The sequence below is a fragment of the Propithecus coquereli genome, unplaced genomic scaffold, assembly GCF_000956105.1.
Source record: "Propithecus coquereli isolate 6110/MARCELLA unplaced genomic scaffold, Pcoq_1.0 Scaffold300, whole genome shotgun sequence".
Lineage (NCBI taxonomy): Eukaryota > Metazoa > Chordata > Mammalia > Primates > Indriidae > Propithecus > Propithecus coquereli.
Genome location: NW_012148620.1, coordinates 2,080,584 through 2,152,672, shown reverse-complemented (window position 1 = coordinate 2,152,672; position 72,089 = coordinate 2,080,584). Strand labels below are relative to the sequence as shown.

The window sequence follows — 72,089 nt, the reverse complement described above, 5'->3', positions numbered from 1 at the left end:
CAATATTGCCACATTAGGGATTAAGATTCAACATGAGTTCTGGAGGGGACATTCCTGCAGAGGAGGCGGTGCGAATGTAGAAGAGGAGGTGGCTTAGTTTGTCTACAGGAAAACTGGAGAACTGACGCCTCCTGCCCCACAATGTTGCAATTGCAAAGATCGAATACCAAGATTATGGGAAGATGTTCTGAAGTTTTGAAGCCACATACACATATTAAATTCATCCCAATAAAGAGTTGTTGTACATATAAGCAATAGATGAACCATTTTCAAAGAACATAACAAAAATATTCAACACTATGACAATCTTAAATATAGTTTAATCTTTCTTTGAGGGTTTAGAAAGCATTTTGAGAAGTGGCAATGCCTCCCTCTGCCATGAATATGAGCATCAGTTACAGAAATATTCCACTAAATTACATGGCAAAAATTACAATTTTGATTATTCCAATTGTATGGTTGCTTGAAATATGGATTATCGGTAGCTATGATATTCCATTATGTCTTTCATCCTCCTCATAAGTTTAATAAGAGATATGATCCATCCGTTAAAAATCAGTTGATTTAGAGGATTTCCATAAGATATTATCGATTGAGCAATGTAAGAAGGGGACAAGGGCGTGTGAAATAATTAGAGATGCTACCTGTTGAAGAAAGATGCCCCTTACTTAAGACACTTTATTTCTATCTGTTGGAACAGTGTCCTAACATACTGTTATCTGCTGGAAAACCACTGTAATACATACGAAACTCTCCACTGTCTGTGATGACTGGAACCCCCTGAGCTGTGGTACCCTTCTGCAGTGCAAACTTTCCCAACTGTGTATGGTGACCCTGACATGTTTAGTTCTACCATTTACATCTTCATTTTGCATTATTACATTTACTAAAAAACTGCATGCACTGCCATTTGCAAAACATTTGAAAAACATCAAATAGAGAGCATTGAAAAAATAAGTCACTAGGCCTCAAAATGAATTTTAATGGCAATCATAGACCTAAACCCCTTCAAGCAGATTTCTGAATATCTGAATATAGACAAAGGCTCCAAGGCTTGATTTCCAGCTTGTTTTATATAAATATTTACTGTGTGGCTGGGCTCCATCATTTTAACCCCTTTGCACCTTCTTATATAAATTTATAAATTTTATAATTGTATTTTTATAAAAGTATTTCATACCTAGGTGATAGATAAAGATGGTTACTCTCTAATCCCTAATTTATATGATAAATCTTTTATAGAACCTTTACAGCAACTTTTATAGAAGAGCTTCATAAGTTTTAAATTATTATAATGTTTTAATTTTAAACATATAAGTATCAAATCAAATTATAAGTGGATTTTGAGGCTCTGATTCAGCCAAAATAATTTTCTCTATTCCTCTTGTGTTGTCCAGCATCACTTACAATGTTTTAAACAAGTATTAAAAGTATGTTAGTATTGGAAACAGTCAAGATGTCCACTAATAGGGGATTGGTTAAGTTCATTACAATGCAGTCATATAGTAGAACACTAGAAAGCCATTACAATGATGAGCCAAATATATATATTGCTTAATGGGAAAAATGAAGCTAAGAAAACCTGTGCATAGTATGCTAGTTAGAATAAATAATGATAAAGAATGGATGGATTGACACTCACATTTATCTATAGAATAAAACTAGAATGACATACAGTACAGTTCGTTTGTTTCAATAATTCATGGATTGTTGGAATATAGGTAATTTTCACTTTCATATTTATACATTTCTGTATTTGCTGAACTCTGTATAATGATTGTGAATTGTTTCTGTTGGGAATTTTGTTGGAAAGGTTGTGCTGGGAAAATTTCTACCTCCCACAAATAAGTATTTTGGAGGAGGGAACTCTGAACAACCCAGAGGAATCTTCGATATTTAATTTAACAAACAAGTGACATCTACACTGGCAGAGAATTTTAGGTAGGATTAGAGTCTTGGTTTCTTTCTGTAAGCATTGAGATTGTTTTTCATACGCATTTTATATTAGTTTACTCTTTTAACCATGTTCCCCAGGATAATAGAAATGAAAGAAAGCTATATCTTAAGCCTGTTGGTTTAGAATGGACGGAAAGAACCCAAAAGAAGCAGCAGAAGGAACGGTGAGAATTACACACAGTTTCTCTAGGTGGTTGCAGCCCAGCTTGAATACATTTCTCTATAACATCTCTTTATCGACAGCTGTATCTGTGTATCACTACCATGGCCCGTTATGTTCCCAACTCTGTTTTCGACTATGAGACTATAAAGATGAGAAGATCCCATGATGCCTTCAAGAAGCCTACAATTCATTCTGTGTCTACACAACCCTGGAGCCGCAAACGCAGATTGACACACCAAGAGAATGAGCCAGAAGACCAACTGTTTTCAAAATAACCACTCATTAACAGAAACTTTTCAAAAGAAGACAGAATAATGGTCAAAAAACACATGAAAAAATGCTCAACATCTCTAATCATCAGGGAAATGCAAATTAAAACCACAATGAGATATCACTTTTCTCCAGTGAGACTGGCCTTTATCAATAAGTCCCAAAACAATAAATGTTGGCGTGGATGCGGAGAGATAGGAACACTCATGCACTGTTGGTGGGATTGTAAACTAGTGCAACCTCTGTGGAAAGCAATATGGAGATATCTTAAAGAGATACAAGTAGAAGTACCATTCGATCCAGCAATCCCATTACTGGGTATCTACCCAAAAGACCAAATGATATTGTATAAGAAAGACACCTGCACCCGAATGTTTATAGCAGCACAATTCACAATTGCAAAGATGTGGAAACAACCCAAGTGTCCATCAATACATGAGTGGATTAATAAAATGTGGTATATGTATACCATGGAGTACTATTCAGCTTTAAGAAACAATGGTGATATAGCACCTCTTGTATACTCCTGGATAGAGCTGGAACGCATTCTACTAAGTGAGGTATCCCAAGAATGGAAAGACAAGCACCACATGTACTCACCATCAAACTGGTATTAACTGATCAACACATAAATGCACATATAAGAATAACATCTATTGGATGTTGGGTGGGGGAGGGGGGAGGAGGAGGGGACGGGTATTTTCATACACAAAGAGTGCAATGCGCACCACCCGAAGGATGGACATATTTGAAACTCGGACTTGGGGAGGGGCAAGGGCAACATAAGTAACATAAATATCTGTACCCCCATAATATGCTGAAATAAAAAAAAAAAAAAAAAATAACCACTCATTTCACTAAAATCAGTGAGCGATCCTTAAAGGGGGCAGCCATTAGAACGACTGAAAATAAGTCACCTACTTTACAGACAATAACAATGAAAATCTTCTCAAGGCATTGCAGGAAACAAAAAAAAAGACATTCATTCTCAGTTTGTAAATGAACGTGAAATGGGAGGTGTTCACGGCCACATAGGTGCCTCTCTACAGACCTGCCAGTAAGCAGGCATGACCTTAGCATCAGGGGAGAAGGCAAAGTGGAAAACATAGCAAGGAGTAGGGACAGCTCGGGAAGGTAACAGAAAGAGTTGTTTAACATGTAAGCTGTTGTCTGTGCACACAGAAGCATTCACATGGTGATGAGCTAAGGGTGATTGCAGGGCAGTTGGGCAGTTTATTAATTGAAAATAAATGTTCTCTTCTTTGTAAAATGGCTTGATACTGAAAAACCAAACACATGATAAAAGGACATGCACAGTCAGCAGAGAAACCTCAGCTTTGAAAAATCTGCCAAGAAAGAGAAAGTTTAGAATGGATTTGTTTTCTGGCTCCTCACAACAAATAAACCACTAACAGACTCCCAAGAATCTAAATAATGAATCAATCTCTCTCTCTGTCCTTCTTCTTCAACCTCCCTCTTCCTCTCTCTCCCCTCTCATGAGTGCATTGGAGAATGGTGAGCAAGTACTCAGGGAACTACAATATTTCAATATTTTAGGTCCTCTTTCTCATGAGGCAACTAACACCTGGAAAAAAAAAAAATGAATTCCATACATCCCATACCAAAGAACGAGGCGCTTACTATAAGACAAAATAAAAATTAGAGCTCTAGTCCACAAGACACTTTATTCCCATTGTTAAATAAATATGACCAGCATTTAACAATTGTGTTCATGTTGTGAATATGTGGATATATTGCAAAATCAATTTTCTTCCCTATTTTATACCTAGTCTCAGCATCACGTTGCTAATTTGCACAGTTAACAGTGTGGCTGCATTAGAAGGATCTAATTGGTTTGTATGTGACCAAACCCTATGTGAATAAATTTAAATTTGCCACTGTAATTTATTGTAAAATACGTGTGCTAAAGTGTTCTCTGGTGAAGATAGATTGCTTCGAACCTCCCATATCTGAGCCCAAAGTATCCTTTCGTAATGCAATGATTAGGACCATAAAAACATCATTTTACTATGAGCATTTGTCCCTGAACTAATACGGTACTGGACTCAGGAAAAAGCCATACATACACCCAGCACACTTTATGCGATCCAGTGCCTCCGAGTTTTCTCTCTTCTCCTAGACAGATGTAATTTGTGCCTTAGTACGAACTCAAGTCAATTGGGCACTTTCTCGAGATAATATTTGTTCATAAATGAGGTCTAAATGTGCAAGAAAAAACTTTAACTACCTTTCCTCTTTAGAACTGTTTCATGCATCAAGAAAGGGGCCAGGGAGGTAGCATGATTAAAAACCTACACCCTGGTTTACCTTTGTGAGCAAATAAATGCTCTTCCCAAGAGACAGAACTGCAACCTAAAAGGAGGCAAAGATAAGCATGTTCTGGAAAAGAAGCCTTGCCAAGCAAGAAGTCTTTTCTTGAGGTCTGAAAAACTGTAGGTTGCAATCAAGTGTTTAAGGCCTCTGGAAAACTCTTCCTAGACTACATACAGAACAATTAAAGAACATGAGTTTGGTTTCTACACTTCATTTGTCAGCCCAATGTTAGTTCTGATTTTTTATCTTTGGAAATCTATAATCACATCGCTGGACTTCCAGCGTGAGCATCTCTTGACTCTGGGTAAGCAAGAAGGTAGATCTTTACTTATTTATTGGATGCTGTTTTTACAGTTACTTCCATTTTCTTTCCAGGGCCAACAGAGAGGAAAATAAAGGGGGAGTTGCAGATCTGGCTTGGTGGTTTTAAAAAGATGCAAAGGATTTGTGAGAAGCTGAAGGAAAGCAAAGATGGAGCCAGGGTAGGAGTTGGAAGGGGGTGGAGAGCTGTGGCAGGACTGAGGATGCTGGGGACGTCTCCAGCCACAAACCAGCCCAAGGGACTCATCAGAGCTGAGCCCGAATCCCCCTCTGTGCCTTTTAGTATGAAGGTACATGTGATTTGTGCCACTTTCAATACTGAAATGAAAAATGGTTAAAAAGATTATTTTGTACACCTCAAAAGCAAATTATCCTCTCCCTCCTTTTTTTAAACCACGCAAGGCATTTGCTTTTTCCTAAAAACATTTTTAAAAAGGTAAAACAAAAGAGAAAATCTCTCCAAACATACACAAAATCCAAACTCTTAAGTCTTCTGATGCTGGAAACAAGGTTGAATAACATGAGAAATCATTCCAACAGCTGTTTCTATACATGAGCTAGGAAGGCGGGAATCTCATGGTGTCACTTAACCAGCTGTCGCAGTGAGGAAAAGTGAATGTACCCATTGATGTAATGCTCCTGGGAGCGGAGAGGAGTCGTGATTTCTTTGAGAAGGGAGACGAGAAGGGTCAGGGAGGTATGGCGCTAACCTGTGAACAGTGGTTGGATTGTTTAGAATGTTGATTCAGGGTTCTACAAAAGCCCCATTATCCCTGTTCTCCAGGTCGATTGTACACCTGACAAATGGTAACGGCAACATTACCAGACTCAAGAGAGTTCTGCAGCTCTCTAGTGTGCGCCAATATTAAGCCTGATAGCCTCTCTCTCTCTCTTTCCCCCCTATTTTGATAGCTGCCTGCTGTTTAAGCAAAGCACTGAGTTTCCTGACAGCTGATGCCCAGGTGGCCTCAGTATCAATCTAAACAATTTGACGTGAAATTGATCTTCCAGGGTTGGGACTAGGGAGGCTGGTGTCAACAGGGCATTCCACCTTCAGTAAAGATAATTCTTTCACCACCAAGAGCAAGGGGAGGGAGGACTAAGAAGGGCTCACACAGGTGTCCAAGTTGCCCACGTGTATTTTCTTTTGAAACTCCAATTGTGATGACATCACTCTATCAAAGGACTGTGTTTGTTGATGTTTGTTTATGTGGGTTGTCAGTATATAATCATGCACAATTACAGCTGGGATCAACCCACTATCTTAAAAGGATGGAAAAATTGAACCACAAAAGGAACTATTTGGGCAGAGAAATGTTGATGGAAGCAAACAAGGAAAATGCATCCTGGGTGGAAATTTCCATAGTTTTAAAAACAATCTGGACAGTGTGGGCAGACTAGTGGTTCAGAAAAATACATATAGTTGGCTCTTAGTCATGCCCACCAATAAAATCCAACTGATAGAATAGGTCATCAGGAAGTTATTTTCTATTTAGGTTTTCAAATCGATATGTGAATTTTTTTGGAAGCAGAGTTGGGTTGTTAACCATGTTTGGCTTAGGATTCACTTGGCTTGGCTTTGGCACTTCATTAATCTTGGGGGGCAGTATATAAATTCAAAACAAAAGCCAAACTGACCTTTTTGTTTATCCAAACCTAGGGTTGTCAATGGAAAAATAAAAACTTTATAGAGAGAAAATGAGTCGTACTCGCGGGTTTAGTTTGGTGGCATGAATAGGGGCATTTCTTTCTTGAATCTCACTGAGTCGGAACGGCTGGAAACGAGGCATGAACTAGAGCTGCCATGCAGGAATAACACCAATCCCTTCCCTATCGGAGTTGTCCTGGGATTAAGCTAGATCTCACAATCACTACAAAAAATGGATCGGAAAGTGAAAAATTTAGATAAGCAACTGCTTCTTCAGTTTCTATAACACTAGAATAAGTTGATCTTGGAGAGACCCCAGTCTTTTCCACTTAAAGAGTGTTCTGCAAACTCAACAACAGCTTATAAAGATTAAAAAAAAATTTTACATTTAAAATACCAATCCAATGCATTAAAGAGCACCTTTCAGTTCGGAGCAATGTGAAATTAGAGTTGGCAAATGTGCAGGCGCTGCAGAGCAGTGGAAGAGTCAGGCATCAGCGGCGGAAGTCCTAAAGCTGCACATGTCCCAGGCCTGCTCTGCAATTCTGTGTAGCCTGAATCTGAATGTACAAACTCTTTAATCTACAGTCTAACTTTATCCCTGAAATGCAATGCAAATAATAAAGAACACTACAAATGTGGTAAGAATGTTGCGAAAATTACTGGGGAAATCGATGTTTAAGCATGTTGAAGAATAAAATATGGACAATACTTGAGGTCTTGGCCCTACACAAGAGGTAAACAATCTCTTTAAAGTGTTGAAAGAGGTAAAACAAACTACTAAATTGAGTTCACACCTACACCAGCTGAACCTTCCCAGGGACATCTCCCAAAGCTTGGCGAAAAACATTTCGGAGAAGGGGAATTAAATTCATCTCACTTCTCTCCTCCAAATAGTGGCGCTTCCACCCCAACCGAGAGAAGACTAGAAGCCATAATACCAGGTGGACCCATGAGCTACCTGACAAATAAGGTCATTTTTACAATGCAAGTTCTCTTCTGGTAAGAGAGATGAAGGATGCAGCTTCTAAGTACTTTGCCTGATTTCTTTATTTAACCTATTGGCCACTAAGAACGTTGTACCAGTTTGTCAATATAGAAAAATCCATATGATAAATCAACTTTGATGTAGCACTGAATATCACTGCTTTATAGAGGACTTGAACAGACCTGTAAATATTTTAGATCGGTTCTGTTCAAATGTCCTTATTTTTCATACGTATATAATAAAGTGTATTAATGTCTCATTTACTACCCTAAAGATATGAAGTACGCAATCTAAGGCAACACTTCAGGCAACTTGTCTACCACTATATGCTAGAGTCTAGTTCGGGTTCTTGGCAAGTAGTAGATGTTCAATGTAAGTAATTCAAGCTTGTCCTTTTAACAGCATGAGTTGTTAATCCGAACCATTTTTATTACATACATTTCAATTTTAATGACCAGTCATAATATTTATATTAATATAATTCTGTGTTTTAGCAATAACTCAAGTTTATGTGAAAAGACTCAATCATTTAATTGTGCTATAGTGATGATGCCTTCAGAGAGACAGTTGAGGAGTGTAAGGCAATTTTCCTCTGCACTGGATGGTCCCTTTATATAATAACATCAAGCTCAGCATGCTTGCTTCCCTCAGGTTCTGCTGCTCTCCCCTCATCATCCATCCATTCCATAAATATTTATGGAGCATCTACCTTGCATTATGCCAAGCATTAAAGTCTTAAAACTCCTATAAGCTTCCTTCCTACAGGGGCTTGCATTTTATAACAATTGTTCGTGCTGCTCAGAAACTCTTTTAACTTATGTTTGATTTTATGCCTGTCTTCTAAATGACTGAGGTTTCTATTAATAGATTCCCAAATTCTAGGTTAGTGGGGTACCACTGAAGTTAATCTTCTTGCTTTGTATCTTCACTCAGTGCTGGCATGTTTCTCTCCATCATGTTTTATGTCTTTGTTCCTGGTGACCCATAGCCAGGAGACAGCAAAGACTCTCCCTTACTTTGTAGTGACAAGCACAGTGCTGATCCTGAAAGTCTATCTCCAAACTATTTTGGGTTGGTAGAATGTTATAACACAGAGGGATCTGAATTTTTAAAAGCCTCAGGCCCCACATTCGTAGAACTCAAAGAGTACAAGTACAAGCCTAGCTCTTTCCAAATTGTTGCTCTGATTTCATTCTCAGCGATGTGTGTCTGCTCAAATCAATGTCGTTTTGCTGTCACGCTTGCACCCAGTTCATGCCATGCCCCGACAGGAGGTGCACGCAACAGTATTGAAGGGCCAGGCAAATTTGAAACAGCCCATTGCCTATTAACTAGTTTTACAAACAACAATGAGTCAGGAAATAACAAAGCATGATCCTTGAATTAGTACTTCGGCAAAAATACTCAAGAGTTTTTCTACAGTCTGTAAATTGCTCCAGCTGTGTTTTCACGGTTTATGAAATTGAGAGAGGCAAACTCTGGAGACAAATTAAAATCTTGGATCTGGTCAGAGATGATTTTATAGTGAAGGTGCTCAGTTCTACGGCGTAGTCTATAGATACACACAGAGCGTTAAGCCAAACTCTACTAAAAATACAAACAGTTTACCTTACACGTTGTCCACCCAGAGGGATAAGCACTGGCATATATCAAGACACATATCAACCCAGAGAATAAGGTCTGGTTTATTGCTATGTTTTACCAGGAGAGGATGAGGGTATAATATTTTATTATGAAACAACTAATAGAAGGAACAGAAGAACACGTGGAGATGGCCGTACTTTGGAATGAAATGAATAGTGGATGAGGAGTGCCACCTATTGGCTGTTGGATGCTTTGACATTCTCCAAGGGAAAAGAAGTGATTTTTGGCTTAGTGAATATTGAGCTTAGCAATTCAATTCAGAAATATTTCGAGAAGTTCTTTTCCAGGTATCTCTGAATCTCATTCTGCTTGGAATGAGCCTTTACAGACTTTCCCATGTTATTCCCAGTTAGTTACTGCCCAAAAGGTTGTTGTAGCAATCATTGCGCCCTCTTGCTCCCCAGAGCACCAAAGATGTAGCCAGAAAACCAGAAGAATATTGAAAAGCAGGATATATTTTTATATCTCAATACACTCCTGGTTAGGTTGGCACAGAAGGAATAAATAGAGGGTCTGACTGAACTAGCACAGTCCTTAGAGTCTAATAGCCCTGAACTTAACCAAATCTATGACATTTTGGAAGAGATTTATGGTACCTGGTTGGATGAGTTTGCAGTTTTCCAGAGAACTAAATTAAACAGACACGTAACACAAATAACACGCAGGTATTCATGCATGTCAGAGAGACTCCCCATCTCGAGAAAAATCTAAAAATAGCCACATTGGTGCCCACTAAGTCTGGTAAAATGGAAAGATTTTGGAAACTAAAAATTAATCAAAGACATGGGTCACCAAGCCATGGAGGGACAGGGAACAAAACTCCTGACTTCTTGTTCTCTAGAAGAACAGGAGCTTCAGAAGAATATAGTAAAAAAAAGAGTTCTTACCCTATCCCAAACAGGTCAGGCATAGTTAAAGAAGCCAAGATTTTAAAAGTCTCCCCTTCCTGGAAACTCCATAGATTTCCATCACTATTAATAGCTTTGTAAAAGGAAGCAGCAACTCCATGAGGTCCCACTGCTCGGCAGGGAACACAGGCTTTCTCTACGCATTCAAAACCTTGAACTCCATCTAATCAACCGTGGTGTATCCTTCCCTTTGTCCTCAAGGGTTTACTAAGCTCCTCCTACTAGAGGTCCTATGTGCCTTGTCCCTATAGAATGCTACAGGGAAAACAAAGAAGCTATATCTTAAAAAACCTGTCCCTGTCCTCCTGTAGGTAGGCAGTTAAACAACCCATGACAAAATCAAAGAAGCAAACAAGACAAGAGGCAACTGAGTGCTGAGATGTTGAATGCAGCCCCCCAAAATAACACTCTAGGAGGACCTACTCTGGTGTTTGGCACATGTCACACATTCAGAAAATATTAATTCACCATTCCTTTTTTCCTTCTTTCCAGTAACAGTGACTTCCTTTCCATCTTTGTCTCTGGAGCTTTGCTGCTACACATGGGTCTCATTTCGATGGACAGTTATTGGAAGGTCTTCTGCAAACTTCTCTTATCAGATGACACTGATAGGAGCTTCCACAGCAACCTTCCTCAGCGGTCAACCCTCTTCCTAATCATGCTGAGAGGTGCTGATGAGCCATATTGTCTCTCCAGGGGGCAAAGCCTGAGTCACCTGCCGCCCAATCGACCACCCAGGCTGTACACACAGTTACACAGCCAGGGAGAAGTGGGCAAATGGACAGTTCCTTTAGCCCTAATTCCATTTTACAGTATGCTCTTTCTGACCAAGCCAATCAAACCTGACAAAAAAGGAAAGGATTTGACTGAGAGTAGATGTAGATGATAAATGCTATTCTCTCAGTCATCAAAATGGCCTCCTTGGGCCGGCCCTGCCTCTACAGCCACGGTCCAGGCTATGGGCCCTGTGAGATGGTGAAAAACTGGATTCACAATCAGAACCAGCCCGACAAGCAGCCCAGAGGGCATGATGCACCTGGAAATCCATTGAAGAACATCCATTCGTTTATTCCACAAACACCAATTGAGTTTCTATTAAGGTTTCTATGAGACTATCACCTCAAAAGTATCATTGCAGTTAATCACCCTAACAACCTGTTAATAATACAAAAGGCATTATTATTATCCTCATTTAACTGATGAGGAAATAGAACTTCAAAAAGGTGAAGTCAACATCTAAACCCAGAAACAAGTTTTCTTAGCCTATCAACGGAATGGAAGGAATTAATAGGCAGGTGAAACTTAGGGAAAGGAAGATATGAAGATCTCCAAGGAAGAGGTCTGAGAGGGACCAGTAGTGAAAGAAAAGATAAAACGAAAGCCTGGGCACAACAGATACATGTATTCTAGACCAATTGAAAGTAGTAATTCTAAAAATTCTCCAAAAGCGATCATTTAAAAAACATGTTAATAACTGAAAATACTTCTAATTACAATCATTCACCTTCGTTTTGTGCTTTGTGGTTTATGTACAATTTTACGTCTTTTCCCTTATTTGTTCCTCCCCACCATACGTGGAAGATAGTACAGTCGCCATTTTGCAAGTTAAGAAACCGAGGCTTGGAGAAGTTAAATATCCTGACGAGTCACACAATTCATGAGTGGGGTGTGGAGCAAGAAAAGGGTTCTGCACTTGGATTGCATTATTTTTATTTTACAATATTTACACATCCCAGAAAAGTCAAGCAAGCCCAAGGTTGCCTTTCTCAGGTGTAGTTAAAACAGATGGTTAAAAGGAGACAAAATCAGACTGCAGCCAATATTATTAACACTCTTCATTTTTTTTTCCAGAAAAACAAAGTAAAGTACTAATGGTAGGAGATCAAAGGAGAACAATTGAGTCACAGCCACATGCTAAGGAACCAAATCTTATTTTTTTTTTTTTTTGGATGGGACTTTGTTCAGCATCTAAAACATAACAAACTAATTATTAATTTGTATTCAATTCTATTTTTTCAATTGATGAATTTTGTTCCAAATGAAAATGTGCACCGTAGCAAAAATATGAAACGCCATGTCATTGTATTACTATTCTCTAAAAGAACAAACTTCACCTAGGGAGAGATTATAGACTATTTACTTCAAATGTGCCAGGTTAAAATTATATGTAAGTATAGATTACAGGTCACATTAGAAGCAACCTACCCTTCCAGAACAACAAGGCTCCAATTTTTTGACGAAGAGAAAAAGAACCATTTTAGAATAAATTAATGATAAAATAAAAGTTATTGGAAAAAAGGTAATTGTTAGCAAGTTTAAGAAATAAGATGTAGGATTATTAATTATCACATTCTTTGGAAAATAGATGTGCTATTAAAGAGTACCTTAAGGCTGTAATATCAAGGGCAAAGAAAAAGGTAGTGGAAGGAAAAATGACTATTTATTTCATTTCTAAATTTAAAAGGAGTTCTGCTATTGCTGGTATCGGGAGATTAATATAGCTGTCAGTGTGATCATTCTCAGAGAGCTGGCTCATTTCCAATTGGAACTGACATATTCAAGATATAATAATGGTCTCCAGCTTCCTAACTAATTTGGACCTGGCTCTATTTTTTTAAATAGACTTTTTTTTTTTAGAACAGTTTTAGATTTACAGAAATATTACAAAGACAGTATAGAGAGTTCCCATATATCCCACACTCAGTTTCCCTTATTAATAATATTTTACATTAGTATGGTACTTTTGTTATAATTAATGAACCAATATTGATACATTATTATTAACTAAAGTTCATAGTTTATTCAGATTTCCTTAGTTTTATTCCCCCAATGTTTTTTTTCTGTTTGGGGATTCATCCAAGATACCACATTGCATTTAGTTGTCATGTCTCCTTTGGCTTCTCTTGGCTGTGACAGCTTCTCAGATTTGCCTTATTTTTGATAACTTTGACAGTTTTGAGGAGTACTGGTTGAGTATTTCATAGAACATCACTTAATTGGGATTTGTCTGATAATTCTCTCGTGATTAAACCTGAGTTATGGATTTGGGGGAAGAGGATCACAGAGGTAGAGTGCCACTTTCATCACATCATACCAAGGGCACACACTGTCACCATGATTTATGACTGTTGGTGTTGACTTTGAACATAAGCTCTTCAGGTGTTTGTCAGGTTTCTCTACAGTAAACTTGTTCTCCCTTCCCTGTCCATACTGTATTCTTTGGAAGGAAAGTCACTATGCACAGCCCGCAATTAAGGAGTAGGGAAGTATACTCCTCTTCCTCCTTAAAGGCAAAGTATCTACATAAATTACTTGAAATTCTTCTGCAAGGGAGATTTGTCTCTTCTCTCTTATTTATGTATTTATTCATTCATTTTCTTATAACAATATGGACGTGTAGTTTTTTTTACACTTTCCATTGCAACTGAATACTGCTTTATTTATTGATTTGCTTATTGTCCAAATTGTTCCACCTTTGGCTACTGGGAGCTCTTTCAGTTGGCCTCTGTGTCTCTTTGACATACCCCCATCAATGTAGGATTTTTGAAATTTTGATTATTTGTTTGATTGGTTAGTTGTTTGAGTTTTGGGATCTTTTAGTACTTCCTTACTTTCTAGCACTACAAGATACTTCAGGCTCATCTTGTATATTTCCTACCAAGTTCTAGAATCAGCCTCTTCTCCAAGGAGCCCTACTTCTTTTTATTAGAGGATAGAATTAGAAACCAAGATCTAGTATGACCCCAAAGGCATAGACAACAAAAATAAAAATAGACAAATGGGATTACATCAAACTAAAAAGCTTCTGCATAGCAAAGGAAACAATCAACAAAGTGGTGGGACACCCTATGAAATAGGAGAAAATATTTGCAAACATATAGCTGGATAAGGGGTTAATATTCAAAATATATAAGGAATACATATGACTCAATAGTAAGAAGACAAATAACCCAATTAAAAAATAGGCAAAGTATCTAAATAGATATATCTCAAAAGATGACATACAAAGGGCCAACAGGTATATGTAAAAATGCTCAAGATCACTAATCATCAGGGAAATGCAAACTAAAACTATAATGAAATATCACCTCACACCTATTAGAATGATTATTATCAAAAAGAGGAAAGATAACAAGTGTTAGGATGTGGACAAAAGGAAACCCTTTCACATTGCTAGTGGAAATATACATTAGTATAGTCATGGAAAACAGTATGGAATTTCCTCAAAAATTAAAAATATCATATGATCTGGCGATCCAACTACTGGGTATATATCCAAAGTTAAATTGTATGTTGGAGAGGTATCTGCCCTCTTATGTTCACACAAGAGCACTATTCATAATAGCCAAGATATGGAATCAACCTAAATGCCCATCCATGGATGAATGGATAAAGAAAGTGCAGTATATAAACACGATGGAATACTATTTAGCCTTAAAAAAAAAGAAGGAAATCCTGTTACTTGTGACAACATGGATGAACCTGGATGACATTATGTTAAATGAAATAAGCCCGACAGAAGGACAAATACTGCATGATCTCACTTACATGTGGAATCTAAAAAAGTCAAAGAGAGTAGAATGGTGGTTACCAATGGCTGGGTAGGAAAGGGTGAGGCCATTGGAGAGATGCTGATTAAAGGATATAAAATCTTAATTAAACAAGAGGAATTAGTTCAAGAAATCTGTAAAACATGTGACTATAGTTAATAACAATGTATTGCATACTTGAAAATTGCTAAGAGAGTAGATTATAAGTGTTCTTATCACAAATAAAATATAAGTACGTGATGTAATGCATATGGTAATTAGCTTGATTTAGCCATTCCACACTGTATGTGTATTTCAAAAGATCATGTTGTGTACCATAAATGTATACAATTTTTATCTGTCAATTAAATAAGTAAATAAGTAGAAATGAGCAAAGGGCAGAAGCAGTCAATTTACAGGAGATACAAAGAAGGAATGCAGAAAAAGAAACCGAGATCTGGAAGCTGGGTACACTCATTGCTGCTGGAGTAACTTGGCTCTATTTTTAATGTCAGTTAAAGAAGTTTTAAAAAATATTTATTGAACATCCACTATATGTCTGGAACTATATTGGACACCCAGCCATGATTAAGATACACGTGGTTTCCCCTTACGCTAACATTTTACTGGAGTTTAAGGGGAAAAAAGATAAATTAGCTTATTATAAGATGGTGAGTACTCTTGAAAACTAAAGTCAGGAAGGAGAATGAGAGGGAAGGAATTTGCCATTTTAAATAGAGTGATCAGAGAAGGCCTGAGGAAGGTAGAGGGACTAAAAGAACCACATAAGTTTTTGAGGAAAAACATTCCAGGAGAGGGAACAGCTAATGCAAAGGCCCTGCGCAGGAGCATGCTTGGTATATACATAGAACAGAAATGGGACCAATGTGCCTGGGTCACAGAGAGGAAGGTAATCAAAGATGAGGTCAACAGAAGGAGGTGCAAATCATGCAGAATAAGGCCATTGTGAGGGTTTTGGTTTTTGCTCCAAAAAAACATGGCAGGAGGGCCCCCACTGGAGGGTTTAGATCTTCTTGGCTAATTATACATGGAAACTGCCATTCAAAATGAATGAATGAAAAAAGTATGTTTATTTTTATTTTTAACCTGCACCAAGGATCAGGAGAACACATTTGGACTCCAAACCAAAGAACACAACAAAGAAGAGGTTCTACATTTTCAACATGGCAGTATTGGAAAGTAGTGAGTCCATCTTGAGGAACCCCATGTGCTTCTTTGCCCTGGGATATTTCTGTGAGCTTCTGAAGGCACGATGGGGAGTCCCCCTTTTGGGGGAATTCCTAGGTGCTATCTTCAAAGATCTGAGAAGGAGCAAGCATCCAAAGCATTCCCCAAGCTCCTCCAAGGTACTCAGGAAAGAGGGTTTCATTATCAGCCTTATCATTAGAGTGTTTGGTAAACTGACCTAAAGATTAAGAGCGGATTTTAGTGGGTAAGGGGAAAAACATCCACGTGGGAGTGCTAAGTAACTTTTCTACAGGAGAGCAGCTACACACACAGGTGGCAGTTGTTGCAGCCAGCCAGTCACATGCTGTAACTCAGGTTCCTTATTTTCCTGTTCTTAGCTTTGTTCTTTGCACATTTGCAAGACCCCAATTGTTTTGTATTAGGTATTTCTAGGGTGACCTAATCAACAATGAATGAGTTCAAAAGAGTTTGGGGTCTTCAATCTATAACAAAGCCTTCCATGATTCCTGAAACTAGAATAAGTGTCTCCCTCCTCTTCGTTCTCTCTTTCTTTCTGTCTCTCCTAGGCTGCTGCGGGAGAACCTTGGATTGGCTAATAGAAAAGAGAAGGTCAGAGCCATTTCCACCGCTTATCAACTGTGGACCCTTGGTTAGGTTACTCAATCTCTCAGCCAACTGGAAGAAGGAGTGCATGGAAAAAATCTACCTCAAAGGGTTACTGTGCAATTTAAATGAACTAAAGAATGTGAAGTGCCCAGAACATCACATGGCAAGTACTGCGCTTTCACGAAACTTTGCTTGCCTTCTCTTTCCCCCATTTTGCTACAGTGTAAGGTCTAAGTGTATAAAGGCTGTCTTGCTTATTACTGCAACTCCTTCAAAATCCAGCAATGACTTGCTCTAGTAGAGGCTCAACAGCTGTCAGCTGAATTACAGGATATGTGCAGCTCACAGTGTCAACTCATACGTGTTTAAGGGAGAACACAAACCCTCTCACATTAGCTTAAAGGAATCATAGTGCACCTTAATGCACGTGTTATTGACTCACTCTGAAGCTTTCTGCAGCTCAGTAATAAGTGTGGGCTCAATAAATGTTGTTGACTGACTGATAGCTCAGGCTCCAGGAGAGCTGGAGAACTGTTAGGTTCAATGGTTACCACCTGTGGTTCCTGAAACTATTGCTTTACTCCACACACAAGAACATGAGAAAAAAACAAGTTGCTGTTGTTGTCAAGGACATACATACAGGCTTTACTCAGAACTCACATTGGGCTGTATTTCTGCCTCATCGTGTGCTTTTCAAATCCTTAATTAAAGGGAAAATTGAATGTGCTTATTGTAGATGGAACAAAGTCAAAATGATGGACGAGCTGCCTCTGAGGGGTTTGCCACACTGCAACCGTTTGATTCCTCACTCTTCTAGGGGACTTTGCAAAGGCTGGCTTGGTGGCCTGTAAGAAGTGGTGAACAGAGACTGCCCAGGACTACCTGAAACCAGATTCTCAGTGCTTAGACACAGGACAAGCTTACCTCCCTCGCTGGACCTGCTGATTCCATATTGATAAGGGGCAAAGTAAAGCATCCCTAAAAGTTGGCCTCAAAGCACAGCAAGTGAGGCCTCAGAGAAGGGAGTGAGAGACTGTGGAGAAACGGCCCTAACGGGCCACAGGAAGGCTTCTCGGTCCTGTGGGCAGTGCCCCAGCTCAGCTCAGCCCATGGAGACGTAATACTGTCTGCCAAAGAACACCATTTCCCAATGACTTCTCCAGAATCAAATGCTGGCAGCTACGCTGGGGACTAGGGAAACATTGACTGTTCTGCCATTATGGGAGTCCCTTTGAACTAAAAGTGCTTCTTGGGAAAATTCTTAGGAAGTACGAGTAGGAGAGTGATGAGCAAAGGAACGTAGAGGCAGACTTGGAGAAACAGGGCATATACCATCTGGATATTCTGTTCCTCTGGGCTGCATCTGCAGTTAGAAGCAGAACTAGGCTGATAACCAAGGTCTGAAGACTGGTCTCTTCTGCCTTGGTTTCACTGACAATCAGCAACAACAGGGGAAACAATGGACCCAGACAGAGAGCCAGGAGGTGTGTGAGCAGAGCTTAGGTCAGTAGATCTCACATTTTGTCCCCATTAGAATCTCCCGGGGAACTTTTTAAACAGCTCAGTGCCCATGATCACTTTTGTGAGCACCTAAATCAGATCTCTTGGGGTAGTTCCAAGCATCAGCATTTTCAAAAACACTCCAGGTGATTCCCAAGTGCAGCTGACTTTGAGAACCAACACTTCAGACCATCAGCATCCCCTGGAAAGGCAGAGCATACGTAGAAAAGCCAGGATCCACACAAGCCTCTTCAGTCCCAGGCCCACAGCCTCTGAAGCCAAGTCTCTGGGCAAACCTGCCCCCAAAGCTGACACCCATATCTTGGCACATACCCCTCCTGCTGCTATGTTGCCTGGAGGACAAAAAAAGTGAGTGATTGTCCTAGCCTACCCATTCAGTATGCATAACCAAAAGGTTACAGGCACATCAGCTGCGGTGATTCTGTTTCAGGAAAAAAGGCTTTAATCAGAATAGAATTAGTCTCTGCTCAATTTACGAAGACAAAAAGCAACTGTTGCACCACCACCAATGTGAGCCTCGGATGCCAAAGGTTTGGTAAAGGCTAGCTTTAATTGTTTCTAAGGAGAACAGGAAATATTTATTTAGGATTAGTGGCAGCTGCTCCAGGTATACAGCTGGGGATGGTGGAAGATATAATTAAGAAAATTGTGTGAGGGAGGTCTGGAAAGCCACCAGAAGGTACAGGAGTGTTGGTAGAAGTTGTTTGCTTAGTCTTTTTTTGTGTGTGGGCAGCTGAGTGTTAATAGGCACTTAGAAGGAGAAAAAGATAAATACACAGTCTAATTAGCAGCTGACTTAGGGTTGCAAGATCAAATACAGGTAGATTCCCATTATAGCCTACACCACAGGTCCTCAAAATTGTTTTGTTGAGTGATTGCATCATAATGAGTACCTGTTAGAAATCCTCCCTCCTATCTGCCTGTCTTTTCTCACAATGTTCCCTCACCTAGAATGCCCTTCTAAAAACGACACATTTGGGCAGGGAGTAGTGATTAAGTTTATAATCATCATCAAAAATGTGCTAAAATTATCAAAAGTAAAAGGAATAAGCCACATAAATAATGACCAAAAGATACGGTTCTATTTGTTCTTGAGTAATGTAAAATTTGAATTGTTTCAGCAAAATAAAAATAAAATTGCCTACCGTGCACAAATACTCTATGCCTTTAAACCAAGTGGGTTAGTCAAGCCTCTGATCCCTCATCTTCTCTCCAGTTGAAGGCACCACACTCTCTTTCAAGGCCTGAGTGGCCAAATGCCACCCACCCTGCACACATCCCTGCGAAAAAAGAACTTCCCTCCTTTGTGGCCCCACGCCGTATGGTTTGTTTGTACATCGCACATTTATCTCATTCTGTCTTGGATCATTTGGAGTTGTCTTACTTACCTGCCTCTTCAACCAGATTATAAATAATGAAAAAACAGAGAATTTACCCATCTTTTATGGGATTGTGTTCACAGTACGTAAATACCAAGGGTTTATGAGTTTGAATTATGGTAACCGAGATTCTCTCCAGAAAAAAGAATTTTTTCCGATCAGTTTTTTTCCTTCTTTACTATTTCAACAATGCTAGAATCAGAATGGCTTTTAGAAATGGCTACCACCAAAAATTTAGTTACAATGTACAGCTATCCTTCTTTCAGTAGATATTGGGATTTTAAAGGACCTCGGAGAAAAATGGCCCAGTGAAGGTAAGTGGCTTGCCTGGTGATATCCAGCAGATGAGGTCAAGCCAGAAATACAACTGGAACTCCGATCCCATGACTTTGAGCCTCTTCTAGACGTCCTTAACCCAGGCTACATGATAACCATTCTCAAAAGTTGTTCACTAAGCGCCCTTTTGTTCAATAAATCCTCTCTTGTCTATTGAATTATATAACTTGAGAAACAGCTTGATTCTGTTCTATTAAAATGTAGTTATCAGTGTCTCCACCTCCATTTTTCCTTAGTTTCTCTATTAATCATCAACATCAAGAGCTATCAACTATACTAAAGACTCTCTCCCTCCAATACCACCATTAGCCACAGGAAGGCAATCCAAATTTAAATTTATTAAAATTAAATAAAATTAAAAATTCCATTCCTCAGTTGCCACAGCCACCATGTTCAAGAGCCACACATGGCTAGTGGCTGCCATCTTGGATAGCACAAATATAGAGTGTTTCCATCAATGCAGGACTTCACTACTAGAGAAACTGGGTAAGTGAAAGGAACCCTGTGGTGGATAGAAGGAAGGTTCCTCTTACAATGAGAACAATCATGCCCACATTCATCTGCTTGAAGTTGGAATTCTCTTATTGAGATTTCTTCAATTAAGACACATGTGTGCATAGGTGTTTCAGACAACCTCTACAGACTTAAATTTTCATTTCATTAGCATACCTTATTCAATCACTGGAAGGCTTTAAAAATTAACTAGCAAATGTTTGGAACTCTCCTGTGGCCTAGAAAACTGTTCTTCCTTATCATCATCAAACAGTCCATCAGACCAAATTAGGGAACCCTAAAGTGATTGTCATAGTTTTTGGTTTAAGGAGCCTCCCATTCCAAAATTTCACAGCTGGGAAAAAGTTATTTGAAGCCAATATTTTTCAATGTCTCCTATGAGCCAGGTATGTGCTGGGTGCTTTATCCTTTATTGCTTTGAATCCCCTCAAAAACTCTTTGGGGCAAATATTATTGTCTACATTTTATAAGTAAAGAAAATGGGCTATAGAGGGATTAAATTACTTTCCCATTCTAGGGTTTGACCAACCATCCCAGTTTGCAAGGGATTGCAGGATTTTCAGTGCTAAAACTGGGAAAGTTCTAGACAAACTGAGATGGCTGGTCACTCATCAGGTCAAAAAACTAATCATCTCAGAACAAAAATCAAGCCAAAGTATTTCTACCTCCAAAGTCCAAGCATGGATACAGCTAGAACAAAATTGGTTATAAAATAAAAATTTCTCTCTTAACATCCTTCATAATTTTATCCTTATTTCTTCCTGTGTTTCTAGTTATCATTGGGCTGCAAATCCAATTTGAAGATTTAGAGTCTGCAATCAGATTTTGTTTGTTCATTCCCAGTTTTCTTCCTACATAAATTAAGCTTTGTGTTGGCATTCCAGTTATTAAAACAAGCCCATACGATTTCAGAAGTTTTTTTACTGATTGGGCACCTCCTCCAATATAACCAACATTTTTGACTCATTCCTTTATATGGTTTAGTTTGTCCTTTAAAAGACTCAGGTGAGCACACCTGACAGTTCATTTCTCCTCATTGTTCTTTGCCTGCTCCGTGTGCAGGACAGAGAGATAAATGACAGGCTACACCAGTGCTACTCAAAATGTGAGCACCATCAACATCACCTGAAAACGAGTATAAAAAGCAAATTCATGAGCCTCACTCCAGGCCCAGAGAATCAGAATCCCTAGGAGTGCAGACCAGCAATCTGTGTTTTAACAAACCTTCCAGGTGATCTGTATACACATTAAGGTTTCAGAAGCATTGGGCTATACTAGACCAGTGGTTCCTAGACATTGCTAAACATTAGAATCACCTAGAGAGATTTTAAAAATGCTAATGACTATACCACACACAAATCAATAAAATCAGAGTTCCTGGGTTAGAAACCCAGAGATTAGGCCAGGCGTGGTAGCTCACGAATGTAATCCTAGCACTCTGGGAGGCTGGGGGGAGGGGGGTTGCTTGAGGTCAGGAGTTCAAGACCAGCCTGAGCAAGAACAAGACCCCATCTCTACTAAAAATACAAAAATTAGCCAGATGTTGTGGCACACACCTGTAGTCCCAGCTACTTGGGAGGCTGAGACAGGAGGACCGCTTGAGCCCAGGAGTTTGAGGTTACAGTGAGTTGTGATAAGGCCACTGCACTCTACCCTGGACAACAGAGCAAGACTCTGTCTAAAAAAAAAAAGCAGCCCAGAGATTAGTATTCTTTAAAATCTTCTCGGATGATTCCAATGTGCAGACCAAGTTGAAAATTGATGAATTAAAGGAGGTGGAAGTGCTTTCTGTCATTTTTTTATGGTAACTCTCTTCTAAAAAGCAATGCAAAGACACTCAAAGTGATTTCTAACACATTTTCCAAATACTTTATCTTTTGAAATGATTATGAACAAGGACAATAAAACAGCAAATTACCATATTTTTTTGAAATTTTGAGTGAATAAAAAAGTCTCTTTCAGAAGTGAGTTGGGATAAACACCCAAATGCAAATTGTGTGTTCATAACAAGTTGTAGTCCTTTCAACAAATAAATAAGCCAATATCACCATAGGCAGGATTATATTTTCTTTATAAGGTCAAATTAGATGACAAAGATAAGTTGGCAATCACAGAAATGACTTTTAGATATCTGTTTTCTATTACTCTAATTATGGAAAGCGATGATAGTCTATCTGCCATTAACATTTCTACAGCTCTGTGATTTGTGGCCAAATATTGAAGTTTACTTGATGGTGTGGTGATTTTAAGCACAGCCAAATGATCAGAGATAACGGAAAAGTGTTGAAATGGGGCATTTTCGAAGCCCAGGGAGCATGGCTTTCCTTTTTGGCAGTTGTAATGATGCTGTAACCTTGTTAGCCTCAGGCCACGTTAATAATCCCAACTAGTTTGATGGGACTCGACTGAATTAATAACTGGGCAGTTCATTCGGCCTGTCAATTTGCTTGAAGTTAAATTTGATGGAAACAAATTTAATCAGATCTGTTTGCCTAATTGACCAGCTTTTTGTTTGTTTTTTATCTTTAAGGATAATGTGCTTCTTCTTATCATAACTTGAGAGATGATGCAAAGGTCACCAAAATTACATTCTCTTATTTAAAAAGCATGCACTATGGTGACATGGCGACTTTGTGATAGCCTTCAGGTGAGAAATTTGTATACATCTGGCAAATTACTGGGAGTCATGGAATTATCTCTTTACAAATAAGAAGCAATGAAACCATGTACACCCCAAGCTGCTTTCACAAATGGTTCTTCTAATCCTAAAAGAAAAAGTTCTTAACTGTAAAGGTAGGGATCCCAGCAAAAGGAATTAGGCCAACCATGAAAATAGGCACAGCCTAGATATCCGGGATCAGAGAAAGTAGAGAGAAGCCATGAGAAATGAGCAATGAGGCCCAAAAGAGATAGAATACCATACTCTCTCTGTTTAAAGACTCTATGTTCCAGTACAGCCAGAGCAATACCACATTCCAGGACTTAATACTTTCAAACTAAGAGAAGAATTAATGTAACTGTTCTGGAGAGAGTCTAAGAGCTAGTGTTTCTTTTCCTCTGGCAAGAAAAGGGATCATATTTTATTTTATTTTTCACATCTGAAAAATTGCCTTATTCACACACTATAAAATTCACCCACTTAAATTGTACACTGCAGGGATTTTTAGTATACTTGTGGATTTGTGCAACCATCACCACAATCTAATTTCAGAACATTTCCATCATCCCCCTCAAAAGACCGATACCCATTAGCAGTCTTCCCCCATTCCCACCTGTCTCTGCCAACCTCCCTCAACCTCCCCCTCCCTCAGCCCAAGTCAACCACTAATCTACTTCCTGTCTCTGTGAAACAAACCTATACTTTTTTTTATTTCCAATCTGTACTTTTGATGGTAATTCAGTTTAAAGGACCAAATCTATCAATCCTTTTTTTTTTCTTTTTCTTTTTATTTCAAAATACTATGGGGGTACAAATGCTTTGGTTACATATGTTGCCTTTGCACTGCCCGAGTCTGCGCTACGAGTATGCCCATGCCCCAGACATCATGTACCACACCTATTAGGTGTGAATTTACCCATCCCCTCCTTCCCCCTCCCACCTGCCCAACGCCCTATGAATGTTACTTCCCTCTGTGCACATAACCGTTGATCGATTAGTACCAATTTAATGTTGAGTACATGGGGTGCTTGTTTTTCCATTCCTGTGATACTTCACTTAGAAGAATGGGCTCCAGCTGTATTACTTCACATTTTTTTTATGGCTGAGTAGTACTCCATGGTATACATACACCACATTTTATTAATCTATAAATGTATTGATGGACACTTGATTTGTTTCCACATCTTTGCAATTGTGAATTGTGTTGCTATGAACATCTGAGTGCAGATGTCTCTTGTATAGAATGTCTTTTTTTTCCTTTGGGTAAATACCCAGTAGTGGAATTGCTGAATCAAATGATAGTTCTACTTTGAGTTCTCTGAGGTATCTCCATATTGATTTCCATAGAAATTATACCAGTTTGCAGTCCCACCAGCGGTGTAAGAGTGTTCAAATCAAAACCGCAATGAGATATCACTTAACTCCAGTGAAAATGGCTTTTATCAAAAAGTCCCAAAACAACACTTTTTTATTATCACTTTATTCTTTTGCTTTCTTTCCATTTTTAATTGACATGTAATAATTCTATGTATTTATGGGGTACAGAATGGTATTTTGATACATGTATACAATGTGTATTGATCAAATTGGGGTAATTAGCATATCTATCACCTCAATCTCAAACATTTATCATTTCTTTGTGCTGGGAACATTCCAAATCTTCTCTTTTAGCTATTTGAAAATATCCAATAAATTATTATTAACTATATTCATCCTACATTACTATAGAACACTAAGAACCTATTCCTCCTACCTACCTGTAATTTTGTATACTTTAATCAATCTCTCCTTATCCTCCCTTCCCCTTTACCCTTCCCAGCCTCTAGTAAATGCAATTCTACTCTCTACTTCTAAGAGCTCAAGTTTTTCAGCTTCCACATATGAGTGAGTACGTGCAGTATTTATCTTTCTATGCCTGACTTATTTCACTTAACATAATGTCCTCCAGGCTTAGCCATGTTGCTACAAATAAGATTCCACTGTTTTTGAATGGCTGAATAGTATCCCATTTTGTATACATACCACATTTTTTATCGGTTCATCTATTGATGGACACATAGGTTGATCCCATATCTAGGCTATTGTGAACAGTGCTGCAATGAACATAAGGGTGTAGATATCTCTTTGATGTATTGATTTCGTTTCCTTTGGATAAATACCCAGTAGTGAGATTGCTGGATCATAAGGTAGTTCTATTTTTAGTTTTTTGAGAAACCTCCATATTGTTTTCCATAATAAGCTGTACTACATTCCCACCAAGAGTGTATAAAAGTTCCCTTTTCTCCACATCTTTGCCAGCATTTGTTATTTTTTATCTTTCTGATAATAGCCATTCTAACTGGGGTAAGATAATATCTCATTGTGGTTTCGATTTTCATTTTCCTGATGATTAATGATATTGAACATTTTTTTCATATACTTTTTGGCCATTTGTATGTCTTTTGTGAAACATCTATTCGGATCCTTTGCCCATTTTTAAATCATATTTTTTTTTCTTTTTTTTCTGTTGAATTGAGTTCCTTACACATTCTGGATATTAATCCCTTGACAGATGAATAGTTTGCAAATATTTTCTTCCATTCCACAAGTTGTCTTTTTACTTTATTGATTGTTTCCTTTGCTATATAGAAGCTTTTTAGTTTAATATAGTCCAATTAGTCTATTTTTTGGTTCCTATGCTTTTGAAGCCTTACCCATAAAATTTTTGCCCAGATCAATGTCCTGAAGTGTTTCCACTATGTTCTCTTCTAGTAGTTTTACAGTTTAAGATCTTAGATTTAAGTCTGTAATCCATTTTGAGTTCATTTTTGCATATGGAGAGAAATAGGGTGCTAGTTTTATTCTTCCGCATATGAATATCCAGTTTTCCCAGCACCATTTCTTAAGAGGTTGTCCTTTCCCCAATATATGTTCTTGACACCTTTGTTGAAAATCAGTTAGTGATAAATACAAGGACTTATTTTTAGGCTCTTTGTTCTGTTCCAGTGGTCTATGTGTCTGTTTTTCTACCATTACCATATTATTTTGATTACTATAACTTTGAAGTATATTTTGAAGTCAGTAATGTGATACCTCGGCCTTGTTCTTTTTGCTCAGATTGCTTTAGCTATTCTGGGTCTTTTGTGGTTCCATACAAATTTTAGAATTGTTTTTTCTATTTCTGTGAAAAATGTCAACAACGTTTCCATAGGGATTATATTGAATCTGTAGGTCACTTTGGGTATTATGGTTATTTTAACCAGTGGTCCCCAACGTTTTCGGCACCAGGGACTGGTTTCATGGAAGACAGTTTTTCCACGGAGCCAGGGGTGAGGCGGGATGATTTTGGGATGATTCAAGCACATTACATTTATTGTACACTTTATTTCTATTATTATTACATTGTCACTTGCCACTCACTGATAGGGTTTTGATATGAGACTGCAAGCAATTGATTTATTATGGTCTCTGTGCAGTCAAACCTCTCTGCTAATGATAGTTTGTATTTGCAGCCTCTCCCCAGCACTAGCATCACCTCCTCAGCTCCACCTCAGATCATCAGGCATTAGATTCTCATAAGGAGTGCACAATCTAGATCCTTCACACACACAGTTTACAATAGAGTTTGCTCTCCTGTGAGAATTTAATGCTGCTGATCTGACAGGAGGCGGAGCTCAGGCAGTGATGTGAGCAATGGGGAGCAGCTATAAAGAGAGATGAAACTTCACTCGCTCACCTGCTCACCTCCTGCTCTGCAGCCTGGTTCCTAACAGACCACAGACCAGCACCAGTCCATGGCCCAGGGATTGGGGACTGCAGATTTTAACAATCCATGAACACAAATGTCTTTCCATTTTTTTATGTTGTCTTCAATTGCTTTCATCAGTGTTTTGTAGTTTTCCTAGCAGAGATCTTTCATTTCCTTGGTTAAACTTATTCCTAGGGGTTTTTTTTTTGGTGGATTTTTGTAGCTATTGTAAATGAAATTGCTTTCTTGATCTCTTTTTCAATTAATTTGTTATTGATGTACCAATTTTTTCATGTTGGTTTTATCGTATCCTACAACTTTACTAAATCTGTTTAATTATATAGGCTTTCTATGCCTTTTCACACCTCTTCTCCTTCTGACATTCCCATAATGATGTGAATATTTGTTTGCTTAATGGCATTCCATATGTACCATAGTTTTTTGTTCTTCATTCTTTCCTTTTTTTTTTTTTTTTTGGTCTGACTGGGTTATTTCAAAAGATCTATCTTTAAGTTCAGAAATTCTTCTGCTTGATCTAATCTATTGAAGCTCTCACTTCTATTTTTATTTCACTCATTGAATTCTTTCATTCCAAGAGTTCTGGTTGGTTCTTTTACAATGATACCTACCTCTTTGTTGAATTTCTCATTCAGATCATGAATTGTTTTCCTGATATTTTTGAATTGCCTGTGTTCTCTTGTAACTCACTGAGTTTCCTTAAGAGCATCATTTTGAATTCCTTTTCAGGCATTTCATAGATTTCCTTTCCTTTGGGGTCTGTTACTGGAGAATTATTGTTTCTTTGAAGATGTCATGTTTCCTTGCTTTTTCATATTCCTTGTGTTCTTATATTGATGTCTGTATAACTGGTGGATCAGTAGCTTCTTCCAGTTTTATGGAGTAGCTTTCATAGGAAAAGCTACAAAAGCTATTTATGTAGCTGAGTCCTATAATATTGGTTGGGTAGGGTGCTTTGGCTTTGGTTCTGGAGGAGTGCAGCAGTGTAGTCGCCATAGGATTTCTTCAGCTGTAACCAATGTCAGCGATGTTTTTTAGTGCCTCAGTTCTCCACGTGGAGGGGACAGGGTCAACTGGCAGTGGTGGCAGTCCCAGGTAGGCCAGTCCTTGGGCCCCTGGAGGAGGCACACACCCATGCACAGCCACTCTGCCACTACAGAGAAGAGGTCACCAGTGGCTGGCCTCACCACTAGAAGAAATAAAGGCACCAGTAGTGGCAGCTGCAGCACCAGGCAGCCAGCTCTCAGGCCCAGGGGAGTGTGCACATTGGCTCCCTCTGTCCTGGGAGCAGCCTCCTTGCTGTACCAAACTGCCTGTACCCCAAGGAATAATATGCTGCATGGGCTTGGGTGCCAGGGTCATGGCTGCACAACTGATCTAGCTAGTGTTGTGGCATTGCAGCCATCTGGGTGGATGTGGTGGGATGTCATCAGCGCCCCAGGAATGTGGAGAGGCAGGCGCCATTTGGCCTCAGGGCAGGAGGCGCTCTAGTGGTGGCTCCATTCTCAAAATGGTGATGTGCTGGAACAACTTGAGTCCCAGAGGGTGGGGAACACCCAGCATAAATTCCTTCTCTGAAACAATGCAGTTGCGTGGATTCCAAGCAGCTCCCTAGACTGGGCTCAGTGTCTGTAAGGGCTGTGGGGCTCTCCTACAGCTAGAATTATATGTGTCCATGGTGGGAATGTAGACTGCTGGAGAAATCCTGCTTACTTTCTTCTTGCAGTCGGGAGTCCCTCTTGGCTCCTAGCCAATCCCAGCCAAGTACTCTGCTTCCTTCTCTATGTTGCAATCCCGAGTCTTATGCCTTCTTCACTTCTTTGCTGAATCCCAGTGTTCTCCTCTAGATATTTTTTCAACATTTAGTTACTCATTTGTTGTTTTGGTCTTTCTTTGTCACCTGTCATATTTTACAGTGGTGTGTACCTACCCTTCTTGAGACCACTCACCCTCTGCAAAGTGTTTTCCAAAGCATAGGATTCATGCTACTGCTGGAACATAAGAGAACTTTAGGGACATAGCATTTAAAAATATGAACTCAAGATAAGCCCTGGGAAGGAGTACAGAGGCCCCCAGCCTATTTTATTTTTCCACCCTGAATCCTCTCCTACCTTACAAGGGGCCTCCCATGCATGTCCGCGGACTCAACAGTCCATATATCTAAGCACCAAATACATCTCACCTACCTAAGAGTCCCTTCCTGCCCACCTCTCACACCTAGGGGTGCACATGCACCAGCAACACAGCCCATCCTCAGCAGGACAAGCATGGGGGAGAATCTGGTGGCCTTGGGTATCTGTACTGAGCATCGAATGTCTAAAGTGAACAGGGTCTGAGAGGACTTGTCCCTTTGACCCCATGGACCCCTTTTCCCATGGGTAGGGTGGAGCTGAGGAATAGCCAAAGCAGTCTAAAGAATGTGGTTCAGCAGAGCAGGCCAAGTTTCTGTGGACCAGGGGTATACTCTCCACTCTATCTCCAGCAAATGTTCTTCCAGCCTATTTGAACACTTCCAAGGCCAAGGTGCTCATCACCACATAAGGTGCTTCAGTATTTAGTAAGGGCCACAAACTTGAAAAAGCTACAAGAGCCAGAAAGTAACATAAATGAGTGAAGAAGGCTGATGCTGGTCCAAAGAAAGTTGTAGGGAATGTGGTGAGCTGGAAAGCACATGTGCTTTCCAAAGGAAACAGCCTCCGGGCTGGGGGAGTTTGAGCTCAGTGTTGCTGGATCTTTCAATTTTTCAAAAAAAAAAAAAGAGCCAGACATCTAAAATACAATTTTTTGATTTTTAAGTGTTGACAACTAATTCAAAATTTGTTTTAAACATTCTATGAGAGCAACAAGCCACATTTACTAGCAGATTTTAGCTTATGGGCTACCAGTTTGTAACCTCTGAATAAAAGATTTCATTAGATTGTGTTAAAATCTGCTTCCTTGGGAATCCACACATCTGGAGTAACCAAGAATCATTATCTCTCTTCCACGTATCTTATTTTGAAGCTAGTTCACATTTCCCCAAATATCTCTTCTTTTGAAAACTACTTGGCCAAAACACATTCAACTGCTGCCTCTACAACATGGCTTCTATACCCCACAGCACCACAACTCCCCACCGCTGGCAGCCCCTACCCCCAATCTGTTTTCATGAGTAGGCAACGCAATGAGCAAAATATTTCAAAGACGATTGCTTCTCTTTGCTGGTAACTATTTTTCTTAGTTTTGCACGCCTGGGTCCAGAAAAGGAAATGATGACTCAATCACCAAGCTTCTTCTACAAGGCTGGCGATTTCAGTAAGTGGAAAGAAGGCAAACACTGTGAACAGCCTTCTTGATTAGCCGGGGAATATAAAATGAGGTGTGCATTTGATCTACTGTCAGAGCAGCAGATGGAACACAGCAACCATGACATGGCAGAGGTAGGACTTAATGGATCATCCTGAAGTGCCTGGGACTGATTAGCGGTGGTGCAGCTACATGCAGTTTTTAATTGATTGATTTGAGTTTGTGGTCAGAAAATGACTGTCGGCTCCAGCTTATCTATAATTATCAGTAATCAGAACCAGACTTCTCTCTCCTTAATAGGCCAGGGCTCCTCCAGCAGGCTTGGTTTTTCTACTTTTCAGACTTTCTGTAACCACTGCCTCAAAGCTTTCACTGCCATAACGTGATACCTGGTGCCCGTTGGGAAAAAGACTGTGGGGGAACGAACATAAAGGTAACAGGAACACTGCTGTTTCATTAGCTTAATGATTGGACTATTTTGAGTTCAAGACAGTTTCAAATTAATAGGAGATCTCTTACTCACAATTTAGCTAGTCTATTATAGGCAAAACAAAGTGAAAGATTAAAATAAGAATTCCTGTAACTCTAGCCCAAAGCTCATTTTTAGCCTAAAAAATGATCTCGACACTAATTAGAAGCTGGAACCATTTCTAGGAGTCAGAGTGTCCCTACTCTGGGTAAGGCCCCATTAACAGTCCAACAGGCCACCCAGATCAGAAACCTGGGGGGTTATTCTAGACCCCTCCTCTCCCCTACAGCCCCCTCCCCTGCCACATCCAATCCCTGAGGCATAGTGATTCTACCTTTTGGATCCAGGTGACCTTAAAACAAGTGTCTTGGAGTCACACAGACCTGGGTTCTAATCGTCATACTGTCACTTATGAGCTGTGAGACCCGGAGCAAGTTATTCTCCCTCCTACGCCTCACTTCCCTCAACTGCAATGCATAGTTACTATACCTACCTTTAGGGACATTAAATAATAATTAAATGAGATAGTGTATGTATCCCATGCAGTGTTCGGTATATATGTGCTTAAAAATTTGTTTAAAATATTGTTACTGCTATCTCCACCGATACAACCTAAGTCTAGGACAACAAATCTCATGGCTAGATGAAGAAGATGAAGAAGAAGAAACAGGAGAAGGGGGAGGTGGGAAAAGAGGGGAAGAAGGAGGAGGAAAAGGAGGAGAAGTTTATGACGGTGGTGACAGCTGCCTTCATTGCCGCTGAAGTGGTGTGAATTCCTCTTGCTGCCACCTTGGCACTAGGACCAGCCACCTAGGGGTGATATCTGTGCCAGGGCTGCTGCCTCTTACTGGAGCCATAGGCGTGCTTCTGCTGAAAGCCCTGCCAGTGACAATCCACTGTGCTAAATTATCACTTTCATCTGGCCTCTTAAGGCCATGCTTTGTCACTTCAGTCCTAAAGATGTAGTATGTGGATCTTCCAAAATTCTCTAGCACTTTGTGAGAAAACAGATTCTTTGGCTTTTTTTTTTCTTACTTAAATAACCTATTTCATGACTCTAAGGGAAGGATCATTAACCTCATTTTAGAAATGAGAAAAATGAGCCTCAGAGAGGTTAAAAAAAAAAACCAGCTCCAAGTCACACAGCAGAGCCAGGATCCTCGGACCCAAAGTCCAGGTTACTTATGCACATTAAATGGTCTCTGCACCGCTTTCTTATGAATCCATTCTTATACATAGTCTTTGCTCTGTGCTTTCTCTTCCTTCTTGAGAGTGGAAAAGAGCCATGTTGGAGTGATTTTCTAAGGAAGGACTCTGGTCTTAATTCATCCAAATCTTCCTAATCTCAACAAGAGGAAAGCAAAGAGGGATGTGAGTCATGTTCGCCACTCCTCTGGTATGTTACTGTATGTGCTTTCCTTTAAGTGGCTGGAGGTATTCAGAATGCACAGAGGGAAGGCCCTGGGCCTAGGATGAAGACATGAATTGGAATTCTGGCCCCTTCCCTTCCATCATACGTTAACGAATTTTCCTTAGTGGTCCAGGCTCTATTTTAGGCCTGAGGATGCAACAATAAACAAAGCAAAATCCCCACTCTCATGCAGTTACATTCTTGCAGAAGAAGATGGAAAATAAAAGAAGAAATAGATAAATAAATGCCACATGGTAATAAACGCTATTTAAAAAATCGGGGTAAAGGATAAAGTTGTGGAAGGGGCTATTTTTTATAGAACGACCAGAGACGGATTTGAAGGGGGAGGTGACATTTAAGCAGAGATGGGAATAAAGTGATAGATTCCAGGCACAGAAAACAGAACAGGTGCAAAGGTCCTGAGGTAGGAACAAATGAAGCCGTGTGGAGAACGGCAGCACTGACTCCAGGGAGAGAGAGAGGGAGAGAGAAAGAGAGAGAGGAGGTCAGGGTGTTGGGATGGTGAGGGAGGAAGGAGCAGGTCACACAGGACTTTACAATCCATAGTAATTACTTTGGATTTTACTCTGAGTGACATGCCCGTGAAGGGTTTAAGCAGAGGAATGACATGATCTGCTTTATATTTTTTAAAGGCTCACTTTGGCTACGCTACAGGGGCCAAAGTGGAGGGAGCAATTAAGGAGCTTTCGTGATAGGCCAAACAAGAGATTATGACAGCTCAGACAGAGGCGGAGGTGATGGTGAGGAAGGTGTCAATGATGGGCTTATTTGTCAAAAGCAAAGTCAATTAGCAGCTGGGCTGCTTTGGTTGAGATACTTGGCCCCTCCTGGCTCAGTTCCCTCATGAGTAACATGAAGATAACAATATGGATCTCATAAAACCACTGTGCGAGTTAAACGAGGTCATTTATATGAAGGCCATACCTACTGTTGGTTTCCTTTGCTACTTGGGACAAAGGCTGCAACCTTTTGCAAATCTTCATTGTGTATATATTGAGAAACGAAGATGGGAGATATAGCACCCTGTCTTCAGAGTAGCAAAAACCAACAACCAACAACCACACTCATCTGTCTCGTCCTTCAAAGAAGAAAACTGATTGCCATAAATGTGTCTGCCAGCTTTTATGGTCCATTCTAGGACCTCAGTGCATGAAAGAGTAAAAAAAAATATGAACCAAGTGAGGGAGAAGAGAATCATGAGAGTTTTATTTGTAGAATAAAAACTGGGAATGTTTGTGAAAGTATCTTAATAGTGATTATGACTGGTGGGTGATATTGCAGAGTATTTTAATTTCCTCTGTGCTCTTCTACATTTTCCATATCAGTATGATTAAAAGGCATTTTAAGAGGATTTATTCATATATCCATTTAGCCAGGAGAGCTAGAATCTCTGAGAGAAAACATGAAACAAGTAAAGAAAATGTTATGTTAAAATTATAAGGGGAAAAGGGGGAAAAATTAATATTTTGTGGATATCAACTATGCACAAGACACATCAAGTAGGCATTTAATTTATGCAAATTGATTTAATTATTTATATTCTGTACTAATGATAGCAACAGAGTCACAGGACCAAAAACGACAATATTTAGGAATCTATGGTTTATTACAGGAAAAGGATACAACGTTGCAACAGCATTCAAGGAAGTGTACATCACAATAAGGGGTCTTCCGGGGCCACGTTTCAATTGTCCTCTCTTTGGAGAACCTAACCCTAATCCTAACCCTAACCCCGTCCCTTGCACTAGGATGCACTTCCTTCCGAAATCAAGAACAACTGATATGTGCACAGAGCACCTCAAAACCAGTGAGCCTGAAATGGAGTCTGGCCTGAACCTCTTATTCCTGCTATGGAACCAGCCCTAATGGCAGAGCCTTTGAAGTCTGCCTGAGATCAGATGCAAATCACCAATCCCACTGTCCTGAATAAGCATAAGCAAAGCTGACAAGCTGGTGCAAGCCTCTCCCGAACTCCTGAGACCCACAGTTACAAAGCAACGCTGCTAATCTATCTGCACGTTGCGTGCTTTGGCTCCCCGAGTCCCACTTCTTCCTTCTGAAGGCCACTGTGCCTTCTGCGTTCCATCTGGTTCCTCTCTGTGTCAGGATAATTAGATCCTGCACATGCGAGGATGGAACGAAGAAAAAGGTCACCCACCTAGTCCGGTTTCAGGGTAAAATATCGTAAGGTAAGCATTTCCACTGCTAAATCGAATCACTTCTTAGCGTAAGTCTGGCACGTTATTAAGCTAAGCATCTCCACCTCTTTTCTCTGCCTTGCCAAATATCTCAGTTATCGTATCTTGATGTGAGGAGGCTGTTGGGGGGTGGAGAGAAGAAAATGGCCACAAAAATAAGGAAAATGAGACTCAGAAGGTTTAAGTGACCAACCTCCTCTCTGAGCCTAAAGAAATCTAACTTATTAAAGCTTTTTCTCCTTCGCGAACTTTCCACATCTAATCTGAACCAAATTTGCGCATTTCACCAGGCATCACATCGTCTCTCTCATTGATTTCAAGACAATGGCCGGGGCCCTGCTAGCTCATACGACACCTCTGTGCCAGTTCAAGGCAGCCCCCCCTCCTGACGGATGCAGCCCGTGCAGGCTAGAGCTCAGCCCTCTCTACCCCAGGCATGACGTCCTAGTGCCAGTTGCAGCCTGCACAGCTGTACATGTGGCCCCTTAATGTGGCTGGACAATTAGGGGGCAACGTGAAGGAATTTCCACTTAAATAGTAAAATTTTGTCAGCATTTTAAATTAGGATATCAAAACTTGAGGATATTATCTTCTTCTTTAAACTGTTTCCCATGTTGTCCATTCCCACCAATGACACTCTCGGAAACCTCTGCTCTCAACCTTAGAATCAGTATTTCTTCTAGCTGGCTTGTCTTCAACCTCACATCCAGGTTGACACCAAACCTTTCCAATTCTCTTTTGAAAAATAACAAGTATATTTTTTTCCCTCAACTGCAACCCTCTGTTAGCCTGTGGATTTTATTCTTAGACTCCTGAAACAGATTCCCAGTCTGTTTTATATTTTAGCCTCTTACGCTTGCAGGCCTTCCAACACAACAAGAAGAATCATATTTCTTGGCCACCATTTTTGACCATGTTAATTCCTTTCTCAGAATACTGCATCTCTGCTGAAAAAAAAAAAAAAAACAGGCTTTTATACTGTTCACCAATTTTAACCCCACAAAAAATCAAAAATCTCCAGTCTTAGAGTACACTGTCGTAGGTTGGGTTGTCCAGCAGCAGACCTGAGACAACGTTTAGTGTTTAGTATGTTTCCTAGGGCATTCCCTCGGGACTGACACCTGTGGAAAGGAGGGGAAGGCAGAATTGAGCAGGAGGAGTCAGGCTGTGTTGCAGACCTGACAGCCTTGGCCAGCTCCACAGGGAGCTCCAGAGCTGTAGGTCCCTGTCAGAATTGTCTCGCTTAGGGCTAAAATGGCCTCCCATCAGTCACTGCGTGCGGGCCTCTGGTGGAAGGGTGTGACTTTAGCTAAGACAGCTCTCTGCAACTGGAATAATCCCTGAAGGGGCTGATGCCTAGAGGCTGTCTGCCAATAGCACTCCCAACAGCTGGGGACAGCATACCTGTCCCTGAATGAAGACCTGGGATGCACATCTCTGTGTCTAGCACAATCTATCCCTGTGCCTCTTGAATCCATTTCCTCATACACATTCAGGGAGCAGTTCCTCCACTATTCCAGGAGGCATCTCTTCCTAGGGAAAGCTAAGACAAGGAAAGTTAGTGGGATGAACTACAGCCCCTGTTCCTGCACTGATCTTAGGGCTACGACTGATATCATCTCCCTGCTCCATTATCCAGCTAGAGTCCCCTCATCCCAGGCAGCACCTCTGCTCTTCTTAGCAGCTTACCTGGTGGCATGAACTAGACACTCATCTCAGAGGGATCCGAGCCCTCATCAGGCTGTAAGTGCTTTTCTCTTCTAAGTACTCTGAACTCTGTTCCTTCTGGAATCTGTCATTGGCTGACTTTCAGCCCGAATTCTCCCCTTCACTTCAGTCCATTCAGTTTTTACTCTCCATTCATCTCTTTTTCCTACATTGCATCATAAGGTAGCACCACTTAACCTCACTAGTTAATTCCTTTCTCCAGTCTGTCACTTCTTCCCCATCTCCTTTTTTCCATCATCATTTCCATCATTTCCATTTAGGGCATCACAGCGTTGTAGAAAATCACCTGCGAGACACAGACTGTCCTCAGAGGGTAGAGAAGGAAAGGGATAGGGAAAATGGGAAAATAAGCTGGAAAGTATAGAATTTTCTTTGAAAAACTGGACGGTTGGAAGAGGAGGGAGCAAAACTGCCCAGCTGGCCAAGTAGGCAATAGGATGGTATTCTAGCTCTCTTTCAATGACTACATCTAGCTCAAAATATAGAGTGAATACTCAACTGGAAAACCAAGCATCTACTTCCCTACTCAAGAGACTGCTTGTGTGTGGGTGGGGGGAGGGGAGCAGGGGGGCAGCAGGTTCCTACAGTCAACTCCCTAGCAAACCAGCATCATTCCTTTATGATCCACCCATCCATCTATCTGTATCATAGATTCAATAAATACTTACTGTCTGCTGTGTGCCAGTTCAGAGAATCTTCCATGATTATATAGGAGTAGTTTAACACTCCTGCTTGGATTTCACTTTCATTAAGAGTCAAATACAGTTCAACAATATTTTTGCAAACAAGAGAACTAAAGCCAAGTATCAGGACAATGAATGGTTTCAGTTCTATGAAAAGTTGAAGACTTTCAGTAATTAAGGTAAGATAGATACTTTCACATGAAAAAAAATAAAAGAGTATCTAAATCAGCTTTAAAATGATAAATTGATAGTATAGCCTAATTTATTCTAATTAAACCTGACAACAATAAAGAGAAACCATAGTTATAAATAGAGATGCAATATTTTAAATAAAAAATGTTTTATTGAAATCTACACAAAATAAAGTTCTTTCAATAAATGATGCTGGGTCAATTAGACATCCATACTGAAAAACGAAATGAACTTTACCACACACCATACATGAAAAATTCATTCTGGGTGATTTATAGGTCTAAATGTAAAAAATGTGAAAGAGAAAATAATAGACCAATTAGAAGATAACCTAAGAATGTAACACAGAAAGGTAGTATCTTCAAGACTTCTTGGTAGGTGAGGATTTGATAAATGGGGACCCAAAATGACTATCTATAAGAAAAGATTGATACATTGGGCATTAAAATTAAGAACTTCTTTTTAACACAAATACCATTTAGAAAATGTAAAAACAAGCCACAGAGCAGAGGAAGATATTTGTGATATACATAACTAATAAAGGACTTGTATCCAGATAAATATTTTTTAAACTCCTACAAATTAATTATAACTAGATATGTAATATAATAGAAAATAGGAGGAACTACTTGAGAAGATACTTCACAGAAAAGGATATCTCAACCTTATTTGTAGTCAGAGAAATGCAAATTAACCTCAATGAGATACTACAATTTACTCAGAAGAATAATTAGAATAAAAAAGAGAGAAAATCCCAAGTGTTGACATCCATATGTAGCAACAGGACCTCTCTTACGTTGCTGATAGGAGATAAATTGGGACAATGATTTAGGAACATCCCTTACATTATTTACTAAAGTTGAACATCTGCATACTCGTGACCCAGCAGAGTCATTCAAAGTATGTACCTAACAGAAAGGGGACCATGTAAACCAAAAAGTATGTCCACAGCAGCATGATTTATAAAAACAAAAGACTAGACACAATAAATTGCAGTAAATTCATATAGTGGAATACCATGAAGCAATAGCAGTCAATGAACCACAGTTATATTCAGTAATGTGGATGAATGGCACAAACATAATATGGAGCAAATGAAACCAGACAAAAGATTCACACAGAACGATTTCATTTATATAAAGCAGGAAAAGAGGGACAACTGAACTACAGTGTTAGAAATGAGGACAGTGTTTACTTTGAGGAGAAGGGAGGGAGTGATGATTGGGATGGGGCATAGGATGCCAGGAATATTCTTTCTCGATTTGAATAGTGTTACAGCTGTGTTCATTCAGTGATAATTCACCACGTTGTATGCATTTATATATTGGAGTATTTTGCATTTATCTTAGAATTCAATAAAATATAAAGAAACAAAACTTCACACTTTCACCCCATCATGGTGTTTGAGAGGAAAAGTCAGGTACAATTAGAATGTCTAATGCATTAGAAAATTTTGAATAAAAGTAGTAAAATATTCCAGTACATTGAACCCCAGTTTCAGGACACAATAGACTACCCACCAAGGACCTGGAGATTTTCAGTTGAGATTGAGGCATAGGTATTAATGCATCCCTATGGCTACAGAAGTCAGAGATGATTATGTGTAGGCTCTGTGAGATTCCATTCATTCAAAAGGATGCTCAGTGGATGATCTCAGCAAATTCTGCAACTATCAAGCAATGGATGGAAAGTATTTCAGTGATATGATTTCCCTTGAGTTAGTCAACTTAATCAAATTAGTCAAAGTTGTCTTTGACCAGACTTTGGAGAAATATAAATAATGACCCTTCTGTATGGGCGCCATCATCACCATTGGCTATGTCCCTTCCTCGGTACTGAATGAAAGATCTTGGAGTTCAGTAGACACCATACAAGATTGGTGAAGAGCTTTCTACAACTCTGTTAATGGCCTGACTCAGGAATATTAGTTTTAAGCTGGAAAAAAGAAATAAGGGGAAGTGCAAAGAAAAGAAAGAGAAGCTGAGTGCTTTCAAACCCTTTAAGAATTGCTGAAAAGACACATGAAGCAAATGTTTTTTGTATTCAATGGCTATTTATTAAGTGCCCCAACCCTTGTGGTAGGCACTATTCAGAGCACTAGGAATACAACAGTGATGAAAACAGATAAAAATCCCCGATTTCATGAAGCTTATATTTAATTGGAGAAGACTCAATTTAAAAAAAAAATATTTAAGTATGTTAGAAATAATGAATTCTACAGAGAAAAATTAAAACAAGGAATAAGAATTATGGAGGAGGATTGTAATTTTAAATAGGGTGATCATTGAGAAAGTTACATTTGAGAAAATACCTGAAAGAGGTGAGGAAGCATGTACACACACACACACACACACACACACACACATGCACCCCAGAGGGAAGAGCAAACCAGGCAGATGGAACAGCTAGTGGAAAGGCACTGAATGGGGAATGTGCTTGGCTCGTATGAAACACAGCGAGGAGACCAGCAAGGCTGGAGCAGAGTGGACAGTAGATAAAGTATTAGAAGACAAGGACAGAGATGTAGCAGGAGGTCTGATCAGCTACTACCTTGCAGGCCATTATAGAACTTGGGCTTTTACTCCTAATGATGTGGGAAGTTCTCAGAGGTTTCTGAGCAGAGGATAATATGCTCTAATTTATTGAAAGGACTACTCTGACCACTACGTTGAGTGCAGACTCAAGCCGGCTGATGATAGAATGAGGGAGAACAGTTCAGAGGTGACTACAAGGCCACATAAGAGATGAGTTCCTTGGGCCAGGTGTTTGCAGAGAAGATGAGAAGGGATCAGATTCTGGATATATTTTGAAGGTAGCAACAAAGAGTATTTAGTTGAGAGACTGTTGTTAGATAGCTGGAACATGTAATGTGAGAATTAGAGAAGAGTCAGAAATGACTCCAAAATTTTTGACCTGAGTAACTGGGAGGAAGGAGTTGTCATTTGTTGAGGTATGAAAAACTTCAGAGAGAGCAGATTTGGAGGCAAGATCAGAAGCTCAGTTGTGGACACATTATGTCTGAGATGCCTAGTGGATGTCCAGATAGGCAGTTGAACAACTTTTGAGTCAAGGGAAAAGTCTGGGCTGATCCTTTAAGCGTGTATTGGATCACATCACTTCTTTTCTCTAACCTCTCCAATTACTTCCCAGATATAAACTACGGAGCTGTCAGCATTTGGATGGCTTTTAGAGCTATGACAAAAGATGAGATCACCAAGGGAATGAAAGTACCTAAAATTAAGATGAGGTCCAAGGACGGGGTCCTTGGTGATTCCAACACAATATCCCACCAACCCTACCAAAAACAAAATAATCCCCCAGAGAGAGGACCAGGACCACCTAGACTTGTAGGGTTCAAGATACTCTACTTTAGGGGGCTGAGGAAATCTGGAGCTGCCCTCAGGGTTTGGGTCCATGTGGCTGGTATTCTACAAAGCAGTAGGGGATCTCTACTACCCCAGCTGGGAGGACTGGAGCAAGTGCAACAAGCAGCTGTTAAATTAGGGGAAGTGATACCAAAGGGATAATTAGAAAATCCCAGGCAAAGAGGATCAAAGTTTCCTCTTAGAAAGCCAGAATTTCATTTTGTGATTGGCATAAAATACAGCTGGTTATAGGGAGGTTGAACTAGGTGCTTCTCAATGAAAAGGAAAACATAAGGATCCATTTTACCATTGGATTTCTGCCCCCATTTTCCCAGACTGTAATGTGACAACTGTGACCATTGGGAAAGAAAAGAAGCCAGTAACTGAAATGAATCAGATTGTTGGGAGCATAAGATAAGTAAGTGCAACTTGTCTAAATGTAAAACATTTGTCTTGCCAATGGGAGCATTTTATCCAGACATTATCCAAAGCAGCGATTCTGTAGAGTTAGTGTGCTAGACTTCTGAGCCCTAGACAAGGGTGGGATGCGGGGGTAGAGAGATAGGATTCAGGTTTTTATGGAGCCTGAAGTTTATACAGTTTGGGAAGCCCTTTTGAATAAGAATACAAAATTAGGCACAGGGCTTTGGGAGTGACCTATGCCAGTGAGGGCCCTAAATCTGTAGCTTTAATAGCTTCAAAGAAAGTACACCTCTGACCCTGCACCCAGATGACAGAAACCTTGGGAGTAAATGATCACTTAATCTAGCGTGATCAAGTTCATCACACAAATACCAGGAGACATTCAGAGTTAGCCAAGCATCAGGGGAAAATTCTCACTGATGTCTGTTTCCCACTCAAAGTCATTCAGTTAAAGGGAAACATATTAAAGTCACTTAGATAAGGGAGGCATAGTAAATATTCTTGTTCTTGGAATACAACCCCCCAGCAACCTTAAGAGATGCAACAGTCTCAACAATCTAGTTACACTTCATCCATACTAGGAACACCGTGGTCTGAGCCAAAGGACCAGTAATGGCATCAGGAATGATGTCACTGGCTATACCCCCCATGTAGGATCACCAGATAAAATACATGATGCCCACCTAAATTTGAATTTCAAATAAACAATAAAAAATTTTATACCATAAGTGCATCCCAACATAGTTATGCATGGGACATACTTATACTAGAAAAGCACTTACTTATCTGAAATTCAAATTTAACTGAGCATTTTATACTTTTATTTGCTAAATATGGTAATGCTATGGACACTGGTTTCTGCTTTGAAATACACAATGAGTAGTAATTTGGAGAGTCCTACTACGCGGTAAAGCTGAGAAATACAGTATAAACACTGTGTAAGTCACACGATTGCTGCCCACATTGGTCCTAAATGTTATTGTTACTCATCTAATGTTCAAATGTGATATCAGAATCTGCGAAAGGAACTGAGGGCTGTGTAGAATTTGTGCATATTAATTAACAAAAAATGGGTGACAAATAAAAGCTATTATTCCCTTTTAGCTAATGCAATGGATGGAAACGCCACTTGTGTAAGTAGGCAGCGTTATTAGTAACACAATATTCCACTGTGCTCCCAATATCCCAGAGGGCTGAAATACAGACAACCCTCAACTTTTGGTAGGGTTTATGTCCCAATAAACCCATTGTAAGTCAAACCATCCTAAGTTGAGGACCATATGTATTTTTTAATTGCTAGAAATGCAATAACTGGTTAAATATGTATAAAGCAGCTAATTGCAAAATATGAGCAATGAGTCTATTTGTTCAACTGGGTAAAACTCACTTCTTTTCCTTTAAGATAGAAAATAAAACCAAATATAAAACCTACATCCGAGCTCACAGAGAGACTTACCAGTATCATGTCCAAATACTTTGTGTACCCTCCAACCATTTTAGTTACATAATGTCTGTGAATAACTAACATTTTAGTACTTTATAGTTTTCATGTATTTATAGATATGTGTCATGTCCTTATTCCTTCCTCAAAAAACTTAATATTTTATCATTATCCCCATTTAAAAGTTATTTGTTAATTTGACAGACATTTAATGGGTATCCATTATGTGACTGGAATACAATAGTGACAAGACAGGCAAAGTCCATCATCACAGAACTTCCCTTCCGGTAAGGAAGAAAGAATATTTTTAAAATCATAATAAAATTTCAGATGGCAATCTTTCTATGAAGAAAATAAAACAGAGCAAGAGGATAGAGGCAAAGGCTGCTATGTTGATAAGATGGTGAAAGCTTCTTTGAGGAGTTAACATTTGAGCTGGACATAGAGCTTATACAAGAAGAAGAAGCCAGCCAGTGGAAACAGGGATCCCTTGAGGATAAATGAGCTTAGCAAATGAGCTGTTTGCAGAATAGCAAGAAGACCCAGATGACTGCAGCAAAGTGAGAAGGAGGTGGAAGGAGCCAAGGATCAGATGTAATTGAAGATGAGGCAGAAGAGGTGGACAGGACAAGGTCGCATGGAGCCTTGAAGAGCATGCTGAAGAGTTTGTATGGTATTCTAGTGTAACGGGAAGGAACTGGAGGGGCTTGAGTAAGGAAGAGATGTGATCCAATGAAAGGGTCACTTTGGCCATCCAGCCAAGAAGAACCTGGACAAGGATCAAAGGGAGGAAAACAAAAGTAGAAATAATTTGGAGGCCAATTAATAGTCTGGGCAATAGACATTGGTGTCCTGGATTTGGGCAGTGACTGTGAAAGGGAGTGAAGTGGTCACATCTGTTTGAAAGTTAAGCCAACAGGACTTGCTGCTAAATAGGAGGTAAGAGGTGAGGGGAAATGATATGTCAAAGATAACCATAGGATTTTTCCTAAAAGTTTCCATGCTATTAACTGAGACGGGAACTGATGTTCATTAAAATTAAAATACATTCCTACGATCACACCTTAAGTACCAAAGCCAAGATTCAAATTCAGATCTTTCTAATGCTCCAATATTTTTGACTTGGTGAACTGATTAACGTCTGCTAATGCATTTACTTATTTAAAAGACCCCTTTTAAACTATAAGCTCCTCAATGACAGGGATTTGGTGATAGCTGATATATAACCATGGGAGTGGTGTCAAAGTCACATGAATAATGCTTTTTTAAGAACATTTGTAACAAGATAGGACAAGTCTATCAGGCCCCATGTTTCCCATCACCTTTGGCTGATTCACCAATTTAATTCTTTCAGAAGGCTATAGATGCTTCCTATCTTGTTGGCTTTGGATTCTGCTATGGAAGTACTAATCTCATTTCAGAGGCCTGCAAACTTTCCCCGCCTAAGGAAGATGGGTGGAATTACAAACATGTGTTCATGGAGATAAAACACATGCTAGTTATTGTCCTACACGCAAAGTTGTCTTGACAGAATCAACAACAGCCTTTATTTATTTGAGAAAATCAAACGAAACAATATCTCATCAGCTATCTCAAAACATTCTGTATTTGATTACCGGTTGAAATATTCCAAACTCCATATTAGTTTCTTATACATTTTTTTAAAGAAACCCTACAAGTTTCAATCCCAATGCAATTCTCATTCAATCTCTGCACAGTTTTGTTCTCCTTGTAAATGATTAGGAGCCACCTGGTTCCATGGATTTCCCTAGCATCCTTCTGAGAATTTAAACTCAGCACATCAGAAGGTCTGATTAACCCAAACACTATTATTACATTATTCAACTGGTTTTCCAGTCTTGGGTCTTAAACAACATCTTCCTCAGAAAATCAAAGGAAATTTTTTTCTTCGTACTTTATGTAGTCCCCTCGCTGTGTGTAATATTAAAACTTGAGGCCCTCTCAAATAGATATTGAACTGATTTACCAAAAGAGTCATTAGTTACCAACTTGCCTTCTTAATGAAAACATATAACTCAAAGTATATCACTCTATCAAGTCCAATTTTTCTAAGTACCCTGCAGAAAAAATTCAAGGGAATAGGAGTAAGAGAGATAGAAAAGAAAACACATTCCCCTTGGCATCTGTTCTTTGCAGTGTTGAACTGTGCCTTGGGTATCCACTTCAATCTCAGGAATTTGGCACTCCTGAAAAATAGGGAGAAATTTTTCCAAGAGGGCTCATGAAAACAGAGATCTTTCTCACTCCAGATACTAATCGACTTAAAACACCCTGGCCCAAATCCCTTTCTGATAAAAACCAATATCTTACCATGTGATTAAGTTTATTGATACAGTCTTAAAATGCCCACTGAGACATATCCTAAGTGAAACTTTTTGGAGATTTTCATTACGGCACATCTGGTGAGAAAGTTACTTTTAACTTGTCAGGCAAGACATGATCTAAAAATTTCTTTATTCAATAAACTCACACACACGTGCACACACGCACACACACGTAGGTAGGGGACAGACAGAGAAGGAGAGAATAAAACTTCCAAAGTTACGTAGGGTTGTGTTGGGCAACATTAAGTGCTGTAATGCTCCTCATTCTTATAATTTTTATCCCCCAAAATGAAGGAAGAACAATTGAATTTTTTTTCCCTGCATACTGAAACCACAGCCTCAGAAAAACATATCCTATTAATTTAAGGGAAGAGTGGTGATGATGATGTGCAGAAAAGAAATGATCTTTTATACAGCACCTTAAAATATCCCAAGTGATTTTTGGATGCATTTGAGAATCAATGGATTGAAGCTCCTGAAAACTATTAAGAGAAATTGAAGAGGGAAATATCAATTGTTCTGTTTAAAGCTAAACACGTTTAGAGAGAGTTTTAGGGTTTACCACTTCTGAATGTGACTGAATAACAACTGGTACGAAATATGTAAACAGCTAGGAAAGTGGATAAAATAGATGAAACAACTATTTTCAGATGTCAGAAAACAGACACAGCACAGGACTGTGAGTCCTGAAAGCAGGGAAAGAAATGAGGTAAACCCTACAATCAGCATGGCTTTTTGGCTGGAGGCACTTCTCAGACTGCAACAAAAGAATTTAGAACACAGAGATCAGAGTTCAAGGAGGCTGAGAGAGCTGAAATGTGGGGAGCAGAGAAAAAGAACTCCAGAAATCTATACCTTGAGTCCCTCATTGAATGTTAGGCTACATATGTAAAAAAGGAAATTCTGTGAGGCCATGCAAGAACAGCTACTGGGATTTGTGAGCCAGGAGTTGCAGCCAGCCAGAATGGAGACCCTGCTGACAACCCTGAATATTTACTAGAATCTCCTGAATTGGCATGCTTCAAGAGGAGAATTAAGTTAGCCCTAATGTAAAATTCACTCTAGACTCACCCTACAAAATTTAAAAACAAGCTTCATAGAGACCAAGTTGAACTGCAACTTAACTCCCTGACAAAACAAAATTCAATTTTTTGAAGGAAGACTACAAAATCCAGACTTTCAACAATATAACATTTATAATGTCTGGCATCCTAATAAAAATTACTTAAAATGCAAAGAGTCAGAAAAATATGACCCATAACCAAGAGAAAAGTAAGTCAATACAAACAGATGCAGAAAGACAGAGATAATAGAATTAGCAGACAAGAATTTTAAAACAGCTGTAACGTGCACATAAGGGTTTTAAGGAAAATACAAAACATAATGAGGATAAAAACGGAATCCGCGCACACAGAAACAAAAGGCTGGTCCTTTGGAAAAAAATCAATAAAACTGACAAAGCTTTGGCAAGGCCAAAAAGAAAAAAGAAGGAAGATACAAGTTACCAATAACAGGAAGGAGAAAGAGGATATCACTGTAGAGACCACAGACATCAAAATGGTAATAAGGGATTATGATAAACAAGTCTACACACATAAATTTGACAACTTAGATGAAATGGACAAATCCTCAGAAAACACAAACTCACCTAACATGAAATAGATAATTTGAATAGCCCTATGACAGGAAGACACTTAAATTTTTAATTTAAAAACACCCCATAAAGAGATCTCCAGGCCCAAAGGATTTTGCTGGAGAATTCTACCAATTATCTAGAGAAGAATGAACACCCATTCTCCATAATCTCCTTCAGAAAGTAGAAGGAAAGGGAAAACTTTTTAATTCATTTTTATGAAGTTAATATTATCCTGATATCAAACCAGACAAAGATAGGAAGAGGAAACTATGGAATGATATCTCTCCTGAGTACAGATGCATAAATCTATAAGAAAATATTAACAAAAATAATTCTGCAATATATAAAAAAAGATTTCTGTACCATAACCAAGTGGGGTCCAGAAATGATTCAGTATTAGAAAATCAGTCAGTGTAAACTACATAGCAAAAGGCCAAAGCAGAAAATCATAGGATGATCTTGAAATCAATGCAGAAAATGCATATGATAAAATTCAATACCCATTCATGGTAAAAAAATAAAAAAGAAAAGAAAAAAAATAGCAACAACAAAAAACTCAGAGAAGTAGAAATAGAGGAAATTTCCACAACTTGATTAAGAACATCTACACAAACTTACAGTTAACATCATACTTAATGATAAAAGACTAAATGCTTTCCCCGTAAGATGGGAACAAGGGGAATACTCACTCTTATTCAACATAATGCTGGAAGTGTTTGCAAGTACAATAAGGCAAGAAAAGCAAATAGGCATATAAATTTAAAAAAACAAGAAATAAAACTATCTCTATTTACAGATGACATGATTGTCATGTGTAAATGAAATTTGAAGGAATCTACAAAAAATTTCTAGAATTAACAAGTGAGTTTAGCAAGGCTGAAAGGTACATGATAACCATATAAAAATTAATTGTCTTTCCATATACTAGCAATGAACATGTAAACACCAAAATTAAAAGAACAATATTATTTATAATGGCTCAAAAAATTAAATACTTAACTTAGGTATAAATGTAAAAAAAATGTATAGGACTTATATGCTGAAAACTACAAATGCTGATGAAAGACATCAAAGAATATCTAAATAAATGAAGAATCATACCGTCTTCATAGATTGTAAAACTCAACACAATAACGTGCCAATTTTTCCCAAATTAATATTCAGGTTTAATGCAATTCCTATCAAAATCCCAGCAATATTTGTTGTAGGTATAATCGAAATCTAAAATTTATAGACAAAGGCAAGGAAACTAGAATAGCCAAAACAATACTGAAAAAGAAGAATAAATTGGGAAGAATAAGTCTACCCAATTTCAAAATTTCACTATATAGCTACAGTAGTCAAGATTGTGTGTTATGGACAAAAGGATAAACACATAAATCAATGGAACAGAATAGAGAACCCAGAAATAGACCCACATAAATACATCCAATGGATTTTTTTCCCTGTCTCCTTAAATTTTTTAAAAAAATTTTTATTTTTAACTATTATGGATACATAGTAGTTATATATATTTATAAGGTATATGTGATATTTTGATACAGGCATACAATATGTAATAATCAAATCAGGATAACTGGGCTATCCATCACCTCAAGCATTTATCATTTCTTTGTGTTGGGGGTATTCTAGCTTCACTCTTTTCATTATTTTAAAATATACCATAACTTATTGTTCACTATAGTCACTTTGTTGTGCTATCAAATATTGTCCATTCTATCTATTTATCAATAATTATCTAACTATATTTTTACACCCATTAACCATCCTCCACTTTATCCCCCCTCCCCACTACCGTTCCCAGCCTCTGGTATCCATCATTATACTGTCTGTCTCCACGAGATTGATTGTTTTAATATTTGGCTCCCACATATTGGTGAGAACGTGCAAGATTTGTCTTTGTATGCTTGGATTATTTCACTGAACATAATGTGTCCAACTGATTTTTGAAAAAAGTACAAAAGCAATTCAATGAGGGAAGAATAGCCTTTTCAATAAACAGTGCTAGAGTAATTGGACATCATTAGACAAAAACCTTGACCTAAGTTTTACACCTTATACAAAAATTAACTCAAAATAGATCATGGACTTAAAAGCAAAATGTAAAACTACAAAATTCTTCTTCAAAAGGAGAAGAAAATCTTCAGGATCTAGCGTAAGCAAAGTTGTTAGACTTGGCAACAAAAGCACAATCTATAAAAGGAAAAATTGATAACTTTGACTTCATCAAAATTTAAAATTTTAATCTGTAAAAGACTGTTAAAAAGATAAAAAGACAGGCTACAGGCTGGGAGAAAATATTTGCAAACCACATACCTGACAAAGGAGTAGTATCCAGAATATATATTTTAAAAACCCTCAAATGTAATAGTTAAAACAATTTTAATCTAATTGGAAAATGGCAAAAGACATGAAGACATCAAAGAAAATATGCAGATGGTAAATTTCACTCCTATGTATTTACTCAATAGAAATGAAAACATGTCCACACAAAAGCTTGGACACAAATAGTCATAGCCGCTCTAATCATAATAGCCAAATTAGAAACAATCCAAATGCCCATAACAGATGAATAAAGAAATTGTGATATAGCCAATCAGTGGGACATTACTCAGCAATAAAAAATAACAACACAATCCTACAAAACACAACAACGTGGATGAATCTCAAAAGTATTATGCTGAATTAAAGAAGCCATAGACAAAAGTCCATACTGGATAAATCTATTGATATTCTACAAAATTCCGGAAGCGGCAAAACTAGAGTGACAGATAGCAAGTCAGTAATTGCCTAGAGTTTAGGTGGGTTACAGGGGGGACTGACTTCAAAGAGACCTAAGAGAAATTTGGGGAGATAGAAATATTGTATATCTTAATTGTGGTGGTGTTGGTAACCCAGGAACATACAATTGCCAAAACTCATCCATCTGGAACATGTTTTATATGTAAATTTTACCTCAATAAAATTGTTGAAAAATAAAGTCCAAAGCACCCAACAAATACATAAATTTAGTAATATATTTTTATCACGGGCCAATTAAATTCTGCAAAATTGACATTTCAGAGTAACTAAAGATTACTTTTAAGAAGATGATATAGCTGACTCTTCAATATATCATCTTACATTTTGTGTGGAAAATAAAACCATAAGCTCAGAATTTTTCAAATGTGACCTTATTGTTTATAAAGTCCATACTGGAGGAAGGAAGGAGGGTGCTCACCAGCCAGAGGTTGGGGATTACCAGTTCTTTAATTCATGAAAATTACAGGTTTTCTGTCATTCAAGAGTTCAAATTAAGACCCTTCCAAGAATTTTGTGTGTGCGGTCAGGAGGGGAGGAGGTTCCTCCTCTAAGTCAGGCACCCAGGGGCAATTTCGTGATACTCGGCAGGGGCTGGGGAAGAGCTGACTTGGTAGTTTAGAAACTACCAAGAAAGGAAACTTCAAGAAGGCCAATAGTGAAAAAGAAGGGCCAATAACAAATGCTAGAGAGAGCTCAGAGTATTTGTCCATAAAAAAAATAATCTATATAAGGGTCACACTGTTTGGGAAGGGGTGTGAGACATTAAGAATCTTTGTTAAGACTTTACCTTCCTTGGAAACTACAGGCATGTAGCAGTGTCTTATTATGGAGAAGTCAATTATGTCATTTCTTGGTGGGTCTGAGGCCACCAACCCACACGTTCTGGTCAAAAACATTTTCAGAAACCAAATTTTTTTTTTTCTTGGTAGAGAAAAGGCAAGAAAGAAACATTACAAAATGTTGAACCTGGTTGCCTTTAAATGCCAAAAATATGAATACATTTTCACTAACTTTCTATATTTCCAAATATTGTTTTATAAGTATTACTTTTGCAATGGAAAAACATAGCAAACATGTTATTATGGTCTGCATTTATTGGTAATGAAAAAACTCTCAGGGACAACTCTTGTACTCCTCTAACTTCTATAAATTTCTGTTACTTTTGCAAGAAAATTGCTGCATGCTCTAGTGTTTTCTATTAATAAACAAAATGTGCCTTCCTATACCACAAACTATTTTATCCCTGTTTTTTTTCCACTGCACGTGTCCAATACGTCAATGTTCCCTCCTACGCACTGCAAGCCACAGACCACAGCCACCTGGGGAAGGGGGAAGGTGTCTCTGATTTTGTCCGCATAGGGAAGAAATGCATTCTACTTCTTCTCAGCCTGGTTTGGTAGCTAATATGCTCAGGGTGGTAGTGGCCAAGGAATTTTTACACAGGAGGAAAGATCAAGTATCCCAAATGAGCATAAGAAATGCAACTAAAAAATTGTATACAGTTAAAGAAATGCCCCTCCCTCTCCAGATTAGGTTTATTTTTTAAACTAGTGACAACTGAAGATGGTACTTGATTGTCATACAAAGGTACTGAACACTTAAAGGCATAATTTGCAGCCCTTTGCTAGCAAGAAAGATTTTTCCACGATCCCTTTACACCTTCTGAAAGATTAACGACCTTCAACAAACACCAGTAAGCCGCCATGCCAGAATTCAAACAGATGTTCTCGGGAGTGAAACTTCAGTTTGGGGTTTGAAAATACTTTTGTCTTTCCTTTCTCAATAGATCATAATGGAAAAATTATTGTCAAAAGTACATCTGATTTATGGTTTTTGGTCACCCTGTGGAGTGTCATGGGCTATCTCCATGTTTGCCACAACCATTTCATTTCTTTAAAATAACTCTCAAAAAACATCTTCTACACTTTTTCTGGCAAAAAGTGGAGGGCAAATAAGCCCTCCACTTATTTGATAGCTCCCTGAAGACAAAGTGGTTGTTTCGGAACATGGAATCAGGCATCTCCTATGATCTGGGTAATTTTTTTTCATATTAATATTACTGGTACCATATTATTAAGAGCCAGAACTGTGACACTACGACATTCTGCCATCCAACTGATCCAAAGAAGACCATGTGAGGAGTTTGTGCACGTGAATCCTTTTCAGGTGTGTCCTGCATTATCTGTGCCCACATGCCAAACAACAAGCTGAGTAAATTTATAGTGGATCCTAAAATTAAACAGAGAGCAGAGCACATGGACTATTCAGGAAAAAGAGGGAAAGGAATATTTATTGACTTGTCTACTGTGTACCAGACACTTGACGGGCATGATGCACTTGCCATTCACGGCGACCCTCAGACCAGCTGCATCAGCATCACCTGAATTTCTTCAGAATCTCTGGTGCCTTCTAGACTTGCATTTTAACAAGATCCTCAGCATTGCTTTTATATCATTTTATCACCAAAATTCACCAAAATTCTAGATCTAGATGGTATTATCTGTGTTTTACATTTGGAAATTAAAGATCAGGAAGGCTAAGCAATTTACATAAAAGTCACAAGATACTAATAAATTGGATTTGGATCTGTTTTAAACTTATTATATTTCTATTCCACTAGGCTAAATTCTAAACCAGCCTAAAGCCATGAGACTTGGGTTTCAATTCAGGTTCCACCATTAATATCTTTCTGGCCTCACACATTACAGGCCAGTTAACCTATCTGAGCCCATGTTTTTGTCCTGCCTATTTCATGGAATCGCTACAAAACAAATGAAATCAATATATGTGAAAACACTGTAAAATATATAGCACTGGCCAAAATTAATCTGTTAATGGAATCTTATATGTGACTCTTTCTCACTCAGTTTTTGCCAAGACATAAAGACCAAGAACAAAACACCGGATGCCAAGGACCTCCACGTTACAGATAAAGAGGCAAACTGCCTATGTGGTTTTGAAACTGGCTGGGTCACCCACCTCAAGGGTATAAGAAGTTTGAAGTTAAAGAAAGAGAAGAGATGTTTCCTCTAGAAAGTGTTTTTATCCAGGGGCAGGAGAACAGATCATTTCTCCCTCATCTCAGTCTACAGCAAGGGTCTCTAAGAAGACCGTACAGAGAGTTTATTTGTCCCCTGAAAGATGATAACTTCATCTGGAAGGAGATATCTACCACAAACCGCCCCTCCCTTATTGGCTTTCCAGACTAACAGAATATTATGTTTTGGTGTTGCCATGCTGATTATTAAACTCAACGGCAAATTTTAATTATGTATCTTGGGGCTAAAAGTGACAAGTGGACTTTTTATTTATCTAAAGGTGTCTGACAAGTTAGGGACCTGCTCAAGATTTCAGCCAAAAAGCAAGGAAAAAGTAATCTCTGGACTTGATTTAGAGGAATGATGAGGAGAAACAATAATCATATAGCTTGCTGCTTGCACCCCATGGGGAACTGCTTTCTCAGTATCCTGCTTACCCTAGCATTAGTACCATAAGAGCCAACACTAGATCAATAGGAATGATGTTTCCACAGCAAAAATCCGGTTTTAAAGACAAAGGTTGCAAGAAAGAGGTGGAACAGACAGGTCAGCTTTCCCAAATTACCTGATCTTATCCTGAATCCAAAACCCAAATCACAGAAGTTTAGAGGAGCAGAAAACTATCCTTCCCCACAGTCAAGTACAACCCAGTCTATGGGCTAAGAAGATAGCAGAGGAGTTTCTTCACCCTTCACAGAATTGCCCAGTTGAGGATCAAGGTGTTAATCAGATTAGTTAAAGTGGGGAAATCTGAGAGCAGAAGTTTAGGCAGATCCAGAACACTGGGTAGGAGGGAGAGACTTGAACCCAGGAGCAAGGTCAAGGGTTGTTGGTTCGGCCCCTCCCTCGCGCTGGCCCTGCCTAGCTCCCCTCCCCACCCGACAGGTGGGTGGACTGCCCTGAAGAGGCAGGGAGGGGAGGGTTGGGACCGCCAGTGGGCGGGCAACGATGCCCAACTTCTGTGGAAGAGCACGCAGTCCCACCTGGCCTTTTTCAGGGTCCCCCGGGATCCAGCCAGATGCCAGAAATAGGTAACGAATTGTAGGCAAGCAGACTTAGAAGATAAAGTACCCAATCAACTAAATAAACATAACCGATTATGTGTCAAACTCTTTGAGATCTCTGTGATCTGTAGACCTAGCCTTTACAGGACAGTTCTTTGAGATAATGCAATACCAACAATATTGGATCTTACCAGTCATCAATCCACACAGTAGACACAGAAAACAAATAAAAGAATTGGGTGAAGATGAAATCAGGACACTGAAACAGAAAAAAATTGATGAAACTTCTGAACAAAAGCAAAAACATAAAGACACCAACAACAGCAATGCTCAGAACCCCAGTGCAGAAGAGGGGGTTGAAGAACAGGATGAGGACGTTTTACCTGTAACCCTTGAAGAGAAGGAAAACAATACCTAAAGTCTCCATTTGAAATCTTGATTGTTATGAGTAAGCAAAACATACCTCTGGATGGACTTGAGGCTGATGCAAGAAAAAGGGTCTTTTTACTCCTGATAACTTTCAAGCACTGCTGGAGTGCCGGGTAAGTTCTGGTGAAGAGGTCCCGAGAAAGCGCTTTGAGAAATCAGCAGTTAACACATTGTTTTGCTCAAAACTACAGCAGAGACAGATGCTAGAGATCTGTGAGAGCTGTATTTGGGCAGAAACTCTCAGGGAAGTGAGAGACGCATACTTCTTTCCCTTATCGCTGACAGTGTAGTGGACATAGCAGAGGAAGAGCACCTGCCCGTTCACGGAGGAATCTCATAACCTGAGAGAGGAGTTTGTGGGCTTTCTGACCCATGAAGCCCATGCAGAAATTTTGGCTGTGAAATTTCACACTACAATAACTGAGAAGTGGGAGCTAAATATGGAGTATCGTCGTGGCCAGGCTTACATTGTGTCCAGTGGATTTTCTTCCAAAATGAAAGTTGTTGCTTCTAGACTTTTAGAGAAATATCCCCAAGCTATCTAGACACTTTGCTTTTCCTGTGCCTTAAATACGTGGTTGGCAAAATCAGTGCCTGTTATGGGAGTATCTGTTGCACGGGGAACAATTGAGGAAGTTTGTTCTTTTTACCGTCGATCACCACAACTGCTTTCAGAACTTGACAATGTTATTTCTGTTCTTTTTCAGAACAGTAAAGAAAGGGAAGAAAGGAGTAAAGAACTGAAGGAAATTTGCTATTCTCAGTGGATAGGAAGGCATGATGCTTTTGAAATTTTAGTGGACCTCCTGCAAGCACTTGTTTTATGTTTAGATGGTATAAATAGTGACCCAACTATTAGATGGAATAACTGTATAGCTGGTGGAGTATTTGTCCTCTGTAGAGCAGTAACAGATTTTGATTTCGTTGTTACTATTGTTGTTCTTAAAAATATCCCCTCTTTTATAAGGGCCTTTGGGAAAAATCTCCAGGGGCAAACCTCTGATGTCTTCTTTGCAGCCAGTAGCATGACTGCAGTATTGCATGCACTCAATGGAGTGATGGAAAATATCGAAGTTTATCCCGAGTTTTGGTTTGAGGAAACCACAACTTTAGCTGCCAAACTTGATATTCAGATGAAACTCCCTGGGAAATTCCGCAGAGCTCAGTAAGGTAACCTGGAACCTCAACTGACCTCTGAGTGTTACTATAAAGAAACCCTAAGTGTTCCAACAGTGGAGCACATTATTCAGGAACTTAAAGATATATTCTCAGAATAGCACCTCAAAGCTCTTAAATACCCATCTCTGGTACCCTCAGTCATGGATCAACTCAAATTCAATACGTCAGATGAACACCATGCTGACACGTACGGAAGTGATTTACCCAATCCTGACACGCTCTCAGCTGAACTTTGTTGTTGGAGAATCGAATGGAAACACAGAGGGAAAGATATTGAGCTTTCACCGACCATTTATGAAGTCATCCACGTGCCTGACATCAACTTTCTTCTTAATGTGTATGCATTGCTAAAGGTCCTGTGTATTCTTCCCGCGATGAAGGTTGAGAATGGGCGCTACGAAAATGGACGAAAGCGTCCCAAGCATACTTGAGGAACACTTTGACAGATCAAAGGTTAAGTAACTTGGCTTTGCTTAACATAAATTTTGATATAAAACATGATCTGGATTTAATGGTAGACACATATAACAAACTCTATACAACTAAGTCAGAGCTTCCTACGGATAATTGAGAAACCATAGAAAACACCTAAGAGACTTTTAAAATAGGCTTTCTCTTGTATTTGATATTTGAAAGAAGAGCCATAAGGTATGTAGGCAACTTTATCACTGAATATCTTTGCCTACAGCCCTCCATTGAATAGTTTAGCCATTGATAATATACCTATTTGAATGGCCCCTGTTTGAACCCTCATGCTTTGAATCTGTTCTTCCAGAAGGTAGCATTGGAAGTGCCACATTTTACTTCTTTGTGATCTCTGCCAGTGGCACTCTGGAATTGTTTTAGTTAAGTCATTTTAGACATAACATTTACTATCATGGTGGATCCATGTCAGGTATTGAGTTATCAATTCTTTGAAGAAATAAATTTTGAGAAGATGTGGGAGGAAGGAATATATTTTATAAAACGTTATAATGAAGCCCGTGATTGAACTTTGACTAGTAGGAGTTTTAAATATATTGTTAAAAATCTGTAACAGACAGCTAAAAAAAATTATCAGAGAGAGAAGCTTGTAAGCTCACCAAACAAGGATTTCATTGTAGAGTTTGTCTTTATCAAATGAACTTAGAGGAACAAGTGACAATTAAAGTTTGAATGGAAGAGCCTGCCATTGTTGTTCCATATCTGATTGTTGCTGTTTACATTCCTTTGTTGAGCCTGTATCTTCATAAGCTTTTTAGCAGGTATGTGTTGAACATTTCTGTTCCATGGTTAGGATAAAATCAGACCATGGATACTGACAACTGACTTGTCTTTTTCTTCTGTCTTTTTCCATGACTTTATCTACTGCCTCGTCTTGATCTATAATCAAAGCCTGGAAAAAAATAAATGTTTCGTGGTTTATTTAGAAATCATATGGAAAATATTGCCGTTATTTTTGGTGAATAAAATAAATTTTGTATAGTTAATTCAAAAAAAAAAAAAAAACGTTGTTGGTTCTGTTATAGATACACATGGATAGCTGAGATACCAGGAAATCAATGGTGGGTGGGAAAAAAGAAGTTGAAACGATCCCAGATGACCAGGGTATTCAATTACCATGTGTGTCAGGATGACTTCACATGCATATCTCCATCCCAAACCTTTGTAGAAAGCTCACCACTATGTACATCTCCTTTTTATCTCTATCCAAAAGTCCAAGAGTGGACTTTTAAAATGTCCTATTATTGACCTCCTTAAAATGTTTTAGTGGTTTCTACAGCCTTTAAATAACAACATCAGGGCTCCTCAGCTGGCCTCCAAGGTCTCTCATGCCCTGGGTTCTGCTTCCCTCATCTCTCACTGACTCCCCTTCCATCGCCCATAACACAGCCAAATGGAACTGCTCAGTTTCCAAACACCCCTCATCTTTGAGCCTTAGCATTTTCCATCATACATAGTTTTCCAAACTTGTTGATGATAAGAAGCACCTGAAATTCTTTTTAAAATGCAAATTTCCAGGTTCTACTACAGACCTACCAATTTGGAAACTCCAGGGAAGGGATCCGGGAATCTGTGTTTTTAACAAGCTCTCTGGCAACTATAGTATAAGTTCTATAAGGACAAGGACTATATCTGTCTTCTTCACAGCATTATATCCAGAATCCACAGCATTATATACAGAATCCAGTGTAAATAGGTACTGTTCCCTTTAGCTATAAAATCTGCTCTTCACCCTATGTGAAGAGACTAAATGCTGCTTTGTTCAAACAGCACCCAGTACAGTTTGTGTAACATAATAGGCAGTCAATACAGATGGAATAAATGAGAAAATTAATAATAAAATTAGTGCATGCATCAAATGAGTTGAGCAGGAAATTTGGGGAGTGGAATGTGAGGTTATGAGTGGCAGGCAACAAATGGATGTATCCCACATTGTGGACAACTTCTGGGAGGGCCTAGCATAGGGATTGCAATGGTCTGAATGTGTGAGTCTCCTCAAAATTTATATGTTGAAATCTTAACCCCCAAGATGATGGTATCAGGATGTGGAGCCTTTGGGAGGTGATTAGGTCATAAGGATGGAGCCCTCATGAATAAGATTAGTGCCCTTTTAAGAGAGCTCCCTTGTCCTTTCTACCAGGTGAGGACACAACAAGAAGACTACCATCTATGAACCAGGAAACAGTCCCTCGCCAGACACTGAATCTACTGGCACCTTGATCTTGGACTGTGTACCCTCCAGAACTGTGAGAAATAAATGTCTGCTGTTTATAAGCCACGAGGTTTATGGGATTTTATTATAGCAGCCTGAATGGACCAAGATAGGAATCTTGATTTCAGAAACAATAAATCCAAGCCCTATGGGATGAGATACCAGGTAAATGTCAGGTCACAATGAAGAAATCTCATCATTAAGAAAATGGGGAAGTAGATGGGAAATTTGTTTACTAGAGAGGTGATTAGAGGCAAACTGGAACTTAGAAACAAGATAAGAACCCAATAACTGGGGAAAGTATTCCTAAAATTTGAGTGAAACCAGGCAAAAGATGTTCTTAATGATTAATCACTAAGGTCTCCTCAGAAGACAGAATTGAGGCTGATCTGGTACATAGTTGCATATACCGGACAGAGTTATAACCCAGTTCTAAAGATTAGGAGGAGACACAGGGGACAAGAGCCTGGCAACCACTTCTATTTGATACTCTTCTCCCTTCTCAGGTACAAAAGAGATCATCAAACTTATTGAGCTGTTCCTATCCTTATCAACTAAGAAAGTAATTTTCTAGAGTTCTAAGTTATAAAAGGAAAGAGCAAAGTTGATTTAATTATATATGGAAGTAAGTGAGGATATAAATTTAAAAGCCCAGGAAAATCTGAAAGCTGGGCATATAGAGAAACAAGAAAGAAACTGAGAAGACCCCAGACTGTGCTCTAGATATCAAACCCACCTGGTAAAGCTGTGTATGCTGATCAATTTTCCACACCTACATTTATTTATGTAATAAAAATTCATTCATAAAGGCTTCAGTGGTGGCAAGACAACCAGAAAGAACAATCCAGGATATATTTGAGTATTTTTGAAGGTATCAATGCCCCCTTGTCCTTCCTAGATTTAAGAGGAGGGGTTGGGAGAATCAGAAAGAGAGAAAACTATGAAACTTAGAAGACATAACCATTTTTCCATTCATGTTTAAACCATGTGCACTAGACCAGAAATGTAACCCATGTGATATTGATTCATTTACACTATAATCATCAAAATGTTGTTTTCCAGGAGCAATTTAATGTCCACAAAGATTTTCAAGGCTTTTCAGAAATATTTTTAATCCATTTTCCCCATAAAAACAGGAAGCTGCATTTGCCAACTATCAACTGACCCAATCACGAAGAAAAAGTTCAGATTTCCTTCAAATGTTCAAGGTCATGAATTTTAGTAGACTTTCATTGTGGCAATTAAGCTCTCTAAAACCACAAAAAAAGGACAGTATTTGCCCAGTTGGGTGGCTCAGTTTCCCACAGGTGTTATCAGAGTTGACCTCACCCAGGAGGTAGGGTTTCTACTCATCGAACACCACCCGCATCCTTCACTTTTCCACAGTAATCTTGCCCCCTCTTTCTTCCTCCCTTGACTTTATTCTCTGCCTTTCCACCTTTATTTCTACAATGAAGAATATTTGATATTTCACTTATATCAGGCTCTGTTCTATTCAACATTGTTATCAATGATTTACGAAGATATAGGCAGCTCAGATGCTTGTAAAATGTGAGATAGCATCAAAATAAGAGGACAGGTTAATCTACTAGATGACAGAGATGGCTGGTTCTAATAATATAATGAGTTATAAAGAAAAATGAAAGTGTTTTCCTTAGGTATAAAATATCTACATATAGATATGTAGATGCATAGCAAAGAGTCCAATTTTTTAAGAGGTCACAGTTTAAGAGGAACCTCAGCAAACTACAGTGGTTTCCAATGGAGAGAAATCTAGATGGGAAGGAATCTAAATATCTGAAATATTATAGGAATTGGGATCATTTAGCCTGAAGATGAGAAGATTTTGCAGGGCTAAAATCACTCTTCGAACAAATTGAAAAACAGGTGAACAACCACTAATATATTTCATAGTCAGATTTATACAAAGACCCTCTGATCTTCAAAATCCCTTCTAGATAGGAGATCTGTGTTTTCCGCCTCCAAGGCCTATCCAGAACTTCTCTTTCAGAGTACCTTAGCCAGTTTAGAAATGTGCAAATACTAATGAAATGTGCAATAACTGGTTTGGAAAGCCCCAATATAGTTTTCAACTTCAAAAATGGCACTGGCTTTCACGTCAACTGTTTTGATGATTGTCTTTTCTTCTCAGGCTCTTTAGGCTGCCTGACTATAGAGAAGTTAATTTCTGTAAGACTAAAAGCCATAATAAAATCCCTGCCTGAACTTGAAGCATCTTTTCAATTTGTGATCAACTCCCTTTTGCATAGGCATAGTCTCCAAGTGTTTTTTAAAAATGTTTAAGAACCAACCTCTCCTCTCCTTTCAGGATTTTTAATTATTAAATTGAGTAGCAAGAAATGGAAAGTGAATTTGATGATGGAAGAAAAGAATAGTCATGATTTTTTATGACATTTAAGAAAATGGGAAAGTAGGATAAACTCATTTAAGTAACTATTCTAAAGGTTGAGTATTTGGCCACTTTCTTTTCCAGCATAACCATTAACAGTTGTGACCTAAAGAGTTCCAGGATACAAAGCTGAGCATTTGAATGACAAGCTAAGAGAGTGCCTGGTGGTGAGCATTCTCTGTGTGTTCCATTCAAAAAGTTTCACTTGGGAAAACTAAGACAAGAAAGTCAATTAACTTTACAAGATAGAAGGAAAAAATGTCCATTTTCGCTTCAGTTTACCACTATGAGAATTGAAAAGATTCCACTTCCAAGAAAACTATTAATTTTTATAGTGTCAGCATGCTTTTTATAAACTGCATTTTTATGATACCAGGCTCAGTGTTGGAAACATTTTATACTCCAGAGGAAAGTCTGAGCTTTTGCAAAGTGGAAGAACAGTATCATATTTAAACCATTTGATCTATTTTTGAAAACACTATTTAAGCCTACAGAATGTCTTTTAAAGTCTTTTAAATAGAGTCTTTTGCAAGACATCTCATAAGTTCAGTATCCTGCTCTGTCTTTCCATGTCTTGCCTTCTGCCATACTCTGTGTGTTCCAAAAGTATGTGCTGTCCACAGAGTCATATTGCTGGGTGTCCACTCCACAACCCACATATCAACAACAGAGACTCCTCAAGCCCCAGCACGAATTAATCTGCTGCCTCTTTTGGCAAGAGAAGAGCAATCAGTGGGATAATGGGGGTGTTAAAGAGTTCCTGCAAGGAAAGGTGAAAGGAACCGAAGATGTTTTACCTATAGAAGTCAGTGATTTGAGCATCATTCTTAAGTTCATTGAGATTTCTTTTCTAAAGGCAATAAATAATTATCTCTATGTCCATAGAGAAACAACGAAAGGAAATATGCTTAAGTTATATCCAGAGAGTTTGCCATTGGACAAAAAAGGTCTTTTCAAGGTTTGAGTGGTAAAGCAGTAAAACGATCTATCCTGAGAGGTTCTAGAGCCTGTCTTCTTACAGCTTCCATAAGAGAAAAGTTGCCCCTTTGTCTTGTATGGTTTAAGTAAAGAAGGTCTGTGGCTAAAATATAGAACTGAGATTGTGACCCAATAACCCAAGAGAGAGATGAATGTATTCTGTTACAAAGGCCTTTAGGAAAGTATTCCCAGAACTTGTCTTGGTAATCAATTCAAGTACTTAGCAACCTCCCCTATCAGGGAATTACTCTTCATAGGCTCAAAGTCCATATATGTTAAGTTCAGATCTTTCTCTAGGAGAGTGAGGATATATACAACACATCCTTGAGTGACCATTAATTTCCTTGCAGGTAAGGTACCACCTTGGTATAGTAGTGGTCTATCTAGACTATTCTCTAATGTGCCCATCACAGGGCCATAAATAGAAGAGCTCTTCAAAGAGCACCTACCTGATACTTTCTGACCATGAGTAAAAGAGTTGCATGTGCTCTTGGCTGATCTCAAAAGATATTAGCATCAAATTCAACTGAACTCAACAAGTACATTTTCAGTGACTCTTCTTTGCCCTGCTCTAGGCTTAGCGTTGGGCAGGTACATAATAAAAAGTATGACATGTTATCAGCCTCAAGCTGCTAAATATTTGAGGTAAAAATGAGACATATGCATATTAAAGAGAGAGAGTGAAACAGCTTTTGTTAAATGACAATGTGACAGAATGAATAAGTGCTAAATTTAGAAATCCGAAAAAACAAGGACATCCGCAGACTAGAGTAGCTGGGAAAGGTTTCACATAGGAGATGGGACAAGGTTTGAAAATTTGAATACCTCTCCTAGCTAATTTTCCATCCAAGTGACTTCCCAGATTAAACTACACTCTCTTTCTTCTTTGCAAAGCACACTGACCCCTACCCACAAGCAGCCAAACACTTTTAGTTTACAGGTAACTTGTCTTGCTTCTAAATGTAAGCATTTTTATACCAGCTGAATTTTTTTCACGGTTTAGTAAAATATTATATAAAGAGATGAAACAGTGAAAAAAATAAGGAGTATTTCTAGGAAAGCTAAGTTATATGCCTTGAAAATAGCAACAGATGAGTTGCTTAAAAATACCCTTCCATTTAGGTATTGGTGAAAAACTTTTACTAAAATTCAAAGAATTCTGTGCACAGATGACTTCTTGGTCCATTTTAAAGAAATCCAGTTGGCAATCATGGCTTATATAAAGAAGACAACATGAACTCTATCTAATCTCTGGATTCATACTCAGAAAACATAAATTAGCCTCCGCCATAAATTTTTTAAAGAAGTTATTGTGTTCAGGTATATGTTTTTATGATAAAATAAAATGTTGAAATAAGTGTTACCATTTTTAATGATACTCTGCTTTAAATGACTTCATTAACCTGTCAATTACTTATTCCATAGCACTGGTTAATAGGGCTTTTCTTGGCAAAAGTGACCTAAGAAGCACTGGACCAGAGGGACAAGGACAAGGGTTCTAGCTTTTCCTCTCCATTGGAACTTGATCAACACAATTCCTTGCCTGGCTCCAGCTTTCCACTCCATAAAGTAACTGAGATAAATTAGTCTCTCCACAGCCCCCACCACCCCTGGCCTTGGCATTCTATGAATCAATGACATACTTGTTAACTAACAGTCTTGCACTTTTTACTGTCTTGACATAGCACATCTTTAAATGTTCCAGGGCTCCAGTGCCCCTAGAGCTGATCTTATTTCTCCTTGTGACTGCTTTTTCTTGGAGGAAATATAGTATCTTAATTTTGATCTCCACCGGGTTTGAAGCAGAATACAGAGCAAGATGTGTGAGAAAATGGCACTTCCTACAAATGGAAAAATATGAGAGACAGTTATTAAGGGACATTAACTTTAGGCAAAAACAAATCCTTGATGCTTTTGTCATGTGCCTCAAGAAGAGATCTGTGAACTATGATAAGCTATTTCTATATGGAGCCAGGATGCATTTTTTCCGAACAAAGAAGCACTGCTACAGCCACAGCTGGAAAAAAAAAAAAAAAAGATCTGAAAATGCAAATAAAACCAAGGAGGATACACAACGCAATACGGTATCCTCTATTGGATCCTGGAAATAAACAGGACATTGGTGGAAAAACTGGTGAAATCTGAAAAAATCTTGTCATCTAATTAATAGTAATGCACTAAGGTTAATTTCTTAGTTTTGAAAAATGTACCATGATTATGTAGGATATGAAAATGAGGAGAAGCTGGGTATAGGATACATGGGAACTCTCTGTAGCATCTTTGCAATTTTTCTGTAAATCCAAAGTTATTCCAAAATAAAACATTTATACAGAAAATATGAGAGTTACAAAAGAGGACAGATAGAGACCTACAGAGAAAGAGAGTTTCAAGGGAGAGACAAAAAAAGAAGAGACAGAAAAGTAGACAGATAAATAAGGGAAGAACAGAGAGAGGCAGAGAAGTGATTAGTGCATTATAAAGAATTAGAGCTCACGCTTAGTTTTTATTTACTTCCTCCATAGTCTTGCTAGCCTGTGCCTTTAGGGTTCTATAATTGTAGTCTACAGGAAGTTGGATGTGAGTGTTCAACAGTTTTCTGCTAAAATGATTCCCGGTAATAAAAGCAGCTCCTCCCCTACCCACTTATTGCTACATCAAACACTACCAGGATGGGAAAAGAAATTCTGCAATTTATACTTTGTTTGCACAAAAACAAGATTTAGCAATCAAGAGTAGCCCATGCTGTTACCCTTGCCCAAGCTCTCACCAAGGAAAATTATTTTTCCAGCAAAACTGGAAATCCCCCTGAGTCACCCCCATTCCCTTGTTCTGATAGTGGGTTTTTCTCTGAAAAGTACCTTTTTTGCATGAGCCTGTTACTCTTGTGTTTAGAGATTACAACCCTGACGCCCAAGGGAAGAAATGTTCAACCCGTTCTCCCACTGACAAGGACCAGAACCCTCCCTGTAAGTGTAACATTTTTGCTATCCTTTCATTGGGATGACTCCCTTCCAGGCGACCTAGATTATTCATAGGGCCCAAAGACATTCCTGTGAGCCAAATGTGGGGCACAAAATATTTGCCAAAGCCTGCCTAGTGGCATGGCCATCGGCCCAGGAAGGCAGTGATCAAGTAGCTCATATGTGGGCAAATTATAGGATGTGTATTTTCCACTGAAGAGCAAAGAGATATTCACAGATGGATTTTTTAGGGATTTTTTTGCAGTCATAAACATGTGTGGCACTTTCAGTTGCCTCTCCCCTTTCTGAATCTCCCTTCTATCAATGACTAGTGGAGCCAAAATGGTGACAATAGAGAAAAAAAAAAGAGAAGGTTGCCGGAGAAAATACAACCTTGGGTCTCTAGAGGAAATATGGCTTCTTTAGGAAAAACTTCTTTTCATCTTAACGTCCCGGAATCTTGTTCCTATTCATACTGTGTATTCTCTAATATTAGTTTAATCGAATCAGGTATCATTACATAATAATAGAAATTTAGCGCTAGAGTCTGTCATCCCATCCAAGTCTTTCATTATTTGGACACATGGCCACGAAAATAAAATGAGAAGAATTAGTGCGTATCAGAGCAGTTAGTAGGGGGCAGAACTGCTCCTCTGACTTACGGTCATTATCATCCACAAATGAGTATTGAGCACGGACTGTAGCTACACAGAGCCTAGGAAAACCAACTGAGGACTAGACCGGCTGCTGTATGGTGAGAGATGCCAAGCAGACACGTCAGCGCTTACCTGGACTAAGGCAGCCACAGGCAGGAAAGATATGCAGTACCATACGCTTAGAAAACCTTGAGCGAGCCACAGTCAGCTTATAGTTAGTATTCTAAAATATTGATTTAATGTCCCCATCTCAGAACATTCGCTTCGAAGGAATGGAGAAAGCCTATGTTCTATTCCAATTCAAAATGTTAGTAAAGACTTTTACAACTCGTATGGTGGCACATGACTGCAAAACAAATGATCTGTTGCTGCCCTCTATGTGTGTATCTTTTATATAATAGTCTCTTCATTGGAAATGAAAAAGTGACTACTGGTGCAGAATGATCCTATGTCATCAGGCACCAGAGAGTCATGAGGGAAGGGAATGAAAGAGAGAGAGAAAAAAACAAAAACCTGCCTGTTTCTAGCGCTTTCAAAACTGTGCTCCTCCCTAGGGAAAGTTACCTCTAACTGTAAATGAGGCTTCTTTGGCAGCAGGCACACAGAGGTAAATGCACCTGCTTCGGGGAGCTCACCTGGGATAGCTTAATGAGTCACTGTTCTGCTAAAAGCATCTGGAGGCCCAACGACTTTCTGGGAGTTGAAGAGGGTTAATCCCCTCCCTAAGGACAAAATAAAATAAGAGGTGATCACTCAGCTACACAGAGTAGAGGAAACCACTCTATTGCCCGTGTGGGTGAAGTCCAAGCATTACAGGCTGGAAGTGGATCCCGAAATACAATATAGTCTGTTCCTTTTTCTACTCAAAGACATTTGAAAGAAAAATAATGCAGTCCTCAAATTTTATCCATCTGAGAAAGTAGCCCTCTACATTAGGAACATTGTTGTTCAAAAAATGCCCTTGAGATCCACGCCTCATAAGTAATGCCACCTTATAATGGGGTATTGTTGGCCCTTCTGTCCCCAACTCCCCTGAATGGTGTCCCAGATCAGCCTGCCTCAGACTGGATTCAATGTCAATATCGAGACATTATAGTGAGGTTTTGGCATTTGTTTAAAAGCCAAAGGCAAGAACAGCCAGCCGCATCTAGTAACATTTTATAAGTTCTACCGTTTATCATCAGAAAGCAGCTATTTTAACCACTTTATGATATGCATCCACTTAAACCAACGTATTCAACTAGAAAAGCTTAAGTAATAATTGAACCTAGCTCAGAATCTAGAGAGAAAAGTTGCCTCATTTAAATATTAGGAAATGTTTAGTGTACATTGGGAGTCAGCAAACTATGACCCAGGGTCCAGCCCACTGCTTATTTTTATAAGTTTCATTGGAAAACAAGCAGGCTCATTACTGACTTATTGTCTACAGCTGCATTCAAAACACAGTGGCAAAATTGAATACTTGCCACAGAAACCATAAAGCCTACAAAACCAAAAATATTTACTAACTGACCCTTTTCAGAATAAGTTTGCTAATCCTTGGATAACCCCTAACTTCTTCTTCTAAACAAGGTTATCTTAATTCTGGAACTGAGCAAAATATCCCTTAAAAGACAAAACATCACTTGAGGCTGGGAGTTCAAGACCAGCCTGGGCAACATAGCAAGACCCCCATCTCTACAAAATTTTAAAAATTAGCTGGGCATGGTGATGCAAGCTGATAGTCCCAGGTACTCAGGAGACTGGGATGGAAGGATGGCTTGAGCCCAGGAGTTGGAAGCTACAGTGAGCTATGATGGGACCACTGCACTCCAGCCTGAGCAACTGAGCAAAATGCTATCTTCAAAAAAAAGAGAAAAAAACCAATTTTCTGGCCAGGCATGGTGGCTCACGCCTGTAATCCTAGCACTCTGGGAGGCCAAGGTGGGCGGATTGTTTGAGCTCAGGAGTTCGAAACCAGCCTGAGCAAGAGCGAGACCCCATCTCTACTAAAATTAGAAAGAAATTAATTGGACAACTAAAAATACATAGAAAAAATTAGCCGGGCATGGTGGCACATGCCTGTAGTCCCAGCTACGTGGGAGGCTGAGGCAGGAGGATCGCTTGAGCCCAAGAGTTTGAGGTTGCTGTGAGCTAGGATGATGCCACGGCACTCTAGCCCAGGCAACACAGTGAGACTCTGTCTCAAAAAAAAAAAAAAAAAAAAACCAACTTTCTCTGAATGGTCTTAGGTGAAATATATCTCCAGAGATATGTGCATTTTTCTGCATAATAGAATCAATTCTCAGTATTTACTTCCTCTGTGGTTGAAGCCTGCCATTCCGCCATATTGCTGTGAGGGCAAAGTCATGAAAGCATTCAGTCTTTGTACGCTGTAAATTAAATTTCACTGTACAATGGCTTTTGTTTGAAGAATGTTTAAAGACATCATAATTCATGGTGGTGTAGTTTTTTTTTTTTTGAGAACTAAGTAAAAATTTCATTAAATTGTTTTTGTTTATTTAGAAGTCATCCAAAGATTGTGGAAAGGACATTATGGTTTTCAGTAATTATTTTTTTAAATTTCAAGGAGTCTTAAAGATAAAGAGGAATAGTAAAAAGGATTATACTCTAGCCCTTTCAACATTAATTCCCTGAAGAACAAACATTCTAATTGATTCTCCTTTTTGACTCAAAGGCATTTTATGTCTCTTTCTATATTATCTATTTAGCTAAAAGAGGCTGAAGAAAAACATGAATAAAATTAATTCTGTTGCAGTTCAACAGTTTCTTTTCGGTTGTTTATATTTTGCTTAACCAAGTCACTTGGCCCCAGTTACTTGGTCATGGGAGCTTTGTGCATGCTGGACACCCTTCACTCTAATCCCCAAAGCCTCATATCCTGTTTTTCACTCTTTCTCTTGATTTTAGCAGATGTTGTCTATTAATGTGTCTGAGAGCTTAGGATGTTTCAGTTATGGACCAAAGGAACAAGCTATTTTCACTCCTTCTGCTTTGACAAAGTTGCTCTTCATTTGTCACTTGCAAGAGTGTGACTATCAGAATAAATAAATGCAAACTGGAAGATGGGGAATGAACAGGCTATTCAGGTTCGTATTCTAAGGATCAGAAAGCAAAAATGCTCCCGTTGTCCCATTTTGTTCATCTTAACTTGTAAGTCTCATTTATCTAACTTGATTCAGGCAAACCTTCCTTGTTTTTAAAAGTCTGGCATCCATTTGACCTTCCTTGTTTAGGTTTCAAAACTCAGTGTAAATCAAGAGACAAGCTCTGAATGCATGTAGAGCATATGAAAAACAATGGCAGGTGGCCTGGTTGGGCTGAGTGTAAGATCCCTGGGGAAAGTTGGTGACGATGAGCCCAGAAGAGGTAGGGTGAGCCCTGATCATTGTCTATTCTCAAGGCTGTGGAGAGCCAGTGAAAATGTTTAAACAATCAAGAAAACTGGGTCCTGGAGCTCCATTCATTTCTCATTAGCTGGTTAATTTGGGACATTATTTGACCAGTTTGTCCTTAAGTTTTACCAGCAGTTGAAGGAAGAAAGTAAAACTTACTTTATGTAACTTACAGTATATTGTTCAAAAGAGCAAATGAAATATGCTTGCAAGATATATATAACGAGAAGGTTTTACAATTGTCAGCATAGTCATCATAATGGCCCAAGTTACTCCACCAATTCCAGTTCATTGAAACCAGTTTAATAGAGTATGTTCAAAATACTTAGGCTCAAATCCAGGCCTCACTGGTTACTAAGCCTCAAATTCCTCATCCGAAAAAATGAGGAAAATAATAATCCCTATCTTACAACCTACTAAAGAATAAATATTTAGGATGGGAATTAAATAAGATAATTCACATAAAGCACTCAGGACAAGATAAGTGACACATGTTAAGAGATAAGGGTTAGATTTATTGTCATCATCATCAATAGCTCACACTGGGAATGCCAGATGGACATGAAGGACAGAGCTACATCACTCCTCATCACCATGGGGTGTGTGCAGAGTCACTCCAATGGAGGAATTTTACTAGTTGATACATCCCTTTCTTGGCTTATTGAGTAATGTGCATAGTAGCTGCTCAAGAAACATCAGTTCCTGCATTCAATAAGCATTCGACAAATATGTATTGAGCACCTATTTTCATGCAACGCAAAGTAGAATGTAACACTGAGCAAAACAATATACACTTTGGATTTTACAAGCCAAACAACAAACAGTGGAGGGTGCTAAAGGTGTGCATTGTAGGGTGACCTAGTTCAGTCCAGGAGGGTCAGAGAGGGCTTCCTGAAGAAAATAATGCCTAAACCGAGGCTGGAAGTAGGAAAAGGAGTTGGCCATGCGAAGCAGAGTGGGACAGGAAGAATATTTCGTCAGAGGCAAGAAATGGGAAGTCTCCAAGGTAAGAGAGATCATGGAAATTCATAAATTGAAAAAATATTAATATGTCTAGAGATCAGGATATGATGGGGAAGAGTGGTGAAGGTAAGAAGGGTTTGATGGCAGAGGGCACTGAATGCAGGTTGATGGGTTTGCATGGACATCATCCTGAAGGCAACTAATGGGTTTCAAGCAAGGGAACGTGAAATGATCATCTTTGCATTTGAGAGAAACTTAAAACAAATGAAGTCACTCTTGCTATATGTAGCAGTGAAGTTGTCTAGCTGAGAGTTGATAATGGCCTCCATTTTTAAACCTTTACATTCAACTGTAAAGGGAAGCAGCAGGTAGGTTTGAGATATCTGGGAAGAAGAACTGAGGAATTGAATGGGGAATAGGGAGGGAAGGAGGACTAAGCCACAAATTTCTAAGAGTCGAGGGAGTTTTTGTACTCATTTCTGAATTTCAGTTGTGTTCGGTGTTCAAGAACCATATTGTTCCAATTTATAACTACTGCATGTGACAGGAATAAAAGAAAAAACATATATTTAGTTATGTGCTTTCCATCCTTCCCATCTCTCCACCCTCATCTGCCTTCCAAGAAAGAAGGATTCTTGCTTTTAGGTGCAGCTTTTAGATCTTCCTTTGCTTCAAGGAATGCAGGAAGAAAGCTCCAGCAGAAAAACTGGAAGACATCTGAGAAAAACTGAGAGACCACGTTGGTTTACCCAATAAGTAACTGAGCCAGAAAGAGGAGGAAAGAAGTAAGAAACATATCTGAGTTTAAGGAAGTTTGGGAAAGCTTCATATGGTTTTGGGAGACACTTGGGGGTGCAGTAAAATGCAGGAGATATTAAGAATGAGATAAATGGAGAAAAACGTTTTAAGAAGTATTTCTTTGTCATAAATGATGTGATATCACATGGCAGTACAGTAAGATTTAAATTGTTTTTCAATTATTTTAAATGTAAGACAGACACTGCCTTGATTGTGACATCATGCTAAAGTGGGGCGACAACCCCTCGAAGCTATGGAAGGGTTATCTATATAATGAGGAGGCTCCCCCAGAACTTGAAAGATCCATTTCCAGAAATCTACTTAGAATTCTTGCCAAGGAGGAAAGAAAAGAGAAAAAAAATCATTTTCTTTACATCCAAATACATAGGATATAAAGTAAGAATTTTGGCAGACACTGGTCTTTCCCTTCCAATGTATGCTCATTTAATAGTATTTAATAGGAAAGGCCTCAGGAAAGATAAATGAAAAAGAAGCTTAAAGGAAAAAATGCAGACCCAGAATACCATGAGCAGCTACATAAGAAAGAATAAGACGTCATGGTATCATCATTACCTGCTCAGAAGAGAGCAGAGTAGGGGTTTGTGTTCTGTGGCCTCTTAAAATATTTCACATAAATGAATCAACCAAAGAGTAGAAGCTAAATCAAACAATTTAGCAGACTACAGTAGGAGATCTATGACCACAGAAATGGAGAAAAATTCTACTTTAATTATCGGAAATTTAAATGTGATTTATAAGAAATTCAAATGTATTTCAACTTTTTATTATCAGAATGCTTTTACTTCAAGCAAACAATTGCTCAACCTGTCTGAGAGCAAGGAATGTTTGGGACTGTAAGAAAGCAGGCAGCCCAAGGAGTATATGGCCAGGACGTTTGGATGGGTGAAGGCATGGGGCAAGAAGGGGGCTCTTCTTTGCAAAATTATGTCTTTGAATCTAAAATTTAAACTTGTGTTGTTTACCTAGGAGAATTGAGGCTTGGAATGTTTTGCTATTTTCGTTCTAAAAACAATAATGAGTTCGTCTCTGAACAAATATTCGATCCAGTCCACTGTTCAGGGAATACAAAATTGGGTGTAACTGAGAATGCCGCCTACAGCCCTAATGCAGCCAACCAAATGGCTAAAAGGCTATGTTTTCATTCTAAAGCCAGATTATGTGAAAAAGGGAAATTGTATGTGAGAAAGAAATATATTTGGATACTGGATCTTCAGTCAGCATTCACATCTATGGAAAAGCTGAGATATTCTATTTTTAAACCTCAATGTTCAGCCATAAAGGAAAATCAATTTTGAATATGCATCATTGGAATAGAGTTTCTTCAATTTGTTCCATACGCTAAGCACCAGTTACCAGCTCTACACAGTCTGGCAGCTCATATCAGAATGCCACAGCAAGACACACGATTCCACAGCTATCGAAACTATAGAGTGTGTGGTCTCAGTTAATCAGCAGGATACTGCCAATACACGAACACACAGGGAACTCTTTCTTCCTCATAGTCCACCAAAGAAGGATGGAAAGAATAAGATCCAATCTCTGCAGGATCACAGCCCTGGAGACCAAGTGAGCTGTCAGAGAGAAGAATGCTGGAGCAATTACTGATTACTCAATCCAGGCAACTGCAAAGGAGGATGCAGATGATTATTAATCTGTATGTGCTAAAAATGAATAATACTTCTTCCCAATCTCCTACCACCCATAAGAGAGAAACAGAATCAATAATGAGGTCACTGCAATTTCACTCCATCTTTATTTCTAAACGAGTATCTCCCCTTTGTAAGGCAAAGATGGCAAATAAGTTATCGTTTTTATAAATAAGCAAGCTGAGCAAGGTAAGCTTCCCTTCCACAAATTTCTTGGGCTGTTAATGAGCACTCAAATCCAGGAGTCTAAGTTCCCAGTCGAATGCTTATCCCATTGGACTATAGAGTTTCCTGTAGCCACTCCTCGATAAAGGGCTTGAGCAGCCTTCCTCAACCTTGATATTATTTGCAGTTTGGACCAGATAATTCTTTATTGACGGTGGGGGTTCTGTGCATTGAAGGGTATTTAGCAGCATGCTTGGCCTCGAGCTACTAAATGTCAGTAGCACCTCCCCAGTTGTAATGATCAAAAATATCTGCAGACATTGCCAAATATTCCCTGGAGGGCAGAATCACTCAGTTGAGAATCTCTGAGCTATAGCAACATAAAATTATCTCTTAAATTACTAATGAAGTATATGAGTCCATTTTAAGAACATAACCACATTCCTTTAAAAAATATCATACTATTTGCTATTAGAAACACTATCATAAGCCTCTAATATAAAGTTCTAATTATACTAAAGTTTAACAGTAAGTTAAATCATTTCCTTGATGACCGTTAAATAATGCAGAGGATTTCTCTCATATAAATGCAGGTATTTACTTTTAAGCCCAATGGCAACTATACACTGATAGTCTACTTGTCTATTAGATGATGTGAAACCATACATCATTTCGCAGTCACTTAGCCACAACAGCATTATGTGGGCATTCTCAAAATACTGGTATCTATCCTGTTACACCCTGTTATGTGTGGATGAGGTGGGGCCTGAAAGTGTTTTGAGAAACCACTAAGTTCTGAGTACCTCTAGATTTATAGAGCTACCAACCAGGAAAAGTTGGATTATCCTATAGTCAGAGCACATTTATAATTGTCCACTGAAGCCAAATGTAAATTACAAGTCAGAGAGCCTAAACATCTTCTGAAGTTTATAAATCCATTAGTAATTATCTTCCTGCACTCATGAAGTAGTTAAAAGAACTTTCCATTATAGGTAAGTTAGGAAACACACAAGTCTCAACTTTG

At 38.8% G+C, this 72,089-nt stretch overlaps 1 pseudogene; it reads left to right on the top strand.

The window, feature by feature from the left end:
* The first annotated feature begins 50,734 nt into the window (after window positions 1–50,734).
* LOC105814623 lies at window positions 50,735–54,970 on the top strand (annotated as a pseudogene).
* Window positions 54,971–72,089: the final 17,119 nt, after the last annotated feature.